At 37.1% G+C, this 72,089-nt stretch overlaps 1 long non-coding RNA gene across 1 annotated transcript; it reads left to right on the forward strand.

Annotated features, from left to right (window-relative positions):
- Nucleotides 1–18,054: 18,054 nt before the first annotated feature.
- LOC118993607 (uncharacterized) lies at nucleotides 18,055–38,634 on the forward strand. The gene is made up of 3 exons (XR_005067888.1): nucleotides 18,055–18,065; nucleotides 29,890–29,892; nucleotides 38,524–38,634. It is a non-coding gene; the product is annotated as an uncharacterized LOC118993607 (long non-coding RNA).
- The last annotated feature ends 33,455 nt before the right edge of the window (nucleotides 38,635–72,089 follow it).

Consider the following 72,089-nt stretch of genomic DNA (forward strand, 5'->3'; position numbering starts at 1 on the left):
GAAAAGGCAGTGTTTCTATAATTTGTAGCTGTAGAGGTAACATTGTGTCTTGAACACTACCTTGTATGACGCACAAAGAAATGTTTTACACACTAGTGGGAAGGATTTTAAAATGCACAAAACTTCTAGAATATAATATTGCTGAATATCTTCATGACTTTGGGATAGGTCAATGTATTTTTTTTAAAAGATTTTACTTGTTTTTAGAAGGAGGGGAAGGTGAAAAAAAGAGGGAGAGAAACATCAATGGGTGGTTGCCTCTTGAGCGCCCCCTACTGAGGACCTGGCACAGGCTTGTGCCCTGGCTGGGAATTGAACTGGTGACACTTTGGTTTGCAGGCTGGCATGTGGCACACAATCCACTGAGTCACACCAGCCAGGGTACAACTATATCTTTAATAGCACCAAAAATAAATCAATCTTAGACTAAATTAAAATTAGAATTTTTCGTTCATCAAAAGATGCCATTAAGGGAGTGAAAAGGGCTGTCTCCCAATGCAGCTCATTGTTAATCCATAGCTTAGCCTACAGGGTAGAGTCCCAACACTAGTGCTTTCTATAGCTACCAGAACGGAGCTGGCAGCCTCATTCCCACCAGGTGTCATGGTTCAGGACTCCTATGACTCATATGTGGAAGAATTGACTCAGGAACCCTACTTTTAGTACCAGGGACCATTTTAGGACAGTTGGCACATTGCACTGTAATTATTTGCTTCCTCTACCATCTTGAAAAAATTTAAGGTCATCATGCCTTATTTATTATTGAGTCCTCAGTACAAATTACTAGAGCATGGCACATGGAACATGTTCAGAAAAATATATTTATTGAAAAAATTAATAACTACTAATAGGTACCATTATTTCAGTATGGAGAGTGACACACTCAGGTATGTAACTATATTTTTAAAGATGAAATTAAATCAGGTTTCTATGTTCTATGTTGTGATGGATGTCTTAATCCCTGTGACTTCTCAATAGGTCAAGGAAATCAGTCAGTATGTATGCTTGACAGGAGAAGCTTCTTCTACTTAACACTTCATTTATACTAGCAGAACGAGCTTTATCCCTAATTTCTACCAATGGAAGTGCACACTTTTTTTTTAAATTTAATTTATTTATCTTTAGAGGGGAAGGGAAGGAGAGAGGAAGAGAAACATCAATGTATGGTTGCTTCTGGTACATCCCTTGCTGGGAACGGGCCCCTGCCGGGAACTGGCCTGCAACCCAGGCATGTGCCCTGACTGGGAATCGAACCGCGATCTTCTGGTTCGCAGGCCCATGCTCAATCCACCGAGCTACCCCAGCCAGGGTTTGGAAGTGCACACTTTTAATTTCCCTTTCTCTAATCATGAGCTGTTATCCCAGGACTTGTTTATGCTTCCTTTTCAGGAAACCAAGAACCCAATTATGAGAAAAATCTAACAACTTACATTCTAATTCTCTTTTAATATGCCCATGAAACTAGATTTTTTAAATGGTAATTAAAAGACAACTAATCCTACTAATTGGTCAGAATGTACTCTCCATTAGTGATAAAGTTTATATTTTATGTTCTCAACAACCCCAGTGGTATAAGGATCCGAACACTGCATTTCTGTGCTTGTATGCACATGTGTGTATTTGTGTAAAGGAGAGGAACAGGATGGAGGAAGTAAGTGCAGAAGGACAGACTACAGTTCATTAATAGTTGTATTAGTTAGGGCTCTCCAGAAAAACAGAACTAGTAGGATACACACACACACACACACACACACACACACACACACACGGTGGAGGAGAGGGGAGGGGAAGGGAGAGGATTTACTGTAAGGAATTATGTAGATCACATGATATTGGAGGCTAAAAAACCCCATGATACACAGTCAGCCAACTGGACCCAGGAGAGACAATGATGTGAGTTCCCATCTGAGTCTGAGTCTAAAGGCGGGAGAAGGCCAATCAATACTTGAGGCTGGAAATAGAGAGAGAGAGAAAAATATTTTTTACTTAGGTCTATTCAGGCTTTCAGTGGATTATATTAAGCCCACCCACACTGGGAAAGGCAGTCTACCTTACTCAGTCTACTGACTCAGACTCAAATGTTAATCTTGTCTAGAAGTATCCTCACAGACACAGCCTAAAATAGTGTTTAGCCAAATATCTTGGCACCCCTTGGCCCAATCAAGTTGACACATAAATGAATCTTCATAATAATTAACACCAATCATTTTTAAAGATCTTTTGGAGAATGTCTTTAAGAGCTGCCTTGGCTGGTCAATGTCAGAAAGAATCGAGGTAACAATGAGAGAACTACACTGCTCTATATGAGGACATTGGACATTTATATTATTTGCTCCTTTAGATAATGGAGCAGAAAACAAAAAGATCAGAGGGTAGACAGAAACGAAGGGATGGAAAATTTGTCACTAAGTGGAGTGATGTTTCCCAAGAAAATCTCTGTATTCCCTTTATGCCAGGACGGGAAAAAATTCTGAATGAGATTGTCTATATGCAGTTTCAGGTTGCTTGGTGTGGTTATGTTTTGTTGCTCATTCCCATGACTGACCAAAATACACAATCAGAATCCTTTTATTTTTAATTGTTTGCACAGAGAAATTGGGGAAACAAGGCAAATAATTCCCCTTCCCTCCCTCTTTCCCCAACTCAATCCCTATGGTACAAAATAAGAGACAGCATAAAATGTGAAATAGTAAGAGAGGTTTTATGAACAGAAAAATGTGCGTTCAGAAGTAGTAAGGGATTTGAGAAATCTTTCTGTGCAGTTTCACGAGCATGACATGGAACACTGAGCCAGTCTTATCTAGGTCTCCAGTGGCCAAAACACTTCAGATAATAGCTGGTTAGGGTGTTGTGCGTGTGCGTGTGTGTTTGTTAAGATCACCTAAAATCTACACTCTTAGCAAATTTCTGGCATTCAATACAGTTATGAACTATAGTCATGATGCAGTACCCTAGATCTCTGGACTGATTTACCCTAATTACTGCAACTGTGTATTCTCTGCCTGCATCTGCCCATTTCCCCCACCTCCCTGCCCTGTGTAACCACCATTCTACTCCAGGCTTCCATGTTATTTGGCTTTTTTAGGTTCCATGTAAAAGTGAGATCATGCAGTTTTTCTTTCAGTGTCCGGCTTACTTCACTTAACATAATGGTCTCCACTACCCTTTGTAGTGTCATTATCAATACCTCACACTTATATTTTTAGTTTTTATCAAATAAAGCTTTCTATTCATTATGTGTAGAACCTTTTCCTGTTGTACCTACTGAGCGTTCTGGAATGTTCTAGAGTTGAAGAAGAGAGTTAAAGTACAGTGAATAAATGGATTTGATATCTCACTTAAAAAATAACTTTGTGGAATTTTTTTTAAAACGAGGGGAAGATTTTGAAAGAAATTAAGAGAAAAACTTGCCTAGCAACTGTTTCATGGCACAGTTTTTCAGACATAATCAATCTCCTTTTTCCTGTCTTAATTTTCAAAATGTTTTGACTTGCTATTTTCTGTTATTTTCCAAAATCATAGCATTCTAAAAATTTTCACATTTTCAAAAGTCTGCCTTGGCTGGTATAGCTCAGTGGATTGAGCGCAGGCGTGTGAACCAAAAGATCGAAGTTTGATTCCCAGTCAGGGCACATGCCTGGGTTGCAGGCCAGTTCCCAGCAGGGGACTCACGAGAAGCAACCATACAGTGATATTTCTCTCCTTCCCTTCCCTTTTAAAGATAAATAAATAAATAAATAAAAATTTAAAAAAACTGTCCTAATTATTATTAAAAAAGAAGTCAACTCTGAGGTTAAGCAAATATAAACTTTTATTTACTACCACTGATTGGAACCTCTTAGAGCTTCAGGTGAGAATGTGGGAATACCAGGAAAAGTTGTAGTAAGAAAGAAGAATGTAAATAAAGCTAGTGGCAAAGAAACTATAAAATCAAATCAATAATTGAGACAAACATAAGTAAACTACACTCATATGCTTATTATCAGAAACTTCTGAAACTTAAATGAGCAATATTTGGAAATGCATCTGTGTATGCAGAATTACATATTTATGGTAGATTTAGAACTATTTTAGAATACTAAAGTTGTTTTTGTATTGCTTGAGTTACTACCAATGCTAAAACATAATAATCAACGTTTGAGTGCTATAATAAGATATAGCTACAAAACACAGTATCATCTGACAAACACCGCTGGTATTTGTAGTGGCATCATCTTTGCACATGAATTCAATGCCAATTACACTGCTTGAATAGGTTTTAAATGCTTCATTTGAAGCTGACCAGAAATTTATGCCACAACAGATATTAATTGATAAAATTAAAAAATATAGCTTATTAAATTATCTAGTTTGCTTATGGGCATCATCCCAGACATAGATTCAAATAAATTTGACTCTACAAATACCAAGACTGTTCCCAGAGGATGAAATATTGCTACTTTTTATGACATGTAAGATAATGTTACTGATAGTCTATAAACAAGTACACACATTTACCTGATTCATGTCAGAAGCAACATTGCAGTTCAGCAAGGAAAATATGAACTTGTAAATAAAAGATTTTAGATATCAACACTGAGAAAATGTATATGGCCTCTATATCATCTCACACCCCCAAATCTTTTGCACATGAATCAAAGATTTAAGTGTGAAATACACAAAAGTAGAGATAGTGAAAGAAAAGACAGGAGAATATCTTGAGACTTTTAAAAAGGCAAAAGTTTCTAAGTCAGACTTAGAAAGACTAACTATAAAAGAAAAAGAATTGATAAATAGGACTATATTTAACACTGCTAAGTGAGAGAAAAAGCAACTCATACTGTTAGAGAAGACATAATATATATTTCTGGCAAAGTACTTAGAATATTCAGAATATACATTGGAACACACACATGCACCATAAACTCAAACATCCAAATGAAAAAGAGACAACACAATGAAAAATAGACAAAAGACCTAAAAGCATATCTTGCATAAAAAGATACCTAAATTCTCAGTTAACATAAAAAGGTGTCACTTCATTAGTAAAATGCAAATTAAAACATTAATGAGATATCACTGCACACTTATAAGAATACTTAAAAATATATTTATACTTAAAAATATATATGTGTACATCATATATATACTTAAATATATATATATGTATATATATAATATATATATATAATATAGAAATACTGGGAAGCACCTAACAGTAATACATTGCAGGTAGCCAGATAAGTAGGTACAATTTTAGCAAACTCCTTGAAAGCATGTACTATAAACAAAAATATGTATATTGGGTACAATGTGACCTAACAATTCAATTTCTAGTTGTTAGATTGTGTCCTGTGAACTGCCAATATTTAAGTGTTTGTGTTTTACAAGAATGACAATTTTACATAGCTCAACTTCCCCCCAAAGGCTTTCATATATTCATGTTATTTTTAGAATGTTCTAAGCACTACTATTCATAATGCTCCCAAACTGGAAACTGATGGTTCAACAGAATAAAGTGTGGTCTATTCATACAGTTGACTACAAAGTGGTGAGAATACAGAATTTACAACTTCACCCACATGCATGGGTGAACCAAACAGAGATGCTGTTGGTGAAAGAAGTCAGTCAGTAAAAGGCACATACTTTGTGATTTGGGTGACATAAAGTACAATAATACTCAAAACTAATTTAGCTGATTGATGTCCAGAGACTGGTTATCATTATTGGGTCCACTAGTAACTGAAAGTGACCAGGACAGTACTCCTGGTGTGCGGGTCATGATCTGTGCTTAGTCTGGTGCTCGCCTCACTGTTTGTGAAGTTTCCACGAGCTATATATTTACACATGCAATTTTTAACGTGAATATTATACTTTACCTTTTTATAGAATAGTATCTTTCATGCTACAAAAGTACATTTTGAAGATAAGTTCAAAAATATTTATGGAAATATTCACTTTATTGGGAAAGCATATCAATTGCTGAGAATTCTTTACATGAAGTACTCAGAGTTCTTCTTTGCTTGTGACACAGGACACGAAGCTGTACTCAAGGCAGTGCCAGATGCTGCAGGAATTTCTGAGATGATTCTGAAAGCAGTAACTCCACAATACCCAATGGCTGACAAAGCCCCTTCTTGAACTATTTGCTATGATTTTTTAAAACTATTTTTTAATATTTTTATTTATTTATCTTAGAGGGGAAGGGAAGGAGAGAGAGAGAGAGAGAAATATCAATGTATGGTTGCCTCTCGTGTGTCCCCCGCCAGGAACTGGGAACTGGCCTGCAACCTAGGCATGTGCCCTGACTGGGAATCGAACCTCGATTGTGTGGTTCACAGGCCTGCGCTCAGTCTACTGAGCTACACCAGCCAGGGCTAAAACTATTTTTAATTGTATTTTTTCCACTACCTTTATCCCCCCTATACCTTTTCCTACCTCCACCCACTCCCCTCTCACGTGCAGTCACCACACTGTTGTTCATTCCATGAATATTTGCTACAGTTTGGACATAAATTGACATATGTGAAGACTGTCACATTAGATATTTGCAAATATAAAGTCAAGGAACAATTATGTAGAGCAGCAGTAATTCAAAGGTGCTCATAAACTTCAGTATTATCGTTTCTTTTACTCAGTAAGACAGAAGTCATCATTTTTTTATCATTTCACATCGTGTACAAGGTGCTTTTATAGTATCAGTCACCCGCCCATAATGGGCCTTTTCACTTTCATAGAGGGACCCAGTATAATTTCGCAACAACAATGTCTCATATGGCTGTTCACCATCAATTTTTACCTCTTGGCTTTGATAATCTAATGACTATTGAGGAGACTTAATATCTAAGTTGTATAAACCTATTTTTACTTTGCTTACAAGCATATAAAATCAATGTAATTTACTTGATCTAAATTTACTTCTTGGCAGTTATGAAACAATTATCCATTGATATTTAGCAGAGATACTAAATATTTTTTCAGATTAGCAGATTATTTTCCTCAGATACAACTGGGCTATTTGATCATTGTTTCCTTCCTTCCTCAGTGAAATTGAGGTGTGTCAGTTATTTTTCACAAATATTAATATAATATTTTTGTAGGTAAGGGAACACTGATAGCAATATATCTATAAGGAAAAGTGGACATTGAAACTCTACCAAATCTCTTCCTGGTTGGTGTGCCTCTATTGGTTACAGTGTCATCTCATAGCCAAAGGGTTTTGATTTCAGTTTCCAGTCAGGGCACACACCTAGGTTGTGATTCCTATTCTGGTCCAGGCATGCAGAGGAGACAACCAATTGATGCTTCTCTTTGACATGGATGTTTTCCTCCCTTCCTTTCTCTCTCTCTAAAAAAAAAATGAAATAAATGTCCTTGGGTGAGGATAAGAGAAAAAGAGAGAAAGATGACCAAAATCTTAAAACTACCAATTGATTCAAAATAAATATTAGGCTTAAAAAGAGGACTTAANCTGTCACATTAGATATTTGCAAATATAAAGTCAAGGAACAATTACGTAGAGCAGCAGTAATTCAAAGGTGCTCATAAACTTCAGTATTATGGTTTCTTTTACTCAGTAAGACAGAAGTCATCATTTTTTTATCATTTCACATCGTGTACAAGGTGCTTTTATAGTATCAGTCACCTGCCCATAAGGGGCCTTTTCACTTTCATAGAGGGACCCAGTATAATTTTGCAATAACAATGTCTCATATGGCTGTTCACCATCAATTTTTACCTCTTGGCTTTGATAATCTAATGACTATTGAGGAGACTTAATATCTAAGTTGTATAAATCTATTTTTACTTTGCTTACAAGCATATAAAATCAATGTAATTTACTTGATCTAAATTTACTTCTTGGCAGTTATGAAACAATTATCCATGGTATTTAGCAGAGATACTAAATATTTTTTCAGATTAGCAGATTATTTCCCTCAGATACAACATTTGATCATTGTTTCCTTCCTTCCTCAGTGAAATTGAGGTGTGTCAGTTATTTTTCACAAATATTAATATAATATTTTTGTAGGTAAGGGAACACTGATAGCAATATATCTATAAGGAAAAGTGGACATTGAAACTCTACCAAATCTCTTCCTGGTTGGTGTGCCTCTATTGGTTACAGTGTCATCTCATAGCCAAAGGGTTTTGATTTCAGTTTCCAGTCAGGGCACACACCTAGGTTGTGATTCCTATTCTGGTCCAGGCATGCAGAGGAGACAACCAATTGATGCTTCTCTTTGACATGGATGTTTTCCTCCCTTCCTTTCTCTCTCTCTAAAAAAAAAAATGAAATAAATGTCCTTGGGTGAGGATAAGAGAAAAAGAGAGAAAGATGACCAAAATCTTAAAACTACCAATTGATTCAAAATAAATATTAGGCTTAAAAAGAGGACTTAATTTTATCTTAGTTAAGATTAGGCTTCAAATTTAAAATCTATGCTTGAACATTAGATTCAGAACTCAAGAATCTACTATTTTGTGGAATTACTTTATAGTTGAAAGTAGATAGCAATAAAAATAATTGGAAACCGAGTCTCAGAAAACCAAGTAATTTACGCAGGATCATAAATTTAGCACATAGCAGAGCTCAGGCTAAATAATAAATTTCAGAATTGTTTGCTTAAAAGTATTTTTAATACTTTCTTCTACACTAGGGCTTTATTTTTGAGATCAATTGGCCAAAATGTTTTTCTAATTTAATTAGAATGAAAAAGAAAAAATAGCAAGTCAGGATGGTTTGCCTAAAGAGGAGAAATTGTGCACCTAACAAAGAATCTGTTTTGAGGGTCTCTATGTGTAATGATAATAAAGTATGTGTAAAACTAGGGAAGGAACTTGAGAACAAATGCCACTGAGTTTCGGACTTAGGACTCCTCATCCAACATATGTCAGAGGAACACAGGCCACTCTTAGTGAAACTTGGCACCTCCATCATAGTTTCTTAGCCAGAAGCAGTGAGCAGGAACTGCCAGGGCAAAATAAAATTAATGAGTGGGAAGCTGTGGGACAATCCCAACCACTCGCCTGTATTGTTTCAGGGATTCTAGAGCAGTCTACGGAGTGCACAGTAACAGGTGATGCTGAGTGTTAGGCTGCATATGCGTCATCTTTTTAAAGACTGCCCCTCAGAGAAATTATTTTGGCATATAAAATTTAAAAATGTATCTATATCTAGTTTATGTCTGTACTGATACAGATATCTAAAATTCATATCATCTCACTTCCCTTATATGTGGAATCTAAAGAAAAGAAAAAAATGAACAAATAAAATTGAAACTGACTCATAAATACACAGAACAGATTGATGGTAGCCAGATGGGAGGGGTTTTCTGGGACTGAGTGAAAAAGTTTAAGGGATTAAGAAGTACAATTTGGTAGTCACAAAATACTCATGAGGATGTAAAAGACAGAATAAGGAATATAGTCAATAATATTGTAATCACTATGTATGGTGCCAGGTGGGTACTGGAAATACCAGGGGGACCACTTTGTAAAGTATAGGGTTATCTAACCACTGCACTGTACACCTAAAACTAAAACTACATAATACTGAATGTAAACTGTAGTTGAAAAATAAAATATATGTGGGAAAAATTCATATCCTCTATATCCAGCTATATCTGGGTAGATTTATAGATATTTAAATGAGGATTTGAACATTATTCAGAAGACTGATGTGTGCAGGAATTATCATAGTGTTTTTATTGACTCAAACTCCATCTCATTCTGAGGGCTCAGCCCTCTGACACGGTGGGAAACTTTGTTGTGGGCCTCGGGATCCTGTGGGTTTTACCCAGGACACGTTCTTCCATTCCGCCCCTGTTCCCAGCTGGGTCTTCAGTCCGTGCCACTTCTGTGAGATTCCTTTTGCCAGGTCAGATGGTTTGGTAGTGGGGTCCATTTTTCAGTGTTGTTGGGAGTGGGTCTTCCCTTAAAGCACCCCAGGATCAGCCACATTCTAGTCCTCCAAGTGTACACTGGTCCGGTTGGTAAGCACCTGCCGGGGCTGTGGAAGGGGCCGGATCGCTGTCACTCTTGTGTCTGTAGATCCTCATAGTCGGAGGAAAATTTATTCCACTTCTCATTTCTTTAGCGTGCATTTCACCACCTGTCTTCTCTTCAGTTAGCAATTCAAACAAAACAAACTCCTATGAATAATCCAGGGTTCTGCAAAACAAAGCCAGAAACCCAGGTTTCCTAAGGCAATGTTTGCATTTCATTTTACATCTTAAGACTCTGCTGAGGCAAGTGGTGTCTGAGAATTGGATACAGTCAAGTGTGTATTAGCAAAACCAATATCCAGTTGGGCTCTAAAAAGTTTTATGTGCTTTGATACCCCAGATTTTCTTTTCTTTCCATGATTATGTAACATTTATCCCTTGTTGCTATTGTTAGTGTTGTAAATATTTCATTTTGTTTGGGTTTGGCTTGGTTTAAATCAGATGGTTTTCTAACACAGCCCTGGATTAACTCTTAGAATCAGTTAGGGTTTATTTCTTGGGAGAAGAGGAACAGTAATTTACGTGCACTGCTGAAAATTCTCTTTTTCAAAAGAGCTCCTATTTCAGGTTTTATAGCTCTAGCCAGTACAACTTGTAGAAACCCTGACTCTAAGATATACAGCTTCACAAGAGTCCCAGTGGCTGTGGGTGCTGACTTTGTTCTCCAGCCACACGCTGAAGTTTGAAGATGACTGACATTGCAACCTGTGCTGGCTTCTGAAGGAGACCACGCTCAAGGTTAAATAGATGCTAATTTCTTTTTTAAACAATGGTAGTCATCTATCCTCTTAGCTATAGCCATGTTATTTTCCAATGTAGCTATTATATTATCCATTCTTGTGTACAGAGTTTTTAAAAGCAGGCTAAAAATTCTTAATATTATACCTACCTGTGCCTAAATATAAATTTTAAAGATACAAACTGGTAGTGTTTACTTAATAACAAGGCATCAGGCTTACATCCTTGAAACTTCCTTGATGTACATAGTTTGGAATGACTTTGTGTCTCATTTTCATAGAATACCATCCTTCTGCTCTAAGCGGAAGGTTATAGCACCAAAGAGACCGAGGTTAGGGTAACAGGAGTCTGCCCAGTGCCCTCTGAGTTCTGCTTCAGGTTACTCTGTTCCCTTCAATATTCCATTCCATAGTTCGGTTAACAGCCAGAAGCATGTTTCTGTGTATATTATATATTTTGCACAATGTCTCATTTTAGAAAAAATGTAAGTGAGACTGAAATGGTAGCACATTTAATCAATGAATTTCAAAATTAATAAATTACCTGGGGAGAAGTATTTTAATCTTAATTAAAAACTCAAGGTTTTGGGTAAAATTTTATTCCAGAGCTTTTATTAAGAGTTGCTTGGTATCTTCCATATAAAGAAAAATGCTATGATCTGTGCACATAATGTTAGGATTCACAACTGGTATTTGCTTTTTCATGGCCCCCAAGAAAAGAAAGCCCACTTACTGCAATTCTTGTTTTTTTAAAAAAATTTTTAAATTAAAAAAATTGTTGTTCAAGTACAGTTGTGTCCATTTCCCATCACAACTTTTCCCCACTCCACCCACCCCCACCTCCTACCCTCAATCCTACCCACCCCTTTGGCTTTATCCATAGGCCTTTATACATGATCCTTCCTCTTCTTTCCCCTGTTATCTTCCTCCCCCTTTCCCTCTGGTTACTGTTAGTTTGTTCTTTATTTCAATGTATCTGGTTATATTTTGCTTGCTTATTTGTTTTATTGATTAGGTTCCACTTATGGTGAGATGATATGGTATTTCTCTTTTACCATCTAGCTTACCTCACTTAGCATAATGCTCTCCAGTTCCATCCATGCTGTTGTGAAGGGTAGGAGCGCCTTCTTTCTTTCTGTTGCATAGTATTCCGTTATGTAAATGTACCACAGCTTTTTGATCCACGCATTTAATGATGGGTGCTTAGGTTGCTTCCAGCACTTGGCTATTGTAAATTGCATTGCTATAAACACTGGGGTGTATAGTTCTTTTGAATTGGTGATTCAGGATTCTTAGGTTATAATCCCAGTAGTGGAATTGCCAACTCTTAATAAGCAGATAGTGAAGCTATATAATGCAATTCAGATTTTTCAAGGTATGAATTTAAGATACCAGAGTTAGTCTTATAGAAGTCAAGTTTATGTTTGATAATGTGGAATGGTGATTTAAAAGCTTTAAAAAAGAGAAAATGTATTTTACCATAAAACTAAAAGGTAATTTAAAAACCACTCTGTCCTTTTTGAAGTTTTCTACTTAAAAAATTGAACAGATCCTTCCCAGTTTTTCACTGCTATGTATAATCACACAGATACTATGTGTCTGTAGACAAAGTCTTTATTTTAACATACATTGTACAATTAACAGATTACTTTTATGCCATTAAATATCTTTTAATCATAAGAAGTGCCACTTGTGTGATTAGTTCAACTATATAAAAGGCTATGCCTTCAGCCTTCATGAATTTAAGTCTACTTTAACATCTAGGTATATCTAAACTGTAGATCTTTCACTTAAACTGTTGGCCAAACTTTATTTTCCTATTATGTGAATACTAATAATGTATGTTACCAGTTTCATGGCAAGACAAGTAACTATGCTTAAAATTCAAATTTTTGACCAAACAAAAGAAGTTGTTACTAGATAGAATTGGCATCCTTACATATGCAGGCTTATGAAAATTTTAGAATCAGAGCTTTCTTCTTCATAAGAGTTTAACTATTCCATTCTACAGAATGTGTGCTCAGCAATATATTTCACCCAGTCTAAAAATCCATCTCTCATATCTAGCCTCTATTTTATGGTAATTCCACTGACTCTTGAAATGTTCTTTAACAACCATCTCATAAAATTGTTAATGCCCGATATTGTCAGAGTGTGAAAAACTTAATTGGGGACACTTTTGAGTAGGTAAGACCAGTGACAGAATATAAATGAAAATAAAATATGGGGTAAGTCCCTGAAGACACAGGGGGATAAGGTTTAGAAATGAAGGAAGATGAAGGTAAATCTCTGAAGGAAAGCTGCTGAGCACTGATATTACAGATCAGTTTTTTATTATTGCCAAATTTTGTCACAGTAACTTCTTTTGAAATTATCCAAACCTTTAAATTGATAGATTTAAACTATATTAGCTAAGAACCCTAAAACACCAATCCCAAAGAACATATGCACCCCAATGTTCATAGCAGCACAATTTACAATAGCCAAGAGTTGGAAGCAACCTAGGTGCCCATCAGTAAATGAATGGATCAAAAAACTATGGTACATATACACAATGGAATTCTATGCCACAGAAAGAAAGAAGGAGCTCCTACCTTTTGCAACAACATGGATGGAACTGGAAAGCATTATGCTGAGTGAAATAAGCCAGGTGTTGAAGGACAAATACCATATGATCTCACCTTTAACAGGAAGCTAAACAACAAAACAAACAAGCAAGCAACATATAACCAAAGACACTGAAATAGAGAGCAGGTTGACATTGACTAGAGGGAAGAGGGGAGGGAATTTCAGGGGAAATAGGAGAGGGATTTAGAGGAACCTATATAAAGGATACATGGACAACAACTGAGAAGGGTGGAAATGGGAGGGAGGGGGAGCATGGCGGGTGGGATGGGATGGGAGTAATAGACAGAAAACTGTACTTGAAAAATAATTAAATAAAAAACTATATTAGCTAAATGGGTTTGTGAAATATAGACTCTTCTTCATTCTCTGTGAATATATTTTATGACAATATTCAAATTCATAGTACTAGCATCAAGGAGTTGAATTCATTCCTATTATTTTCTCACAATATTTCCACAACTGCAGAGCTTTCCTTAAAATGTGATGGACTTATACTGACTGCTGTGGCTCAGTGGGTTGGGCATCATCTGATGAACCAGTTAGACTCCTGGTTGCCTAGGTTGCATGCCAAGTCTCCTGTTGGGGGTGTGCAGAGGCAACTGATGTTTCTCTCTCACATTGATTTTCTCACTCTCTCTTTCCCGCTCCCTTCTCCTTTCTCTAAAAATTAACAAAATATTTTTTAAAGTGATAGACTTCAGTGATAGACTTTTGAAATACTTCATGAATTTTAAGATAAAAAGTGATATGAATATCAAATCTGTTTTTGTTGTGTTCCTTTCTGTGGACTACCACCCCTTATCAATAAAGAGGCCACATGCATCACAATATAGACAGAGAAATAAATGTACTTTGGAAACAGAGAATGTTGTCTTCTTTAGAAAGGTAGACATGAAGTGGGGACCTTGATTTTCAGGAGAAAAGATAAAACAAGAGTTGTGTTTTGAAAGTTTTTTTTTTTATAAAACCAATACCCTACATATTAGAGGAGAAAGGAGCTCTACAAAGTAGGACGTGGGAAATAAAACTGAGCCAGGTTTCTGGAAATGATTTGCCTTTAGGAAGTGACTTCATCAGAAACCAGGAGAGCCACAATGCTAGATCTGGGGAATAATGGCATGATGTCAACACGTAGAGGCCTGGGTATGGAATCAGCACAGAGAATGTAGGCAGGCATTCATTGACAGGACTGTGCAGAGATGAACATGTCAATAATAAACACAGCAAGAGTATGCTGATCTCATCCTGTTGTCTGATGTGTGGCATCGGGGGAGTAGTGTTTGGGCGGGAAGTAAGCTCCTAGGTTTCTTTGGAAATTGAAAATGTGTGTAAGAAAGGAAAGTTGGTATTTGAATATCACAATTTCTGGTCAATGTCCCTCACCTTCCTCCCTTAATTAACCTGTTGATTCACATTATTCCTACAAAATACTTCCTCACCTTCTTGATTTCAGAAATCATATTTTTCACTTCAGGTCTCTGAGCTATTTTTCTCTTTATAATAAAGATCCATAAATAAATAAGCCGATTAAGTTTTCTACTTATTGGATACTTCAAGTAACTAAAAATTAAAGACTTAGTAAATATTTCTCTTACCACAAGTGTATTAAAAACCACCATTCCTAGATAAATGAAGATATATTTTATTTTTTAACAGATTTAATAGCAATTTTTTTCTTTTGTTTATCATCTTTCTCACTTGACTAAGCATTGTCCTCTCCTTGGATATCTTTTAGAATAAGCACACTCAGGAAACATTACCTGTAAACAGAAATAATTTACAGAAGGTGCCTTGGACACTCTTATAAGAACTCAATACTATTCTTGCAAAGAGCCCATAAAACTCCAATATATGTGGCATGCAATCTTTGGAACTTCAAAATCTTTTCACCATCTAATCCTGACAAATAGCTTCTTACATTTGACCAAACTGCTGCAGTCTCAACTCTGTTGATGGATACAGTGAAAGCAGAGGTACTGACTCCCTACAGCCAGTGTCTGAGCAGCAGACGTGGAAAGGACTAGACCCCATCAGGGCAGGACTCACTAACTGCAGGGATAACACACTTCAAGCCAATATAAAAGCAGTATCTACCACAGGAACAGCAAATTTAAGCAAAGCATGCCAACACCTCTTTGTGCTTCCATTTTAGTTTTTATCAGTAGCACCAGTCTTGGTCTCAGAAGCTGTGTCTATATAGCAATGCAGACAGCCACTATACACTGATAATAGACAACTCAATTAAATTTCACTGATCTTCTTAGAATAGTTTGTTTGCAGAAACTCTTGTTCAGTCTAAATTTCACAGGGCACTTTCTAGGATGCTGACTCACCAGAACCCTTAGCAATCTCTGGATTTCAGATTTGGGGCTTTTTAATCCCTTGACAGTAAGTCTGCTTTGACCACTCTTACTCCTTGCCCATGTCTACCTAGTGACATATCCTTCTAGTAGATATTGTATTCCACCCTTGAAGGAAACAGCTTATGTCTTCAAAATGATGTCTAAATATAATTATTAATATTTAGTATATAAAAGGTAGATAATAGTTTGTGATCTACTAAAATAGCCATGATTATATTAATGGATCATACTACTGTGGATTATATAAGTTACAGTTCACTTATTTCCCTAGGGTAGGATTTTTTTTTCATGTGTAAAGTGTCACTGGATCTTCTTTTCAAACTTATTTTTAATGGTCTAATTTCATTTCATCTTATAGAAGAATTTTAAAATACCCTGTTATCTTAACATTTTTTGTACCTCTGGGAAAACTACAGAAACCAACTTTGGAGACAGAAATTTTGTTTTTATAAGTATCTAAAATAAATCTATGTCATGACTAATGTAACAGTATGCCTGTAGATATTCCCTTTTGAAGTCCAAGGAGAGTTTGAAATAAAAGACTCTTAAAAGCCACAATTCCTATTGTATTAGCTGCATGCCTCCATCACCCTGTAAGTCAAATAAACCTAGCTCAGAGAAAAACTTCCACAAACACTCGTTAGGTCATACTTCACTAGAATCACCCCAACTCTTCAATCCCATTGTTTTTTCCCCCATTATTCCATTTATCCATTAATATCTTCTGAAAACATGGAACATTTTCCAACCTCAAGACTTAATATACAGCTACAATAATACAGAGAGTGTAGTATTGGAAAAACAAACAAATGGGACAGAATAGAGAACCCCCCATAACTGTAATCAATTGCTCTTTGACAAAAGAGCTAAGGCAATACAATGAAGTAAAGATATACTCTTGTACACATAGTGCTAGAACAATTGGACAATCACAGGCAAAGTAAGTTAATTTTTTTATTTTTAAAATAATTTTATTGTTTTTAACTGCAGTTGTCTGCATTTCCCCCCTGACCCCAGCCAAACTCACCTCCCTCCCTTGCTTCCATCCTCCCCCTTGTTTTTTTTAAAGATTTTATTTATTTATTTTTATACAGAAATGAAGGGAGGGAGAAGGAGATGGAGAAAAACATCAGTGTGTACTTGCCCCTCACGTAGCCCCCAACAGGGACCTGGTCTGCAGCCCAGGCATTTGCCCTGACTGGGAATCAAACTAGTGTCCCTTTGGTTCACAGCCTGTGCTTAATCCACTGAACTACACCAGCCAGGGTCCTTCCCCTTGGTTTTGACTATGTGTCCTTTATAGTAGTTTGTGAAAGCCCTTCCCTCCCTTCCCCACCCCTCCCCTCTGGCTATTGTTAGACTGTTCTTAATTTCAATGTCTGTTATATTTTCTTTGCTTTTTTCTTTTGTCGATTATGTTCTAGTTAAAGGTGAGATCATACGGTACTTGTCCCTCACTGCCTGGCTTATTTCATTTAGCATAATGCTCTCCCATTCCATCCATGCTTTTGCAAAAGGTAGGAGCTCCTTCTTTCTTTCTACTGCATAGACTTCCATTGTGTAAATGTACCATAGTTTTTTGATCCACTCATTTGCTGTTGGACACTTAGGTTGCTTCCAGCACTTGGCTCTTGTAAATTGTGTTGCTATGGACATTAGGGTGCATAAGTTCTTTTGGATTGGTGTTTCAGGATTGCTAGGGTATAATCCCAACAGAGGAATCACTGGGTCAAAAGGCAGTTCCATTTTAGTTTTCCAAAGAAATTTCATCCTGTTTTCCACAGTGGCTGCAGCAGTCTGCATTCCCACCAACAGTGCACTAGGGTTCCCTTTTCTCCTCATCCTCTCCAACACTTGTTTGTTGATTTGTTTATGATGGCCATTCTGACAGGAATTTAGACACATACTTTATATCCTTTCTAAAAATTAGCTCAAAATGGATCACAGACCTAAATGTAAAACACGAACTATAAAACTCCTAGAAAATTCCATAGGCGAAAACCTAGATGACCTTGGGTATAATGATGCCTTATAGATACAACAAAGGCACAACCCATTAAAGAAATAATTGATACACTGAACTTCGTTGAATTAAAAACTTCTTCCCAGTTAGAGACAATATTCAGATAAGTAGAAGACAAAATACAGACTAGGAGAAAACATTTGCAACCCTCTCATCTTATAAAGGACTGTTAATCCAAAATATGAAGAACTCTCTAAACTCAAGAAAATAAATACGTAGATTGTTTATCTTCAGTCCTGTGAATTTTTATGATACCTAACAAGAAACAAAATTATTTTGTTCCAGGTCCTCTGCCAATTTTAACTGAACAGTTTATTTGGTGTTGAGTGTATGAGTTATTGATACATCCTGGCCACAAACCCTTTGTTTGAACTATTGTTTGCAAATATCTTCTTCCATTTGATTGGTTGCCTTTTTGTTTTATAGGTAGTTTCCTTTGGTGATGGCCAACAGATATATGAAAAGATGCTCAACTTTACTAATTATTTGGGAAATGCAAATCAAAACTATAACCAGATAACTTCTCATACCTGTTTGAATGGCTATCATCAACAAGACAAAAAAACAAGTATTGTGGAGAAAAAGGAACATTTGTTCACTACTGCTGGAAATGTAAATGGGTACAGCCTCTATGGAAAACAGTATAAAGGTTCCTCAAAAAACTAAGAGTAGAGTTGCCATATGATCCAAAGTCCCCTGTTCTGGGTACCTTCCACAAGCTTTTGAAAACATTTATTTGCAAATATATGTGCATCCTTCTGTTCATTACATTATTCATGGTGGCCAAATACATGGAAACAACTAAATTATTCTTTGCTAGATGGTAATATATTTCGCACACCTTCTTTATCTAATGGTATATATGTATATATGTGTATATACGTACATGCGTATGTATGTCTCACATATTCTTTATCTAACCATAGATGTATGTATATACATATATATATGCACAAACACACACAATGGAATACTACTCAGCCATAAGAAAAGAGGAAATACTGCCATTTATTTACAAGGACATGGATGGACCTTGAGAGTATCATACTAAGCAAAATAAATCAGTCAGAGAAAGCTAAGAACCATATGATTTCACTCATATGTGGGATATAAATTTACAGACACAGACAAGAGTATGGATTTACCAGCATGAAGGCAGGTGAAGAATGGTGCGAGGTAAATGGGGCCAAATGTATTGTGACAGCAGATTATTTGACTTTGGGTGATGGGCACACAATGCAATATACAGATCATGTGTCATGGAGGTGTACACTTGAAACCTGTATGATCTTATTGATCAATGTCACCACAATGAATTTAATTAAAAAAATAAAAAGAAAAGAAAAAAGTATTTTGACATTGTCAGGAAATTATTTAAAGCAAGGGATGCATAACTCCAGGACCCTTGTAACACATATCTATTAAAAGAAGGATTATTTTACCTGGCTGGCGTAGCTCACTGGATTGAGCGCGGGCCTGCGAACCAGACGATTGCGGTTTGATTCCCAGTCAGGGCACATGCCTGGGTTGCAAGCCGGTTCCTTGTAGGCTAACTACCAGCAGGGGATGCACAAAAGGCAACCATACATTGATGTTTCTCTCCCTCTCTCCTTCCCCTCTAAAGATAAATAAATAAATAAAATCTTTAAAAAAAAAAAGAAGGATTATTTTTAATCTTAGATTCTGATATGGTTATACAGAAATGAAAAGCTTAAAAGGCCATGTTGCAAATATATAAGAATTCACATGCATTCTGCTTAAGGCGACTGATCAAGGACTGTGAAAAGGACATTGGACTGTGTTTTTCCATCTGAGGGCTGTGTGATTACGTATATTGTTCCTCAACCCAGAAGAGGAAACAGGTTGGTAAGTTGGATACGGATATCACAAAGTCAAGTAACACTAGGAAGTTTTTATTCAATTATTATTAGTTCAACAGCTCTAGGATTAGGAGTTCAACGCTTTGATTTGGAGAGCACTAATCTGGCATGACAAGCTTAACTATTACCAAAGTGCATGTTTTGATTCATGCTGAGCTAATAAGATAAGTGGTTTTATGCCCTGAGAAAACAAGTGTTTGTTTATCTCTTTGTAGTCTTTGGTTTCAAAGTGCCTTGATTTAGGTATCTATTAAAAAGCCCATTTAAACTTTTTGGTTGAAAACTCATTCTCAAACTGAGTCAGATTCTAGATATTCATTTTTTTCTTAATGAAAAATCTTCACCTATTCTGAACAATACAGTATTCAAAATATTTTCCCTAGTTTTAAATATACTTTTATAAAGCAATATATTTTCAGTATTATTTTAATGAATTCCAGTAAATATTTGAAAATTGGCTTATTGATGTATTTTTTATAGTAATGATGGATTATTTAGTGTTTGTAGTGTCTATATATCCAGTGTTTAACCATTTTATGTGGGCTTGTAGTTTTCTTATGTTGTCCCTTTAAAAGCGTTTCAAAGAGGCCAGTGAGTTGTTGATCCAGGCCTTGGCACTGGGCATTACTGCAGAGATCTCAGTGTCCTTCAGCTTCTACTGCCAAAGAATGATGTAAGCCATTTGATACCATTATTTGGCTCTGGGGACATCCAATATGGTGCCCTTGGTACACTGGGGCTTAGCACACATTTTAGAATCAGCCTAGATAATAATTGCTGGTATTTTTCGTCATACATGTTCTGACTAGTTTAACGATTTAACTATTAGTACTATTTAACTTTAATAGTACTAATCAATAAAGAGAAAAATTTAAATCAAGATAATATAATTAGCTTCCAGCAATGTTTGAAGAATCGGCCTAGATGTTGATACTCTCATTTTCTTCCAACAGTTTTTGTTGTAGTAGGTGTCTACTTGCTGATCACTTATTCTTCTGTCTAAAAAGCTGGTTTATCATCACAGAATTAACAGTATCTTTAAATGCATCTATAGGTTTTAGAGAGTGACTTGACCAGAGCTTTTTAAGAAAGCATTAAAATGGTATACAGATTTCTGTGCTTTATCCTGGTTATGCTATAAATTTAGTTCTACAGTCTGACCTCAACCCCGAATTCCTTTTTCCTATTTTTGTTATGTTTAAATTGAGACAATTTTCTTAAGGCCTTTTATGCCTCCAAAAATTCTACAAGTTTATGACTGGTTATAAAATCTATACTTCAGATGAGCTATTTTTGAGAACATATGGCTATTAAAAACATAGGTATTATTCAGTGTATTTTCAATTTGACATGATAACTGCTGTAGTGTTAATTTTAAGACAACTAGAGAGGGAGAAAACACCTTTATGTTTTCTATCAAATAAAAACTCATTGCCATATCAATTCAGTTTCTGATTGTATATTAGTTAAGATTCTTTGGTTTCAAGTAACAGTAGCAGAAGCATCTCCCAAAACACAGAGGCAGAAATGCACCTGGACCCTGCAAGGAATGGTACCAGAGCCTGAAGAGCCACCCAGAGACCTGTAGCAGTCACAGTTGATATTTCCCTCTAAGCAGCTCCATCTATAGCTATTAGCTTAAAGAGCATGTTTTCAGAAGCCCTTTGGCTTTCCCACCTTCCTCCAATGTAAAATATTTTCTCCAGTTATACTTCCTTCTTTCAAGGGTCTTTGCTTTTTTGGTATTTAAGAGAATTTCTGCCACATATGTATTTTATCACTGTACTTATTTATGTTCACTTGACTGTGAATGTAAGCTCTCAAATGCATGGGTCTTAACCATTAGGTTTCTTAATGTTTCCCACACAGCTAGCTCTTAAATGAATGAAGAAGAACATTTGGTCCTTTTTATCCTTACTGCTCTCTGTATGGTCAACTGCATTTTTTCTCTACATAAGCATAGGTTTGCTTCCTTATTTTTCCATACATGGATGTCATTCTGACCATTGATCATCTACTTATGAATCCTAATTTCCATCCTTGAGAGCATCACTGTATGATAATAGAATGTAAGGGATGAAAGAGCTTCATCTGGCCTCATTCAAATGATGAATTAAAAATAAAAATGTTTTCAGGGTACAGTGAGAGATGTGAAGATTACAATAAAAGCCCCCACACCCCCAATTAAATTAGGGAGAACAGGATCATTCAGTCTCTTCTGAACACGAAGAACACTGATGCACACAATGCACAAATTTTTAGCTCATACTATGTGCTCTGTACTGGTGCTAGGTATTGTGAAGGATTTAAACAGCAACAAAAAAATAAGAGTATGATTAATTCCTGTTCTATGGAACCAAAGTCAAGATCTACATAAACTAGACAGTTAAAAATTAAACAGAAAAATGGCCTTCTAGGATCTAAATAATTATGGATGTTTCTCTTTGGAAAATTTGATTTATAAAGGCCAATTCTTTGATAAGGTACACCAGCTATATGAAAAAGATTACATATATACACTAACATGTGGAAAATGATAGTGTTTAAAATTTCCAAGAGAATATATGTTACTGACCTTTCTGTAATCATTCTTGTGTGTAATGTGTATCAGAAGTTAATAGAAACTAATATAGTGGTTATATGGGTGGGGCAAAGAATAATGAGGTAGAAGGATAGCAGTACAAGCTACTTTTTTAACAGTATAACTTATTGCATAATTCTGAATTGCTTGACAAAATTTGGACACTGAACTACTTTTTCATTAAAAGAGATTCCTACTACATTGAGTTAGTCTAGAAACAGCCTTTGTTGTCCTGAACTTAGGACATATAGTAATAACTTTTATTTGGTAGAGCAATCAAGCTTTATTTCTGTGGATTGTGTAATCATCTAAGAAAAGAGTTCTGCTGGAAACAAGTTACTGTGATTTGCTCTAAGAATCAGCAGTAATAGAGATCACCAATAAAACAAATGCCTTGATTTTGTCTTTCTTCCTGTATTATTACAATGTTATTCATGTTTTTAAATGGTTCTCTTCAGAGACTTATGGCCAAGGGGGAGGCATAGGTAGATACATTTTGCTTCTTCACAAAACCAAAAGAAGGTTAAAAAGTTTAAAAGCTGTTAGGAGTATATCCTAAGAACCCTGAAACACCAATTCAAAAGAACCTATGCACCCCGATGTTCATAGCAGCACAATTTACAATAGCCAAGAGTTGGAGGCAACCTAGATGCCCATCAGTAAATGAATGGATCAAAAAACTATGGTACATATACAGAATGGAATTCTATGCAGCAGAAAGAAAAAAGGAGCTCCTACACTTTGCAACATCATGGATGGAACTGGAAAGCATTATGCTGAGTGAAATAAGCCAGGCAGTGAAAGACATATACCAAAGGTGAATATGATCTCACCTTTAACAGGAACCTAAACAACAAAACAAACAAGCAAGCAAAATATGGCCAAAGACACTGAAATACAGAACAGGCTGACAGGGACCAGAGGGAAGAGTGGAGAGAATTACAGGGAAAAAGGGGAAGGATTCACAGGAACAAGTATAAAGGACACATGGACAATAACTAAGGTGGGGGTAGAAATGGGAGGGAGGTGGGGAGCACTGGGGGGGGGGGGTGGGCAGGGATGGGAATATGAGACAGAAAACTGTACTTGAACAATAATTAAATTAAAAAAAATTAAAAACAAAAACCAACCAGAACTGCCAGAAAAACAAGCTATAAGGAAGTCCAGTAATCAAAGAGTTAAAGAAGAAACATTCATCCAGACTGCTAGAAAGGGCAGGGAGGATGCAAGACAAGGCAGTGGCTGGCAAACTGTGTGGTCCCACACTTGTGCGCTGATAAAATGAGAGGAACGTCTGGGGAATGAGACAGACCTCACAACCCAGGGTTCCAGTGTGGGAAACTAAAGCCTCAAAAACGCTGACTATAAAAATCAATGGGATTGCAGCTGTGGGAGGAACTCTTAGTCTCTCCGGAGCATCTGTTGGAGAGGCCCACAGGATCCTAGAATGTGCCCAAGCCTGCCCAACCAGGAATCAGCGCCAGAATGGCCCATTTTTCTTGTGGGTAGCAGGGAAAGTGACTGAAAGTGGGGTAAGAGCTGAGCAAGTGTCATCATTCCCTCTCTGTCCCCTCCCCACACACAGCACCACAATGCAGCCAAGTGCATTGTCCCACCCTGGTAAATACCTACGGATCTATGCCTTACAATGTGACAGATGCACCAAAACAGAGAAATGTGGCCCAAATGAAAGAACAGATCAAACCCCTTAAAAAAGAACTAAGCTAGAAAGAGATAGGCACCCTATCAGATGTAGAGTTCAAAACCCTGGTAATCAGGATGCTCACAGAAGTGATTGAGCTCGGTCACAAAATGAAGGAACAAATGAAGGCTACTCAAAGTGAAATAAAAGAAAATGTACAGGGAACCCAACAGTGATGGGAATAAAACTGGGACTCAAATAAATGTTTTGGAACAGAAGAAAGAAGTAAACATTCAAACAGAACAGAATGAAGAAATGAGAATTCAAAAAAAAAATGAGAAGAGGCTTAGGAAACTCCAGGACAACTTTAAGTGTTCCAACATNGCCAGAAAAACAAGCTATAAGGAAGTCCAGTAATCAAAGAGTTAAAGAAGGAACATTCATCCAGACTGCTAGAAAGGGCAGGGAAGATGCAAGACAAGGCAGTGGCTGGCAAACTGTGTTGTCCCACATTTGTGCACTGATAAAATGAGAGGAACAACTGGGGAATGAGACAGACCTCACAACCCAGGGTTCCAGTGTGGGAAGCTAAAACCTCAAAAACTCTGACTATAAAAATCAATGGGATTGCAGCTGTGGGAGAAACTCTTAGTCTCACAGGAGCATCTGTTGGAGAGGCCCACAGGATCCTAGAATGTGCCCAAGCCTGCCCAACCAGGAATGAGCACCAGAATGGCCCATTTTCCTTGTGGGTAGCAGGGAAAGTGACTGAAAGCGGGGTAAGAGCTGAGCAAGTGTCATCATTCCCTCTCTGTCCCCTCCCCACACACAGCACCACAATGCAGCCAAGTGCATTGTCCCACCCTGGTAAATACCTACGGATCTATGCCTTACAATGTGACAGATGCACCAAAACAGAGAAATGTGGCCCAAATGAAAGAACAGATCAAACCCCTTAAAAAAGAACTAAGCTAGAAAGAGATAGGCACCCTATCAGATGTAGAGTTCAAAACCCTGGTAATCAGGATGCTCACAGAAGTGATTGAGCTCAGTCACAAAATGAAGGAACAAATGAAGGCTACTCAAGTGAAATAAAAGAAAATGTACAGGGAACCCAACAGTGATGGGAAGAAAACTGGGACTCAAATAAATGATTTGGAACAGAAGAAAGAAATAAACATTCAAACAGAACAGAATGAAGAAATAAGAATTCAAAAAAAATGAGGAGAGGCTTAGGAAACTCCAGGACAACTTTAAATGTTCCAACACTTGAATAATAAGGGTGCCAGAAGGAGAAGAGGAAGACCAAGAAAGTGAAAACTTATTTGAAAACACAATGAAAGAGAACTCCCCTAATCTAGCAAAGGAAATAGACTTTCAGGAAATTCAAAAAGCTCAGAGAGTCCCAAAGAAGTTGGACTGGAGGAAGCACACACCAAGGCCCATCATAATTACATTACCCAAGATTAAAGACAAGGAGAGAATCTTAAAAGCAGCAAGAGAAAGGGAGATAGTTACCTACAAAGGAGTTCCTATAAGGCTATCAGCTAATTTCTGAAAAGTAACCTTGTGTGCAAGAAGGGGATGGAAAGAAGTATTCCAAGTCATGAAAGGCAAGAACCTCCATCCAAGATTGCTCTATCCAGCAAAGCTATCGTTTAGAATGGAAGGGCAGATAAAGTGCTTCCCAGATAAGGTCAAGTAAAGGGGCTCACCATTCAACCTTCATTATATGAAATGTTAAAGGGATTTATCTAAGAAAAAGAAGATCAAAACTATGAACAATAAAATGACAAGAAATGCACAACTATCAACAATTGAATCTAAAAAACAAAAACTAAGCAAAGAACTAGAACAGGAACAGAATCACAGAAATGGAGATTACATGGAGGGTTATCAGCAGAGAGGATTGGGGGGAGAATGGAGGACAAGGTACAGGGAATAAGAAGCATAATTTGTAAGTACAAAACAGACTGGGGGAGGTTAAGAATAGTATAGGAAATGGAGAAACCGAAGACCTTATATGTATGACCTATGGACATGAAGTAAGCGGGGAGGAATGCTGGTAGAAGGGGTGGAGAGGGAAAAAGAGGAGAAAAAATGGTACAACTATAATATCATAATTATTAAATATACTTAAATGTAAAAAAATAAATGCTCTTCTACTAAATTTAAATACATGCCCTAAACTAGCTCTTCTTTTACTAATTTTAGAGCAATTAGTTAAGAAAGTTATAACCTTGTTTCAGTCTCTTACTTTTTTTCCTTTATGAAAGATTTCCTCATACTTTCCTCTTGGCACATATAAGAATCAGGGGATATATACCCATGACACCTAATAAAAGAAATTCACAAAAGACAGTTTTTAAAAAGATGGAGAAATAAGTGGATGCAGGCATTCTGGGGGTGAGGTAGAGCATGAATAACAAAACAAAGTGCTGACATCTTCACATGTTTGCTTCAATTCAGGGGGACCAGTTCGCAACACAATGGGAGAACCTGGGGGACATTACATTAAGTGAAATACACCAGATATGGAAAGAAAAAACTGCATAAAAAAGGTTAAATACATAAAAACAGAGTAGAATGGTGGTTACCAGGGGTTGGGAGGTGGAGGAAATGGGAGATATTGACCAAAAGTTCAAAGTGGCAAATATGTAGGATTAATAAGTCCAGAGATCTGATGTACAGAATGATGACTACCGTTAATATTATATTAAATATTGGACATTTTCTAAGAGAACATTTCATGTGTTTTTATCACACACACACACAATGGTGTCAATGTTGGGGAATATGTCAATTAGTTTGACTGGCCTAATTATTTTCTCTGTATATGTATATAAATCATGTTGTATTCATTAGGTATATATAAATTTTAAATGTATAGCTCACTTATTCTATCTAAATGAAAAGTAATTGTTTCAAGAGTAGTAGATAAACACATCTTTTTGTTGTTGTACATCTAATATTGTCATCCTTTAACAAAACATTTTTAAAATAACAACTTTTGAAGTAGATATCAATTTTTTTGTCAGTAGGTTAGTGCCTCCTGGTTTTCACAGTGATATTACGGCACTCTTAGTGGATTATAAAGGTTGACCACCTCTTGTGCAAGATGCACATGTATCATCTATTTTCTTAAAAGCAAATTCAGTACACAACTTCTCATTAATTATGCACTTATTTATATTATTAAACTTATTGTTGTCAAGTGTTAGTTGCAAAAGAATATAGTGTTAATGAACAGCAAAGTTATGGATTTATACCATATCCAAAATGATAAAACCACTTTAATAAGAAAATTTGAACCCCACAGTAGACACTGATGGCAGAGCTACTCAACCTCTATTTCCCACGTACGCTTCATATGCACATGTAACCATGACTTCCCATGCCTTCCCCTTACCCCACTAACTGGCTTCACGTGGCTCTCAGGCAATAGCAAGAGCCATGGTACAACCAGCTGGAATACCTGGTGATCAGCATGGACAGTGGATCTGAATACTTCTTTAATATTATGCAAAAACAGAAAGAGTCCTTTATCTCCAACTGCTTATGTCCAAGAACACCTAAATTTATCAGCAGGCACTTTGCATGCTGTCCTTGAAAGGGTATTGTATATGTTCTATCTGGTCTGGAAAGGGTAAGAAAGCTACGGAAACAGGCTCATAAATACAGGGAACAGGTTAATGGCTGCCAGAAGAGAGTGGGTGTCAAGGGACTGGGCCTAAGCAGAAAAGGGATTGAGAAGTACAGACTGGAAGTTACAAGCTAGTCACGGGATGCGAAGTACAGCATAGGAAACATAGTTAGTAATGTTGTCACAATTACATATGGTTCCAGGTGGCTACTAGAAACAGCAGGGGGAACACTTAGTGAAGTATACGAGGGTCTATCCACCATGCTGTATACCTGAAACTTCAAAATAATATTGACTGTAAACTATAACTAAAAAATATTTTTCATTTTAAAGAGAAAAATAGAGTATTGCAACTTTTAGATTTAAACAAGTATCCAACTGCAAACTTTGCCCACTGCCTATACCACTATTTGAGACCACGGCAGACATTCTAAATATGAAATAGAGGCCGATGAAACTCACTGCTGTGTGTAAGAAGGGTCTCAGGCATAGACCATGATGTGCCCAGGGAAACGGTATGTATTGTTACTCTAGTGATAACCATGGTTAAACAACTGGCAGTGAGCAGAGGCTGGTGTTGCTGAACCAAAAGCTAGTAGAAGAACTTGACTTATCTATGAGTAAAGAATTGAGGGCACTTAGAAAATAACATCGGGAGGGGTTCTCTTTTAGTCTCTTCAGGCTGCTCTCGAGACAGAACAATAAGAAGCTAGGACATTCTTCGTTAAGTGGAACAGGGAAACTGAGACAGGTAGCTGAACACAGTGGCTGAGCAATTTACAGCCAGATACAGGAGGTCACCTCTCTAGAGATACCATTAGGCCTCAGTTGTATTTCAGCTCCAGGCCCAGAAAACCAGCAGAACAAGATGAGCAATGCCAGGACCAGGTGAAATGACTAAAAATCCTCTGCCCTGGCACTGACCAGTCAGTAGAGACCATGATATAAACCCTCATCCTGCCAGTCTTAATTTGTATGCAGAGTCACCTCTGGGGACTGCACATCAGCCCCAGATGTCATGTCAGATTTGGTTCAGATACTTAATGCTTGCTGAGATGATACAACCATCCTCCTTCCTATTTCCCTGGAGTACTTTAGGAGTTAGGAAACATTTCTGATAACAACCTCAGAATACACAGAATGTAATTATCCTTTTTTCCTAGAAGGTTCCTCACTTATACTACTCAATGTAGCGACATTTTACCAAGGCATCCTGCCTCTCACTCTCTTTCTCGTAGAGACTGCCCTTAGTGAGTAGAAGTGATTTTCTTGTGCTCCTGTATTCTTTGTGCTGAATAAGTGGATAAAAAAGTTTTATCTAATAAGGCAGCCCATCAAAAAAGCATAGGTGTCACAACTGGAGCCTCAAATGCTTTCAGCTCTTTTATTCATCATCTCTATTAATAATTAAATTTTCATGTCTGTTTAAGCTCATGTGATCCATTTCTCCTGCCTCTTCATTTATTGCACAGGTTAAAGAAGAGAGTCCACATCAAAAATGTAGGAAATATAAAACAAACATTACTTATGCTGATGCAAGCACCACATTGGGATCTTTTATTTGCCAAGAAGACTTCTTCCTTCTGTCAAGGAACATGATTTTACTTTAACAAATGAGTTCTGGTTTGACCAGAGTGAAACAAATATGCATCATAAGTCAATGTGGAAAAACAAATACTTCGCCGAACTGTATTAGTTTCTGGGGCAAATCTAAGGTGCTAGAACCTCTAGACATTTCCAACAAGCAGGGTGAGTCACTTTAAAAATGAATGTTTTAGAGTCTAGTAAGGAAAAAGACAGCCCATCAATTTTGAAAATAACTTCAAATAAGGATGAAGAGGCAAAATAGCCAACGGAAGTTCCATTAACAAAGAGATGCTAAGAGAATAAAGGACAGCATTTAGAATAGGTCAAGACTATAATTGTGTCTCTCAACCAAATACATACAACCACCCAGAGTAAAATTCTTTGCTGATGGGAGAAGCTATGGTGAGGGGATCTGGCCTAGAGGTGTATGAGAAGGTACACGAGCCTACAAGCACCATGTAAGTAGCCACTGGAAAAAGAGCAAGGAAGAGTAGAGTGCTGTTTCATAGACGCCAAGGGCTGGTAATGTTTCAAAGAGACAGAAATGGTCAATAATGCTGAGTGCTTCTATGATGCAAAGGAAGAGGAGAGCAAAAATAAATGTCAGTTAGATCTAGCAAAATAAAGATCAAAGTTGTCTTGATGAGACCCAAATAAAACATATATATTCTTACTGTTTGATATAATCTGAGAAGCTACAAATCATGTGAGTCATAAAGAACAAGGAGTAGTTAAAAATCATTTATTTTGGTACCTTAAAGCTATCTTTGAATTCTACCTCCTCCTGCTACAGGTTCATGATGTTGGATAAGTTTATAGTCTGTCTAATTATATTATTTTTAATTTCTAAAATGGTGAGAATACAATTCCTACCTGAAACACTAACTGTGAATATTAAATTAAATGACAAGTGATAAGTCAGGCACAGCACCAAAACCAATAGGAACACCTAAATATAGTAACTACAAATAATGGTGGATTGAGTTAAAAATTGTAAAAAAAAAAGATTATTCACTTAGCAGCTTTGTCTTTAACAAGATGGCTACTTTATATATAGGGACTTCATCACATCATTATATGGATATGAAAGAGAAGAGAATGTAGTTATACAATTCCCTCTTATGCAAATTAATTTAATTAGATAGTTATAAATATTAAGAGAAATTCAAAAGAATAAACCCTTTTATTGAATCTGAATTTCAATCTCTCTTTCAGCACATGCGAATTTCTACTGTTAGCATCGAGCAACAAAAGATACTTTTCTGTGTTAGATGCTATTTTCTTTATAGTAGATGAAAGCAGATAAACTTAAAGATTTTTGAGCTTTTATCTGAAAATGAAAACCCAGATTTCAAATAATATAGCCTCCCCTCAATTTAGTATTATAAAAATACTGTCACTCTACAAAAGACTTTGAATAGATACTTTACAAAAGATGAAGGCCAAAGAATCAATATGCAGATGAAAATGTTCTCCTCAGGAAAATGCAAATTAAAACTAGGAGTATCACCACACATCCATCAGAATGGCTAAAATTTAACAATGGAAAATGCCAAGTATTGGTGGTAATTTGGAACACCTTAGAACTCTCATACACGGCCGGTATGACTGAATTGGTACAAGCACTTTGGAAGTATTTACTCAAGCAATGCATACAACCCAGAAATTTCTTTCCTTAGGCAATACCCAATAGAAATTCATAGATGTGCTCACCAAAACACACATACTGTAATGCTTACAGTGGCACAATTCAGAGTAGCACTAATGGAGTTAGACGAATGTCCAGTACTGTGGATGGACCCCACAGACAGTGACCCCACAGGAAGCCAGAGACACAAGAGTATATACAATATGATTGTAATTAAAGTATAAGAATTGTAGAAACAAATCTATGTTTTAGAAGTCGAGTCTGGGGTTTGAACAATAATCTCTTAACCTTGGATCTGATTGCAGGGCTGTGTTCAGTTGTGGAAATTCAGGAAGATGCACATTCATGATGTGTGCACCTGTCTTTATGTATTATGTTTCAATTATAATTTTAAAAATATTGTCAGCAGTTATGCAATAATTCCATTTCCTTAAAAATTTGTTATTAAACTTATAAAGTTATTTTAATGAAGACAAAAGAGATTGAGTTTTGAATCCAAATTATTCCATCCCCAAACAAATTCTTTCCATATTTTCAGAAAAAATATATTATTAAGTATTTGAGGGAAATAGCTGGAAAATATTGGACAAATCCATTCTATTATTGTTTCTGTATTTTATCTAAGGATAATTAATGTTCTTTTTTTTTGCTAGTTTCAAAACTTTGAACTGTTACCTTTTATCCATTGTTTTGACAAAAAAAAGACAAGTAAATTCAATAAAGCACATTTTTAAAGTCCATGCTTACCTTGGATTTTATTACCTTGTCAAGTGTCTCTACTTATTAATAGTTCAGGTTCTATATGACCATTTTTATTCAAAGTAACACTATACACTATCAGGTAAGACCATATGTAGATGCTAAATAGAGAAAACTATCTTTTGCTCTGTATTTACAATGTTTTATAATTTGAACTTTTATAAATGAAATATTTTATTATCCAAAAATGATCCATATAATTATGTTCTCTATTTAATCAGCTGTGCTCTATTCAATTAGTTATTAACAGCAAACAAAAATATATCCCCCCAATTTTTAAAAAAATATTGAACAAATACTTTTTATGTGGAATCTGAAAACGAACAAACCAAACTAGTTTCAGAGATTTAGAGAACAGGTTGCTGATTGCCAGAGTCAAGGGGTAGAGAAATGGGTAAAGGCGGCCAAAAGGTATAAACTTCTAGTTATAAAATAAATGCCATGGCTACATACTTATTTTAAAAATAATGAATTTTAATTCGTCAATTAAGTAAGTAAGTAAAATCACTGGAGAAGGGATAGGCTCACCACCAGTGAGAGTCCTCCAAGTTAGAGCTCTGATACCACTTTCAAGGGGGTTACAAGATACTCCTGCTCCTGTTTTGACTTCAGGAACTCAGTTCTGTCCCTATGGGTTCTTTCATCTATTCCGTACAATCCAGACATGTTTAAGGCATACATTGATGAGAGGCTCAACTAATGATCTTGAGGACTCATTGGCTCTAATTGGTCTGCATACGCAGCCTAAATCAATGACTGCAGCAAGTGCAAATGCAGTGTGCTAATGGGCCTAGGCTTGGGTCACGCCATGCCATGTCCTTGGAATGGCAGCAGGAAACCCATTCAAACCTACTCTATGAAACATAGGGGGAGAGAGGGATATACCTCCTCCTCATCATTATTGCACATTGACTGCATGAATTCTGGTCAACTCAAAACTGGAATGTCTTCTACACATTATTTGGGGCGGCACAGATACTTCTGCCCTGATTATAGACACCTCTGTTAAGTATGTGTTCATCACAGAGGCATATTGGATTCATGGATAATAATCTTGTTCTCTCAATACAAATATCAACACTACAACAGAACCAACAATAGTTACTATTTATCAAGCAACCACTCTTTACCAATTGTATTCTAGGTCTTCTACATTTGTCTCATTTAATCTTATACATATAATATATAAATATTACCACTCTCATTATGATGAGATATACATTCAGAGACCCTAGAGAGCATGTCTGGGTTTTCATGGCTGATAGAAGATTAATATTTTACACTTAAGCCTGTGTGTCTCTGAATTCTAGGTGCTTAGCATATGCACACAAATAGCTTTAAATACGTATACTTGAGAATATGATCATTTGGGAAAATATCAGAGACAAATTTACAGTATCAGGATAGTTTCTAATATAAGAGATAATCTGGACCTAAAAATCTTACATACTTCTTCACTTCCTACTCTTCAAAATAATATAGATTTTGTTTTCCTCCTCAGAAGGGAAAAAAATCAGATTATACACTGAAAATGGAAATGTCTTCTTTTTTAAAAAATTTAATTCTTGTTCAAGTACAGTGAAAGTGGAAAGGTTTTCTTAAACAATATCAAATTGGAAAAAAATTTTAAACACACAGGAATGTTCTTTTATAAAACAAGAAAGCCTATATATGTTAAATATTTGCCTCTCTGAATTTTTGCCAAGAACGGAGAACATTTCCCTCTCTTAAGCATCCTGGGTACTTTCTCGTGATTAATGACTTAGTCACGGTTCACTGGTTTCAGTCTTCACAGAAGGTAAAGGTTCCAGTTTGTAAAATTATATTTGCCAACACAGAGAATATAATATTTTTAAACATAATATTCTGGGTTTTTTTATTGTACTAAAAACTTTACATGAGATTTCTTTGACTATAAACTCAGCATCAGTGGCATGTTTAATTATAACTTGTAACTTAAGCTTAATGCCAGTCTGTACATGAATAAAACCATCTTTAAAGATCCTTTGCTTTTGGTCTCCTTCACACAATTTCCAGAGCAAAAATTCCTCCTTTCTTCCAGCATGATCTACAGAAATTTATAAATTCTCTTTGCAATCTTTCAATTTTCCTAAAGCCTCTCATAAAAACACCCTCTATATCTGCTGGTATCCCAAGATGTGAACAGGATTTCACATTGACCCGTTTGGTCATTATGCAGAGACTGCCCTTAAGTACCTATATGGGCCTCTGTAGATACGGTTTCTTTAGATATATGTAGATGTGAGACCTTTGCTATTGGCAAATGTTAACATTGCATGGAAATAGCTGTTATAGATAGTAGGAAAAAATGGGTTCAGGATTGATGGGTTTTATGAAGAATATTTGATCCAGATTGGACAAACTATCCATTCCCAAAGTTATATATTCATAATCACTTACCAAACTTTCTGCCCTAAACAGAATGGCCTATTTGCTACCCCTGAAAATATTTGCTCGTTTTTGATTTTAGGTCTGTCATCTCAAACTACTCTCTCCCTTCTCCCTGTCTCTTATCTTTCCTTCATCCCAGTGCTAACCAAGCCCAACACTGCTTAGCTTCTGAGATCAGATGAGATCAGATCGGGTGCGTTCGAGGTGGTACGGTATAGACATTATCTTTCTTAATTGTAGATCAAAACACTACTTATNAAGCATCCTGGGTACTTTCTCGTGATTAATGACTTAGTCATGGTTCACTGGTTTCAGTCTTCACAGAAGGTAAAGGTTCCAGTTTGTAAAATTATATTTTCCAACACAGAGAATATAATATTTTTAAACATAATATTCTGGGTTTTTTTATTGTACTAAGAACTTTACATGAGATTTCTTTGACTATAAACTCAGCATCTGTGGCATGTTTAATTATAACTTGTAACTTAAGCTTAATGCCAGTCTGTACATGAATAAAACCATCTTTAAAGATCCTTTGCTTTTAGTCTCCTTCACACAATTTCCAGAGCAAAAATTCCTCCTTTCTTCCAGCATGATCTACAGAAATTTATAAATTCTCTTTGCAATCTTTAAATTTTCCTAAAGCCTCTCATAAAAACACCCTCTATATCTGCTGGTATCCCAAGATGTGAACAGGACTTCACATTGACCCGTTTGGTCATTATGCAGAGACTGCCCTTAAGCACCTATATGGGCCTCTGTAGATACGGTTTCTTTAGATATATGTAGATGTGAGACCTTTGCTATTGGCAAATGTTAACATTGCATGGAAATAGCTGTTATAGATAGTAGGAAAAAATGGGTTCAGGATTGACGGGTTTTATGAAGAATATTTGATCCAGATTGGACAAACTATCCATTCCCAAAGTTATATATTCATAATCACTTACCAAACTTTCTGCCCTAAACAGAATGGCCTATTTGCTACCCCTGAAAATATTTGCTCGTTTTTGATTTTAGGTCTGTCATCTCAAACTACTCTCTCCCTTCTCCCTGTCTCTTATCTTTCCTTCATCCCAGTGCTAACCAAGCCCAACACTGCTTAGCTTCTGAGATCAGATGAGATCAGATCGGGTGCGTTCGAGGTGGTACGGTATAGACATTATCTTTCTTAATTGTAGATCAAAACACTACTTATAGAAATCAAGAAGCCTTCAGATACTGTCAGCTGTTAACGTAACCATTTGAACATTATAACTCCATGAACAGTCCCTGATTAATTATAATAAAAACTACACTTGTACCTATGAAAGTCAGAGCCTACCAATTAGTCCAAGACTAAGAGTTCTAGAAAAGGCAAATAAAATTGTGGCAGGTAATATAGTCCAATATTTCTCTGAGTTCTAAGTGGCAGACGCTCTGGTGGGCTTTGGGTAAAAAGTAAATGAAAGAAACATAGCCATTATCCTCAGCAAACATAGTTTATAGTTGAAAAGTAACATCTGTCCTGGCCAGGTAGCTCTGTGGATTAGAGCATGGTCCCCACATGCCAAGGTTGCAGGTTCTATCCCTGATGAGGGAACATAAAATATTAAGCAATGAGTGTATAAATAAATGACACCACAAATAGATATCTCTCCCTCTGTTCTCCAAATCAATAAATAAAAAATGAAAAGTAACATCTACCAGATGATCACATTCAATCATTATAAACTGTAACACAGTCAAAACCTGTCTATACACTAAATTGGAGAGGAGAGTTTTATTCAGTCTTGGCATTGTGTGCGTGTGTATGTGTTGGCTTCCCTGCAGAAGATACATCTGAGATGATATTTGAAGGATGAAAAAGAGTTAGATCAAGAGAATGCGGTTATCTTAGGCAGACAGAATGGCCTGAGCAAAGCCCTTGAGGCAGGAATAAGTACGATATTGTAGGAAATGTAGGAAGGTTGACTTTTGAGTTTTAGGGGACTTATGGAAGATAATTGTGCTACAGTTACAGTAGACAATCCATATGTGACCCCTTTGGCGTATTGAAGAAATTGATTCTTATCCAGAGAGTTATAGGAAACAATAATGGTTTATAATCAAGGGCAGGACAAAATAAGATCTACCTTTTTAATGAGCACTAAGACACTATGTAGAGGACAGACTAGAATAGCTAGGATAGTACGTATTTCCTGGTATTCTAGGAGGACCTTACAGTTTTCCAGGTCAAAATGATAGCTTGAATTACAGGAATGGTGCTGAGGAAATTCAGAGAAAAAGGTTTTGAGAACTGGGGTTTCCCAAAAGGGTTTGAGAAAAAGGGTTTACTACACCTTTGAGGTGTAAAAAAAACAACAGAATTTGATGATGAATTGATTATTGAATTAAGACAGAGACAATGTTAATGATATCGTAATTCTTGCCTTCAGTTGAATTAAAAGTGCTAGCATTCATTGAGAAAGGATACTGAAATTGAAATACTTATTTTGTTCTCTGTTATGTTAGTGTGGGGAAGGTTGATCATTTTTTTTTTAAGTTTGAGTTTGAGGAGCCTTTGACCAGATTTTGATGAACAATTAGCTGTGAATGCTCGCAGCAGGGAGAAGAGATAGAATTCGGAAGAGGTGGCGCTAGGTGAAGAAATAGGCATGGATACATCCATCTCAACAGAGCACGGTTTTTCATATTACACATTTTTGGTTCTCTGTCTAGTTTTCATATATTAAAACTTTTTACATTAGTTACACTCAATATAGGGCAATGCAGAATGGTTAAAATATGTGCAAGTGTCTTCAGGAAAAATAGGGGACATCTATCAGAGGAATAATTAAGACTGTTATTCAAACATACATTTTACAGACTTGCAGTGTATCGAAACTTCTTGTATTCACAAAAGTACCTTTAATAATCATACGAAATGCTAAAAAGGAGCTGAGTGAGCCTCTATCTCTGGAATCACTAAAAGCAAGCCTGGAAATAGCAGTGGAGATTATATTGTAACATTTAATAGAAGCAATTTTGTGACACATGACTAATTTTCTCCCTCTAATTACTATCCACCCCCACACAAAGTTGTCTCCTCTATAGAAAAGGAGGGGGTGAGTTTCTGCAAGCAATACAGAAACTCAGAACAGCAACAAAATCACCTAGGTGAGCCCTCAACTCTCAAAGAGAAAGAAGGAGCGACAAAAACAACAACAGCAGCAGCAGCAGCAGCAACAAAAATCCCACCTTGTTAGTAGCTGCAACCCAGGTGCCTTGGATGTACCTGATTGGGGCCTAGGGACTTGAAGGCTCTCCTGCCAACTTGTTACATTTTCACAGCTAACTCAGAAACTTGAACGCCTACATTTTTGCCATTTATTATTTTACTGAACTCAAAGGAAAATGTCCAGTGAGAAGTAGGTGCATTTTCTCCTGTAAACTAGCCAAAATTCCAGTTGTAGAAATAAAGTCTTTGCCTCCTTGGCCACTCTGCTTCAGGTTGCACACACGGATTCCTTAAAAACAACAAATCCCTGTTATGCAGTGCTGGACAAGTGGATTTTCAAAGACTTAGATTTCTTGTGTTTTGTTTCATGCATCAGAAACACTCTAGTACAAAATAATTTGTAAGGAAGGTAAGACTTTTTTTTTTTTTAGTGAATTGGATATTGATTTAAGAGAGATCCTGGTTGTGCTGTCTCATGCAAAAATTGAGCTGTCAGTAAGAGGAGGCTCCGTGGCATTTCCCAAAGGTCCTCGTGCTACCCTGTATTTGCCTTGAAAGCTTCAGGATAATTTACAATCCTCCATCCTCTCCCCAGGAAACACAAACAAAATGCACCCCCAAAATGAAACAAACTTAGAATGTGTTTCTGTATGTTACTGAAACTTTCTTTCAGTACATCCAAAGGCTCGGCCTTTGAGTTCCTTGCTCTCCTCATCTTCTAAGGTCTTTTTTCCCTCTCAGTTCAATCATATCTACTATAGTAGCCCCCCTTACCTGTGGGGCATACATTCCAAACCCCTCAGTGGATGCCTGAAACTATGGATATATGTTTTCCCCATAAACTGTGGCTATAAGTTTTCACTTAAAGAAAGCAATTTACAGTTTCTCACTGGCATATCTGAGTTTTCAGTATCACTACTTGTGTTTTGGTCCATTATTTAGTAAAATAAGGGTTATTTGAACACAACCTGTGATAGCAGGACAGTTCATCTGATAACCAAGGGGGCTGCCAAGTAACAAACAGGCGGGCAGCGTACACAGTGTGGGTACTCTGGACAGAGGATTCGTGTTGCAGGTGGGTGAAGTGCGATGCCTTTTGCAAGTTTTCATCACGCTACTCAGAAGAGTATGCAGTTTAACACTCAAGGCTTATTTATTTCCATAATTTTTCATTTAATATTTTCAGGTGCCTGAAATTATGGAAAGTGAAAGCACAGAGATTGGGGAACTCATCTTTTCCCTTAAATAGTCTAGATCCCATTATTATAATCCTCCCTTAAGAATATCTTGCATCCATTGCTCCCTTCTCTCTCTATTTGACTCTGGAAAATATCCAGTCTTGTTAAGCATACTACCATATTTTGGGGACTATAAGACGCACCCACATTTTCGTCCCAAATTTTGGGGGAAAGTGCATCTTATAGTCCAAATGTAGCTTTACATTTACATTGGCAAAGTATTATGTTATTTGTGTCATTAAATATCTTACCACATTTTTTTGCTTCAACTTTTTAAAATTTTTCTCCTCTAAAACCTAGGTGTATCTATGGTCCAAAAAATCTGGTAGTTGCCTACTTTGCATTGGCACTCAGGCAACTGAAACTGTTAAAGTGCTCACACACACACACACACACACAGGCTTACTCATGCTCCTCAAGTTTGCTTACCAATTTCCAAAGTGGTCATTTCACATCTGTTTTCCCACAAAACTTCGCTAGCCATGATTCCCCCCAAATCTTGCCTCCTACTTTAAGAAAATAGAAATGATCAAAGAAATGCTGAATGAAGTGTCCCTATTCCCCTCAAACAGCCACCCTTCCCCTTTCTCTCAGAGAGGTCTCCTCTTGTCTTTTCCAGATACACCTTTCATCAGTTCTGCCCTCTTCCTTCTGAATGGCAATGTCCTCCCTCTTTTCTGAACAATCCCAAACTGCATACAAACATTCTAGTGTCTTCCACTAAAAACTCTCTTTGCCTTTACATTGCCCTTCAGCAACCATCTTATTTCTGTGAGGAAGTGTCAACAAACAGAATGTTTACACATCTCTGATTTCACATTATTGTTCTCTTGGCAGTTATCAGCATTGCGGACTTCTTTCTCCTTCAGGAAAGGTTTCCTTCTCATTATCCTCTCTTGATGCCCACCACCCTCCCTCCCCTCCCCCGTTCCCATGATGCCTCTGTGTCCTCTTCCTTGCTGGTTCTACCCTCCGTTCTTGATGTCTAAATATTAGTTTCCCACAGATCTGTTCCATGCTCTTCTTTTATCTTTATTTTTATATATTTGAACTCTCTCCCTAAGTGAAGTTAATTGATTTTGTGACTTTAATCTATATCTTCCCCCAAGGTTATAATCTTTATTCATAACATTTTGCTTACGTCTTAATTTGGGTATCGCCTACATAACATCTCTACTGGATGTCTAATATGCATAGCAAAATTAACATTGCCCAAACTGCAAACTAGCCAAACTTCCATTATGATTATTTCAACCGCTGAGTTAGCTTCATATAATGCCACCCTGATTCCACTCCCACCACACCAGAACCAACTTCTCTGTTTATGAGATAAGGCATCACCCATCTTTTCACATCTTGGAAATAGCTGCCATATTATTTCCTGTTTCAGCTGTACCTTCCACTAACTTGCCTGTCATTTTTTCATACTATCTGCTTAAAAGAAAACCTTGACCGTGCTTTTCCACAAAGGATTCTGAGCTCAGGAAAATCATTAGTAAAGATGCATAAACAACAGCATCTTAATAAAGAAACCTAGTTTTTATGCACTGGTCCTCTGTTAGAATTCAGTTTCTTTTATGAAATTGATTTTACTAAAATTTTAAGAAGTGAAATTTCACTATAACTATTCTAAAACAAAGGTGAGTAAAAGTTAAGTTAATGCACATTCCCAAACAGGCATGGGATAGAAGGTGAGAAACATAAGGAACTGTGGAATAGTTATTATTTGTTACCTACATTTTCTGCTTCCTGTTTATTTTCTGTATTGATCTACATCCAATCAAGAGGCAAAAACCACATAGCAATCTAAACAGGGAAAGTTTAATATAAAAAGGAAGTTATGATAAAATAGTAATGATAAGATGAAAAGAGAATTCTAACCAATGTCTTACTGCTGACAGAGAGTAACCAAGGAAGCACAAACTTGAAAGGCGGTCCCCCTCTCTAAGGCAGGGTTCAAACCTCATTGGAGGAGGTATGCTAACAACCCGCAGTGTGGCAGAGACCTTCACTCGGTAGTCTGGGCCACAGGTGGTACACAGTCAACTGTCCAGCAGAAAGAGATCCTCCAGGCATAGGCCAACCAGCCTGGAGCAGGCAACCCAGCATGCTGGTCTGTCAGAGCACTGTGTTGATAAGAGGCCTGGAACAATTGTTGTTAGGAGGGCCTTTGGACAGTGATCACAAGTCAGGACAGATCTCTCCCGGAGCCCAAATGCTGCCAGCCAATTTATTCCTAAAAGAACTGGTAATGCCCCAGGGTTTATCACCACAACCTTGACTAACCAGGGTGAGGGCTAAGCCTCCCCTTTCCCCCATTCCTGAGCTGGGGAAGGAAATATCATTTTAAATAAAAAGTGGTCAAGTCAATTCCTTTTGGGGGTGTGTGTGTGTGTGTTTTAGTCAAATGTTTAATTCCACTGGATGCATACATGTTAAAGCATGTGACAGAGGGCAAATTACAGTAGACAGCTGGTGGTGGAGACTCTTGGGATGTGATGGGGAGATAGAGGAGGCAGGTGAGGGGATTCTGTGATTAGGCAGACCACATCTTTGAGATGACCAAGAGACCATGCATTCCAGCTGCCCTCCCAGGGCAGAGCATCACAGGAGGTCCTCTCACTACTGACCAGCGCTGCAGCCTCTAAAGACACCAAGAGATGCCCTTTCCTCCTGCACAGTCCCGCCAGCGCCTTATGCTGAGAAACCTTAACGTCATGCTGGAGGCAACGTGCTTCAAGGAGCTCCCCCCATTCAGTATGATAAAGCAAGAGTTAAAGAGTGATTTTGGAGTAGAGAGCAATAAATTGATAGTGTTATTGGAACAATTTATAAATTTTGTATAGAAACTTTTATCATGAAGTTTGTAGACTCTTAGGATTCATATTATAAACTCCTCTGTTCCAAATAAAATGACTGGTTAGTACATTTTTTATTTAAATACAAGATGAAAAAGTTCAATTAAAAAAAAGAGAAATTCTGCAACTGACAGACCTGGATTTGAACCCTGGCCCTGCCAGTTCCTAAGTCTATAATGTAAATGTTCCCCTTTGTAATGTACAGCAAATAATAGCACCTTCGTCCTAAGATTTTTGTGGTGGTCTAAGTACTTAGTGCAGCTTCTGACACATTGAGCTCAAGGAATGAGGTGCCGTTACCGTAATTGTCAAGGTTCCCTACTTTATGGAGCCTCCGTGAATCATTTCAAACATGAGTCACACACTTTGTGTTTCATATATTATCATCAGTCAAATGGGAATCATTAACATTTCATCATAATGAAACAGGGAAATTTATAGATTTTTATTCTTTTTTTTTCTTAGGTAGAAAACCATTACCACTTGGAAAAAACTCACCCCTTTTTAAACCTCAAATGATAAGGTCATAAGATATAGTCTCACTTTTGGTCAGAAGTGAAAACTACAGTGTCTTGGATTATTTGCAATCGCCATTAATGAGACGCGGCTGCAGCCCAGTGGCACCTATAAAAATGAATGGATGAGCACTCAGAAGTGCATGCATTTTAATGCTCTGCATGAATAATACCAGCAGACTGTAAATCCCTCTGAGAATGGCAAAGCTTTGAATGTGGAAATCCTATCAATTTTATTTCTCAGTTTAGTGGAAATGGATAGCTAGTTAAATTTTGGTATGGATTGGTGGGAAATTCTCTGACCCAGGAGCTTGTCCAGAGAAAAGATAAAAGCTAACAGAGAGCAAATAGTACTCATCTCATTTGTTCTCCAATATTTTCTACAGGGGGCTACACTGAGACAAAGGTCAAAAAACAGACAAACAAAAAAACCAACAACCAAAAATACAGAATCACGCAGACATGGGAAAGACTGAATTCAAAGATCTCTAGTATTTCTTTTAAATCTGTAAATCTTGAAAAGGAACTCTCACTTGAATGAGAATTTAATATTATGGCCCTTGAATTCCCGTTGTTGCCTGTTCCTCAGGTTTGCTGTTACTTAAAACAAGTAGCGTTGCCTCCGTCATGGCGTCACCGCCAAGTTCTTACACCAAAAGTGGGGAATGACTTTAGTCATTGCTCCTTGATATTTTTATTTGTAATGCATTTTATTGTAGAATAGTTAAATTTACAGAGAAGTTGCCAAGATAATTCCGAGAGTGCCTGTACACTGACCCTGATGGCCTGCGCCTGGCGTTTCCCCGGAGCATTGGGGTGAGCATGTCCCTTGAGTTTTGAGTAATAGGGTGCTCTATTTAGATTGACCTTTAAAGGTAATAACCTACCCAGCATTTTGTTGGTTTCTCTGTGGTATTTGTTCTGTGGGAAAGAAGCCGCAGAAAAGAGTGAATGAAGCCTTTTGAAGATCCAGGCAGCTTCATTGGCCTTATTCACAGGAAAGGTCGTGTGAATAGGTTGCAGAATAAAACAGAGCTCCTCCTTCCCACAGGCTTCCGAAGGTCTAAATCCCCTCTTTCTAGAAATGCCCTTTCCTCCCTAAGAGGCCTATTCCTGGAAACTGAGGCCTCGGCATTCACGGGACACTATCTGTGATTCCAATTCTCCTCGACTCCAGAAAGACAGCTCAAACTTCATCCTGATGAACGCTCTTGGGGAGAGAGGAGAGCAATAAGGAGAGTAGAGTAAAAGATAAGAAAGCGTTGAAAAGACTTTCTGTGATGTAGAGTCACACCAGGAATGCTCAGCCTGACCCAGCTGCTGCTGCGTCTCAGCTTGTCACTCACATACCTTGTCGGCTATAACGTGATGTCAAGGTGGGTAAGGCCAGATTGGCAGCGGCTCCATGATGACCCCAGGTGGCCGCTCTGGCAAACTCCAGGGAAGGCAGCCAAAGCTCTCTGTGCTGTGCTGCTGCACTTTGGCCTATCTGGAATCCGCCTAAGATGGGATTATTTGGTGCTCTCCCCTCTCTTCAAAGCCCTGACAGCCTCCTGGGAAGCAGATGGTGGTTAAGGGTGCTCAGGTGCATGTTTACAACTTGAGAAAGTTCAAGTATCTGCCTAATGAAAAGTTTCACATCCCTGTTGTCCAGGGACCAGACTCCTACTTCTCTGCACTAGATAAAAACTGAGAAGCCAACTGTCCCTTAGCAGATGGGCACTAGAGTACACTACAGGGCGAGCAAAGGAACCCAAGGACGAGTCTGATCCACTGCTTTATCCTTGTGAGCATTTTGAGTCCCTGAACAGGTGGGGAGTGCAGGTGGCTCACAGTTGTTAAAAGGCTCCTGTATCACCCCAGGCTTACAAATACCCTCTGATCCCATCTTATTTGGAAGTTAGCAATTTCCTTTCTTAAAGATGAAAAAAACCTCTGGCTATATTGGACCACTGGACATTGAGTCTTAGACCAAATAATTGTAGAGGGATCATTTTGTCACAGACGCCAGCAATTTTGAACCTTTTCCATCTCATGGCACACATGAACTAATTACTAAAATAATGCAGCGCCCCCCGAAATAACCTATATTTGTTGCCAATCTGGAAAAAAGGTATAATTTTGATCGATTCACACCAGATGGCTATTGTTGTGTTGGCTGCTGTCTTTTTATTTGACAGTCTAAAGGAAAAGAGGTCAGTGGCCCTGACTAAACAGTCAAGTATCACATGTTTTGCAAATTCTTGTGGCATACCAGTTGAAAATCACTGACCCATACTTTGTAGAATCAGATGCTCATTTAAGCATGGAATCAATGACCAGGTCACCACGTGCCTTTCACAGTGTGGTTATCATGGATTGCTATGTCATCGTTTAAACATAGTATTTTGAAATATCGCAAGGTTTCAAACTTCATGCCTCATGCCTAATCCTTTTTCTGCTGTTCAACTGAAGAAACAGTGGTTATCTCTCATTAGGATATAAATCACCAATGACTGTATTAGAAATATGTTAATTCATTTATATGAAGGCATTTTACTGAAGCATTTTCTAGGGTCATATTTAACAAAAGTTATTTTACTGCATACCATGCCCTTTGACATAATCCCCCTCAAAGCCAGAACACCATTTCATTGGACACTGCATCACTGAGGAACAGAGAGGTAGGGGGCAAAGGGTGGGCTCTAACGGGGATCACCTGAGGTGCCCAAAGGATTAGACTGAATGGCTCTGGTGTTTGAGGAACAGGCAACAAAAGGGAAAGTGAGAATCCCAGGAAGGAAAGGAGGGATGTTCATGGAAGAAAAGAATGAGACTGTGAGTATGTTCTCTGGGGTTTGAGTAGCGAGAGTGGGAGTCACACCAGCGAGGGCTGCCAGCTTAGCCTGACTCCGTACTCAGTAAATGTCTTTGTGAAAAACCGATTTATTGTGCCCCCTCTGTGGAACTGAGAGATAAAGCAGGGTGTCTAACCCATGGCACACGGGCCTTATGTGGCCCAGGATGGGTGTGTATGCTGCCCGACACAAAATCGTAAATTTACTTCAAATACCATGAGATTTTTATTAGTGTTCATTTATTTAATACGTGGCCCGAGACAACTCTTCTTCTTCCAGTGTGGCCCACAGTTGCCAAAAGGTTGGAAAGTCCTGGAGGTGAAAACCAAAATATAAAAATAAACATAGGAAAAAAAGATAAACTAAAAAGCATATCAAAATTAAGAAAAGATAGCATAGAAATTATTAAGAACAATAAAATTCAGAGCTCGAAGAGATTCATCATAGAAAAATAATATTTAAAGGACTAAGATTTTTAGCATGAAGATATCTGTTACACAAATGAACATTACAGCTTTGAAAAATTAGCAATTAAAATGTTGCATAACAAAGCACAGGACCTGGTGAGAATAAAAGGCTCAGGAAATGAGAACACTGGCCCATACAGGGCAGAGTTCAGTATATTTTATGGGAAATCTGACCCTAGATGCAGAAGAGTTGCTATGGCAACAAATGCTCTAGAAACCAAACTAAAAAGAAAATCAATAACCCTATTTTCTCCCACCAAAAAAAAGTACTCTTGAGCCTTCAAGGAGAAAGAAGAAAAAGAAAAAAGTGGCAAAATTTAAAGGCAACAGTGGCGATAATTTTTCTTGCTCTTTATTTTCAACAAAATGTGGTGTTTGCCCCTGCCTCAGAGCATTCATTCGAACAGGGAAAAAGCAGACCCTGCTGAAGGGCGCATGTGTGATAAGGACTCCACCTCTCCAGGCCTGGCCGAGCTGCCCCAGGATTCTAAAAGTGGAGCTGTGTAGGCGTTGTAGCTCAGAAAGTCATCAGTTGTGTAATAAAACTGTCAGAAATATGTTGGAAACAGATCTAAAATCTAATCTTACTTATTCTCAGATTTCTTGTGCCTAGAAATTGCCATGCTGCTTATATTTTTAAAAAGTTGTTAGGATGGTTTATTGTGACAGTGCTTTATACAATATTTAATTGTTAACTACAAGCCCGATGCTGTACAGTAGATCTCTTGGACATAATTGCCTTATGTAACCAAAAGCTTGTACCATTTGACTAATGCCTCTGTGTCTCCTATTTCTATTTCCTATTTTTAAAATTTGTTATTAAGTTTATTTACATTTCCTGAACCAAGATTAATTGTGAAATGTTACATGAATGGCATAAAGAGGCCAAAACCAACCTCTTTGAGGGTTGCACACACAACTCTTCTGTGCCTAAACTAATCACCCAGACCCTCACCTGCAGCCAGACCCCATCTATCCCTTTAAGGTGAAACACAGAATGTCTCTAGGCTTCTGGTACCTTCATTGCTCAAAGACACAAACACATAGATGCAGAGAAGAATGGGAAGAACCAAAATATAACGTGTGCTTTTTTTTAAAAAAGTGGCCAAAGAACTGATAGCAAACCCATGTCTGTCTCCAAACCCACCTGTGCCCCTCTGGGTAGGCAGCTGGGGCTGAGAAGGCAGAGCTCAGCTGACAGGGGTCCTACGAAGTGCTCTGGTTGCAGCCAAGAACTACAGGAAGCCTGGCCAGGGCTCCTACTGCTCCAGCATTTCTGTGATTTCTCCTGTGCTAACTGTACCTGTCTCCCAGCACAGGCAGCTGGCCATGGCTGGACAAACCCATGGTAGACTGCTGCCTGTTAAGATTGTGCTGGAACATGGTGGTGGAGAAGACAGTCCACTGCCCAGACTCTCCTTGTCCTGCCCAAAAGCATGTGGGGAAGAGGGCAAAGCTTGGTCATGACAAAAATTGTTCACTAAGGTATCAAAACCAATTGCTTTCAGAACAGACAGAACATTTTTAGACAGACGTCTTGATTCTAACATTCTGGAAACCTCATTCATCCAAGGGGCTCCAGGGCACCCTGCCCTTGACTGTGGACCACTTTTTCTCATCACTTGAACCACATGTTTCCCTGCAGATATGGAGAACTCAGCAAGAAGGGAGGAAAACCTGAGAAAATACTCCCTTCCCCCAGACCTGGCCATAAGGGGTTCCCTTTTAATGTCAAACTTGACTTCATTTAACCATCACAACCGATTCAGTTATGCTTTAGTCATTGTCAGATCCAGCCTCTTATAGTCCCTATGATGCTGGGCCGGCCACAGCTACAATTTTGCTGTGACAGTGGAGGCTCAAGACAGGGAGTTGGAAGGTAGCACATGGTTGGAGGAGGGGTTGACTCCTGTTTCTGTCAGTGACTCCCCAGCAACACCTACCCAGACAACAGTAGTTTGTCCAGTAGCAGCTATTGACTCCAGATTGCTGTTTTCAAGCCTTTGTGGAATCAGTTTCTTCGCATCCCTCAGAGAGGTCAGCAGCAGGCAATCAACAATCAGCTCCAGAGGCCTGGGCACTGCCCCACAGGGCCCCTCACTTTGAGCTAAGAGAGCCCAACACCAGTCAGCCAAGGCCCCTCCTCATGGGTGTGAGTTTCAGCGCCATGAGCCTTTTCCTCCAGGTTTCTAAATTACAAAAATCCCAGCCTCTTCTCTTTGTTCTGCCTGTTCCAGAGATGACAGCTGCTACCTGCGGTCCTTAACTCAGTGTCATCACAGTTTTCCGTTGTAGCCTTTTCAGTCCTCTGGTATCTGGCATAACAGTTTATAAAAAATTGCTCCTGTTAGAACAATACAAAATAAGTTTCTTAAAATTCCTGAATTAAAAACCCATCTAAAAGAGGTACATTCCTCAAATCAATTTCCAAATAATTTTTAAAATCTTTCTTTCTTTTTTTTTTTTAACAGAGAACAGGGAAATGAACCAGATTTCAAAGAGCTGGCTCAACTTCTTGGTGAGCTGACTACAACTAAAACTTATAACATTTTGCACACAGTAGAATAATGGAGTGTGCAAGGAATCACAGAGTATTCGTGCAGAATAGTTTGTCACTAAACTTATCTAGAGTTTCTATCCTGATAGCTCTTCAGGAAACTTTCTCTTTACCAATATATGTTTTGTTAATACTATAGTTTTATTCTTATCCCACCTCCCCACCTTGCTCTGTAAGTCTGTTTTCAATAGAGAAATAGTTTCGCTATGCATGGTGTTCATTTTCTATCTAACACTTCTAAGCACTAACCAGTTTTGTATAATTAAATTCAAGTGTTAATTTGGTGCCTGCTCATTAAATGTATTGATTTAACTGTTGCATTTGCTATACACTGCAAATAATTTAATGTATATTCATACTATACTTTAGAGCTTTTGAAGGTATTTCACACACTTCATCATTTCGCTTAGTTTCAACGTAACACTGAAACAAAGAAACAGAAATTTATGTGATATGAGAGCAATTAGAGAGGAAACCAAGTTATTTGGTTTCATTTGCTCATTAATTCTAAAAATATTCACCAAGTGCTCATTTGTGGAGAAGCCGAAGTGAAGAGGAACAAAATGGTTTTCACTGGCACATCGTGTACTAAAGTGGAGAGTCATTGAATGTGACTGTAAGTAACTAAAAGTATGAAAAAAGGCTGCTAACAAGAAAAACAAATTAGATGGGTGTGGGGAACAGGGTGTGCTAGTTTCCTATTGCTTCTGTAACAAATTGCTACAAAATTAGTGGCTTGAAAAGGACAAAATTGTTATTTCACGGTTCTGTACATCAGAAGTCTCCCATGGATCTTCAAGTGCTAAAGCCAAGATGTCAGCAGGGCTTCGTTCCTTCCGGAGGCTCTGGAAGATAATTCCTTTTCTTCTTTTTTTCCATCATGAAACGCTATATTCTTTGGTTGATATTTCCTTTTCATTATATAAGTCAGCAGTGGTTGGTGGACTGGATCATCTTTACAGTCTCTGTGAGATCATCTTCCTTTTTCCATATCTATGGCCTGCGATTACACTGGGCCCATCTGGATACTCCAGGATAATCTCCGTCACTACTGTCAGTAGATTAGCGACCTTCACTCTAACGGTGGCCTTAATTCCCTTTTGCCATAAAACCTAGCAACTCACAGGCTTCAGGAAGTAAGGCGTGGACATCACTGGGGGGCCATTAGCCTCCGACGACACAGGCGGACTGCATTCGTTGGGTCAAGTTGGCAGTAGAATAACATTCCGGAAAATAGGACTCAGCCAAGAAAGAACAAGACATATTCAGTAAAATGGTAGAAGGTCCGTAAAGCTGAAACAGATAGTAAGTGGGAGAATAGAGAAGAAATGAGGATGAGAAGTTGGCAGGGGCCAGACTCTATAGGCTTTAAAATAGTTTCTGTTCCTTTTTGTAATGCAATAGGAAAATTTAGAGTAAATTTAAGCAAGAAAGGGACATGACTTTTCTTTAAACATTGTTTGGACTTCAAAGGCGAGAATGGACTAAAAAAGCAGAGAGGGACTGTGACAGTCCCTGAAGCTGAGTAAGAAGGTATCTGAATCCGATTAGTGTCAACGGAGATGGAGAGAAATGGTTGGACTGGAGATAAATTTTAGAGTTACAATTAATGGGAAGTAATGAATAATTTTTTTAAAAAATCACTGTATTTTTCATATCGCCACACTGTTGTCCATGTCCATGATGCCTTTTTCCTTTTTGCTTGATTTCTCTACTCCCTAACCTCCCCCTTCCACTAACTGGCAGTCTGCTCTCAATCTGAGCCCATCTCTATTTTGCTCGCTAGTTCAGTTTGTTCATCAGATTCCATATGAGTGAAATCATATGGTATTCGTCTTTCCCTGACTGACTTATTTCACTTACCATGATATTTTCCAGGTCCATCCATGCTGTTGCAAATGGCAAAAGTTTCTTCATTTTTATAGCCAAGTAGTATTCCATTGTGTAAATGTCCCACAGTTATTTTATCCACTCGTCTACTGATGGACACCTGGGTTGCTTCCATATCTTGGCCAGTGCAAATAACACTGCAATGGGTGGGCTCATTTAATGAGGCTCACAGATGCAAAGGGGATAATATAATGGTGGAGGGATAATTCGCTTAATTTAGGACTTTTGATAATTACTTTAATATGAGGCCTATCAGTGAAGATACAGCAACTGTATAATAGCTTTAGAAATCATTATACCCACCCAAGATTATCATTATGACCTTTCCGGTTATGGAGAAGCTGTGAACTATAATATCACCTAGAAACAGTAATTCTCCACTGGGGGTGATTTTGCCTCTAAAGGTATATTTGGCAAGGTACATGTTTTTGGTTATCACATCTGGAGGACAGCATGAGAGAAGGGCTGCTGCTAAATATCTTATAATACACAGAACAGCTCTCACAAAAAAGAATTATCCAGTCCAAAACATCAGTAGTACCAAGATTGAGAAACTCTGGCCTAGAGAAACTACACACTCTGAGAGGAAAGACAACTGAGAATAGAGTCCTGGGGATTTTTAATATACAACTGTTTTGATCAAATAAAGGATGTGGTAAAGGAGAAGCCAAAGAGATGGAGAATTGAGGAGAATGCGGTATCATGGAAAATAATTTGTATTCTTTGCATGTCAAATATTTGCAGAGTGATCACATATAATGACCAATAGAAAGGAGTCTTAAATTTTTTTGCTATTTGGAGATAATTGTCAACCTTTGGAAAATACCTTCAGTGAAGACACAAGGACAAGAATTGCATTGGTAGAGTATAGGAGGTAAGTCAAATGTAAGAATATGAAGAGAGAAACTCAGGAAACACTTCGGAATTTTAATTTTGATGGAGTTGGAAGACAGTTGCAAATAGAGGTGTAAACGGATGAAGGGTTTGTTCTTTCCCCCTCTCTCTGTACCTCAAAGGCTCAACAAATGCTACTGAAATGGAGCCAGGAGTAACAGAAGGATGGACCTATCAGAGTTGCAGGATAGTTGATAATATNAAGGAGTCTTAAATTTTTTTGCTATTTGGAGATAATTGTCAACCTTTGGAAAATACCTTCAGTGAAGACACAAGAACAAGAATCGCATTGGTAGAGTATAGGAGGTAAGTCAAATGTAAGAATATGAAGAGAGAAACTCAGGAAACACTTCGGAATTTTAATTTTGATGGAGTTGGAAGACAGTTGTAAATAGAGGTGTAAACGGATGAAGGGTTTGTTCTTTCCCCCTCTCTCTGTACCTCAAAGGCTCAACAAATGCTACTGAAATGGAGCCAGGAGTAACAGAAGGATGGACCTATCAGAGTTGCAGGATAGTTGATAATATAAGGCTCTTAAGAATAAAAAGGAACATTCATTCATTCATTCATTCACCAAATCACTTATTCAACAAATGTTTACTGAATAGCTCCCAACTGCACTCTGGGAAGGACTGAAGTTAAATGGAAGAGGCATTTTCTATACTCTAATAAGATGAGAGAAGAAGAAACTTTGGGCAATATACACAAATTATTGGGGCTTAAAGGTTCTTTTTCTTGCTGGTTTTTCTCCTTACTTTCTACAAAATTAAAATGATTCATAATAATACCTGCAGTGAAACTGTAGGAAATATAGAGGAGACTATCATAACAGCTTTTAATACAAGTATGCATTATTTTATCATAACACTGTATGGAATAAAATATAAATGTAGAGCATATAGATTGTTAATATTTGTTCTAGACTACATAACCTATGTAAACACAATAATTAATAATAGTTTTAATATAATAATATAAGAATCTAAGTCTACAGAATGTTTATTTTTACTGAATATTCTTCTAGGAGGATTCCAAATAATCAATATATGAGGAGGGAGCAAAAAAAATCACAGAATTATCTTCTGGAGTGTGGGCCCATTGTAGTACAGGCTTCCCCCACTGGTGAGTGTTCTAGGAACCCATCTGTATCAGTGTGCCACTGGCATTGTTGTGAGAGGCTGCATTCAATTCAATGAGTTTTTTTGAACACTCAAGGCTTTTACCTATTTCATGATGGGTGACTTACAAGCACACCTGTCCACTCCATGCTGAGTGTTCAGCAGTTTTTGACCAAAGAACAGCATGACCCCTGTGCCCCACCCTCCCTGTTCACCTCATCTCACCCCAAGCAACTTTTTGTTTCCCTGATTGAAAAAATGTCCTCAAAGGCAAACGTTTTGCTGATGCAAAAGAGGTGAAACAAACAAAATAGCAGAAGCACTAAAAAGTATCAAAATTAAATTCAAAAAATGTTTTGAGCAATGGAAAACCCATCTTGATAGCTGTATTACATCAAATGGAGAGTGCTTTGAAGGTGACTAAAGTTTAAACATGTGAGGATAAATACATAATTAAAAAAAAATAACTTCCTTTTTGGGGGGTCCAACCTCATAGATCTTTATTAGGAACAACTAAAGAATTTTTATATTCAAAGCAAAACCTGTTTTATAGTATGCTTCTGTTTATATTCCTACATCCAAGATCACTCTATCCAGCAAAGCTTTCATTTAGAATGGAAGGGCAGATAAAGTGCTTCCCAGATAAGGTCAAGTTGAAGGAGTTCATCATCACCAAGCCTTTATCATATGAAATGTTAAAGGGACTTATCTAAGAAAGAGATAAAAAAATCTGAACAATAAAATGACAAGAAACTCACAACTATCAACAAATGAATCTAAAAGAAAAGAAAAACAATGAAAATGAAAACTAAGCAAACAACTAGAACAGGAGCAGAATCAGAGAAGTGGACAGAGGAATTTCAGGGGGAAAGGGTAAAGGAGAAAAAGAGGGGAAAAGGTACAGGGGAGAAGCAGCATAATTAGTAGGCATAAAATAGACAGGGAGAGATAAAAAATGGTATAGGAAACAGAGGACTCAAAGAACTTATATGTACAACCCATGGACATGAACTAAGAGCGGGGAATGCTAGAGGGTTGGGGGTTAGGGTGTATCAGGAATAAAGCAAAGGGAATTGAGAAAACTGTAATAGCATAATCAATAAAAAATACTTGAAAAAAATTCCTGAGAGAAAATTAAAACACATGTTTTGTCTAATTGATGCTTTATAATACCTAGGAAAGTTGTGCAATTAGTCCCTATGGGCTCCCTCAGTGATTCATCACAGCCTGGAACATAATACTCTGCATACTGCTATTTTTTTTCTTTACTAAAGTAGCAAGCATAACTTTTTTTTTAATGTTCTGTAGAAAATAGCTATTTAACATTCTCAAAGCTCCTTGTGGTTTCATACATGTTTAAGGTGCAGTGCAGTGTCAGAGCTGACTCCAGTGTTTTCTGTGAGTATGACAAAGGGAGGTTAGCTTTTCCTCCAGGAGAGAAATCACAGAATTATAAAACAAAATAATAAATTAGGAAACAATCAAAAAGAATCTTCACCAGAAAATCATATCATTTGCAACATGTATTGACTTTGAAGGCATTATGCTAAGTGAAATAAGTCAGAGAGAAGAAGGCAAATACTGTATGATCTTACTTATATTTGGAACTAAAGAAAAAAAAACTAAAACCAAAAAAATTCATAGAAAAAGAGATCAGACTTGTGGTTACCAGACAGAGATAGAGCGTGGCGGGCAAATTGATTGGACAAAGATAGTACAAACTTTCAGTTATTAATAATTAAGTTCTAGGATGTCCACATAAATATTACTAACACTGACATATAATAGAAACATTGTTAAAAGAGTAAATCCTAAAAGTTACCATCATTAGAAGATTTTTTTTGTTTTTCTTTTCTTTCTTTTTGGGTATCCGTATGAGATGAATGTTAGGCAAACCTACTGTGTTAATCATTTCAAAACATATGTAAATTAAATCACGCTGTATACCTCAAACTAAGACAGTTATATATATTAGTTACTTCTCAATAATACTGCAAAAAGTAGTTTCCTGTTGGAAGTGGGCTATGGCCTCCACCGGTCTTGGCGTGAAGAAATTTCCTTGTATGTATTTGGGTCTCAAGGACCAACTTAAAACTCAACTCCTACTGCTCTGTTACCCTCCTGTGCTTTCCCCTGCACACATGCCTCCATCTCTTACTTTACTATAGGGTTTCTTGCCTTGAGATAACTTCCACTCTTTTCATTCCAACTTTTACATTAAATGATTTCTTAAGTATTCATATCATAGGGTGCTTAACATAGTATAATTTTGTCAACTAAATGCATTGTTTCTTAATGTTACTATGTTTTATACAAAAGTGAAAAGTTACGTTTTAAGAAAAATATCAAGCTCTTTGCAAAATAGCTGCACCAAGTTAAAGAAAACACCTGGTTTTAAAGAATATAAGAGCTTGAATTCTAAGTTCATTACAAGAAAAAAAAAAGTGTGGAGATTTTTGCAGGCACGCATCCTCAGACGGCAGCACTTCACCTCTGTGGCTGATGATGAAGTTCTCAAAGAAGCAAAGAAGAGAGGGGAGGCTTGAAATAGCAACTATGACCTTTTGTTTTATTAATTCCAAGCAAGAATATCACATCCCCTCTGTTGGATAAAAGCAATCAAAGGCCATTTGTAAATTATTTTTAAGTGCCATCTGAAACGACTCACCTCAAATCCCTGCAGCAGGGCCAGGGACCAGCTCTCAGACATATTCTTTCTGAATCAGAAAAACTACAGCAAGTTAGGAGGACGGAAAATCTAGTTCTGTGTGGAAGGAATCTGAGAAAGGTGATGTGGAAAGCTGGGATAAGGGGCTTGCTTTGAAGCTGTGTTTACACAGCAGACACACTGTTTTTACTAAGCCTCGAGTAAATTTTAGTAGTTTGGTCTGAGATCATGTGATGAAAACTGTGTGCAAGAAGAAGCATTCACTCCCAGCATACTCTTTGTTTTTTTTTGGCACATTATGGGAACTCAAAGACACAGCCGTTCAATGTAATAAGATTTCTATTAATACAGAGGAACTTATGAAAGGCTGCATGGTCTACATTGGTATACATGGTCTACACAGTTTATTTAAATCTCAAGTTGTTTAATGACCACACCAAAATTAATTTAGAAAAATATCTATTTACTTTGAAATGACAAAAGAATTAGGAGAGCTGAACATCTCTTTTTTTGTTAGCCACTCAGTTAACTATTCTCATGAAAAATAGTGATAAAATCCAATAAAACCCCCCATAGTCATAGCATAACTTGGTTTCAATTTAAAACAAGTGCTTCGGAAAATAGAGGACTATGGAGTCGTGAATTTAACCCTGGATTTATATTAAAATCACTTGGAAAAATTTTGAGCCATGAAGAGTCTGAGCCATGAAGAGTCTCACTAAATTAGTTTGTGGTGGGGACACGCATCGTATTCGCAGTTTCCAGGAGGCTCTAGTTAGTTGAAAATGGCTGCCACAGAATATCAACTCAAAACCTTAACTGTGAAAGTGAGTATTAGATCATATTTTGGAATATAAGAGGATTGCATAGTCACATTCTGACAGTTAAGAAAAATGGTCAAGAATTTATTTCTGACAATTAAGAATTCTGAAAGTGTAGAGGGACTTTCATTCAGAAAATGCAGGTCAATGCAAATCATGGACAAAATTGAAGACATTTAATCTTCTAATAGTCCATTTATCATTCAAACATTTTTGCTATGAAGTCATTATGAAAAAATACCCAGCTTGCTAAATAAAAACATCAAAGCAAGTATGAAGAAGTAAATCTCATTTTTGACTATAAAGGAAAAATGTCATAGTCAAATAATCTTCACTCAATATAGCAAGCAAGTGCTACAGCTGGGATTTTACTGAGGTTCATCGGGTTTCAAGATTCTGTTATAACGTGCTGCTTACTGGCTTCCCAAGTAATCCCATTCCTATGTCAGCTAATTCTCTTTTTGTTTTAAAAAGGAGGGAGAAGGAATGGGGTGAGAATCTAATATTCTTTTATTTTAAACCTTTAATCCCATAGTTCCTCTTTGACTAAAAGATGGAGTTCAGTTTTGCAAAATGAAAAAGGTTTGGAGCAGTGTTTCACAATGTTGATACACTTAACACTTAAAATGGCTACTATGGCAAATTTTATGTTACATGCTTTTCACCATAGGGTGGAAAACAAAAATAAATAAGCAACTAAGTACATAACTAAGAATTTTATTTAAAAAAGTAAAATCTGTCTGCTCTATCGTAACTCAAAAAGCTTTTCCTGCTATTGCCCCAGGACGGCTGTTCGGTTTGGTGATGTTCTGTGTGCAGTGTTCCTGCATGCAAAAATGCTCACTTCTGTTTAAAAAACCATCAGACGTTTTCCTGTTTTATTTCTGTAAATATGTTTTTGCTTCAGCTTGAAACTCATTCTTCTCTCTGACAGCCTGGACAGTTCTTACCTATCCACCAAGAATCAAATATCATGTTTTTTGGTTTTTGGTTTTGCTTTGTTTTTAATTGGGGCTCACAGAGAAACTGTTGAGAATGAACATATTCTTCTTCAGGATAGAATGATTCTACAAAAGTTGATGATTTATGTATATAGTTGTCACTAAGAAGTTATTTGGAAGTGTCTTTTAAGTGTGAGCTATACCATGTGAGACATAATAACTAAAAGCAGGTAACTTAGATGAGTATATAATTGAGATAGAGAAACACACAAATATCCAATAAATAATGGGCCCTTAAGCATGTAGTATCAGATATAAGTAAACTCAGAGTCAGAAAGGCTGATATCAATGAAGTCTAGGGTAATTTGAGGAGGGATGAAAGGTGAAGACAATGCTTATTTTACTCATAACTCTAACCCCAGTCCTTGGCATAGTGCCTTCAATATAGACTGGGAATGTAAGAAGTATTTCTTGAGTGAATGAATACAAAAATGAATGAGAAGTGTCTCTTGAAAGCATGGAAATTAGTTGGATATAACACAATAGGTGGAATATAGATATGGTAATAATTAAGCACAGAGTGGCATTAATTTAGTATAACTTCTAACCTTGTTGTGTTAGTGACAGAGGTCATTCTAGTACTGTAATTAAAATAAGTGTTTTCTTTCTGCACAACCCAAATGAAAAAAAAAGCAGAGAAAAGGGAAAAAATTACTAACTAAATGCCAAAAACTACCTGCAGACCTCTCCCAAACTGTTAGTGTCCTATTTTTGAGCTTGTAGATTAAAGAAAAAAGCTATTTCTGCTGTTGTTTTTTAACTTCTTTTGTTTTACCTTTCCTTACCTGTCCTGCTCATCTGCAAAAGGGCATTGATTCCCTACACATTCCTGAGAAAAGTAACTCAAAGGAATAAAATATATAAGAGGGTACCCTTAAACCGGTCAGTTCTAAGTTCAGTTATGTGAAGAATAAAAAGTAATTTTGACCAATATTTCCCACACAATTATTGTTTTAATACCCTACTGCTGCTATAAAAAATTGCCACAAACTTAGTGGCTCAAAAACACACAAATATACTATTATATACTTCTGGAAGTCCCAAATCATTCTCATTGGGTAAAATCGGGTGTCAGCAGAGCCTGCTTCTCCGGTGACTTTAGGGGAGAAGCTTAAAGGTCACCTGCACCTCTTGACTATTGGGTGTTTCTTTTAGCCTCAAAGGGCATCAATCCCACCTCAGATCTGCCATTATACCCCTTTTCTGAATGTAACTCTACTGCCTTCCTTATAATTACATTGCATCCACCCAGATAACCCAGGAAAATCTCCCCAGCTCAAGATCCTTAATATAAACACATGTACACAGTTCCTTTTGCTTTTAAGTTAATATATTTTTGCCATTTAAGTCAATATATTTATTGGTGCCCAGGAGTAGCAGGTAAACATCATTGGTGGCAATTATTCTGCCGACAATACTTCCGCTCAGTTTTACTTAAATATTTTTATTTATATAATCTCCGGTCCAGTTTTTACTCTTCCCTACCAACTGAGAAATCTGTCTATTGCATTTCCACACTCTTATTATAACTTCAGCTCCTCTAGTCATGAAAATTGCATCACTCTCCTCTGTGCCCCACCCCAACCCTGCCTCCTGGAGTTTGCCCTCTGGGTCAGAGATGAGTGTTGGAGTGTGTTCTTGCAGACAGGTGTTTTCACTCAGCACTGACATGGGCTATTCCTGAAATCCTCTCTGATTCTAGTAATTTAACTTTCAATGTGCTCCCCTGTGTCATCTTCTCTATGTATTGCTGAGGTATTATTGTGGGTCGACTTGAGTTCAAATATTTGCTTTACTACTAATGCTCTGTGTTTTATCTGGTTTTTAATCTCAAAAATGCAGATAATATTACCTACTTTATTGGAAAGTTTGAGGATTAAACAAACCAAAAACGCTTATCTGGTACAGAGTAGATATTTTGTAAGTATTAGTAAACTCATTTCTCTTTATTTATTTTCATTCATTTTTAGATACAAGTCAAGGTAACCTATAGTTAATTTTAATGCTTCCCCATTCATTCAGGTGCATATTTAATTATTTGATAATACACCTGTAGTCATCTTCAGCAAATAACAAATCTGTAAAGTGTAGTGTGATGCATATTCAATCGTCTATACAGGCTGTGTGTTGATGGGAAGAACTTTTTCTCATAGAAAAGAATTTATAGTTCGGGTTACAATAGTTTCTGTAATAATCAAGCACTTAGCTGCATACATGTATTCTTGCGATTCTTTCATACGACCAACAATAATATGCACTCCTTTCCCCCACTCTAAACAGTCTGTTTGACTAAAAGGTAAAATATAGAAAAACGTTTTCTTAACCTGTAGAGAATTCTTATTTCTTCTCCTAAAAATGTGTTGAAATGAAAATTGGAAACTTAAATTTATAATTTTCAGGGTTTCCTCAGTCAGCTTCCTCAGTTGTTTTACTGTATTATTTTCTTTCTCCGTGGCAATCTCATGCCACTCCTGGGTAGAACTAAGATTGTTTTTAACTTTTATTTTTAACATACACACACACACACATATGTGTGTGTATATATATACATATATATTATTGTTCAAGTAGAGTTTTTTTACTCCCATCCCAGCCCATCCCCCCAAGTGCTCCCCACCTCCCTCCCATTTCCACCTATGTTAGTTTTTGTCCATGTGTCTTTTATACTTGTTTATTTTTTTTCCTGTTAGTGGACAGAGTTCCTATTATCTGAGAATTAAAATCCATGCCTCTAGCTGTTTTGACTAAGAAGTCCCCTCTGGCTTCTGTCTTTGTTTTCTGATTTCCCTAGCCAATCCCTCTCACCGTACCTGTTTTTCCTCCCTTTGGCTACCTACAGAGAGTACATGCAGTTTGATTGGGGAAAATGAGTTGCATAGGGCCTTTCCCTGATGATTTACGGTAACCCCACTATATTACCTGTGGCCCTAAATACACAGCACCTCAGAGCTGGCTTCCAAAGCCATAGGAACTCCCCAAACAGAATCCAACAAGTCACCATGGTACAACCTGAGAGCCCTAGAGAGGAGAATTCTGTGCCTCGGAAAGGGAAAGGGTTGCAAAATGATCAGGACCCTTTTTCTAGAGTCCTGCAGACTGATTCAACGATTAGCCTATGGATAGAAAGTTGAACAGATAAAGCAGGTTTGGCCCAAAGCACTCATAACAGAAGGTAGGAAACAGGCTAGGATGGCTAAAAGGCTCAGCTTCGTCCCTTTGGCAAGACTGTGATCTGCCTTATTACTGCATTGCACCCACAACTGAGTGTGTTGTGTGCACACAAGCGCACTTGAGCATGTGCATCCGAAGAACTTTCTAGCACAACTCACAACGGTTTGCAAGTGAAGCTGCCAGTAAGAGAGAATAAAATGCTAGCATTGCCTAAGAGGTCAACAATAGATGTAATACATGGACTAAACTAATACTAATATTTTAATGTTCAAATTATTTGTCTAATCTCTGTTGGAAACTGATGCTTGGAACTAGTATGATCTCTGTGTGTTACTGCAGCTACAAGTTCTAATTGTAAATCATTGACTTTGGAGACACATCTTCTAATGTGATTTCTCTTCTTGAGATTCCAAATGGCATTACCAGCTATCCATGTAGTGATGCTACCCACCCCCAGGAAGGATGACATTTTGCTTTGACTTAATTAACAGATTACTGTTAGTTCCTACAGTTTTTTGCATATGGTATGTTTCTTTCATACTTAAAATACATGAAGCTTGTGTCTATTCAGTGTCCACCAGAGAATTCAATAAGAGCAAGACTTCCTCTCACCCAGGATAATCCTTCCATTCTCCTATCGGGTCTTGGGATGACTTGCCCTAAATACCTGGAGTCATTAAATTTCTGTCCTATAACTATAGCTGCTTATGTCTTCAAACTGTCTCTCTATGACCTTAGATTCGCTCTCCCTGGTGGCTGTCAGGAGACAAGGCCAGATGCCAGTACGTTGGTCTTTGTTGTGGCTTCACTGATGTCAGTCATTGGATTTCCACATGGTCCCTCCTCTGCTATACATTCTGTCTTTTGCCATGTGTTTTGACTTTGCTAAAGTACATCACATGTGCAATGGTTTACAAAAAAGTAAAATTGGACTTTAGGTCCAATTTTTCTTGAGTCAAATTTCTTTGTTTTTCACATAGCATGAAGTTGCTTCTCTTTTTAAACATTTAAAAAATACAAGTTGTTTCCTTTTTCTAACATACACAGTAAAATTGAAATTCTAATTTTATTCACTTCAAAACACTTGCAGTGTAAATACGATGGGAGCAGATTTTTTTTTAACATTTTCTGTTCAGTGGCAAAATCTGTATTTTCTGAGCAATGAATAGAGGTCTCTATATTAGTTAGAGTTCTCCAGAGAAATAGAACCAATAGGATGTGAAAGTGTATGTATGTATATATATCCATCTTGATAGACAGTGGACAAATAGATGATTAGGTCTAGAACTATCTCCCTGTCATCTGTCTATCTATTCATTATACATGATTATCTTATAAAGAATTGACTCAAAGAATTATGGACGATGACAAATCCCAAAATCTGCTTTCAGCGAGCTGGAAACCCAGGGCAGCCAGTATTGCGGTTCCAGTCTGAAGGCCGTCACGCTCGAGACCCAGGCAGAGCCAGTGTTTCAGTTTCAGCCTGAAGACAGGGAGAAACTGATGTCTCGGCTCAAGGCAGTTAGGCAGGAGGGGTTCGCTCCTGCTCATGGAACTGTTGGTCCTTGTGTTCCATTCAGGCCTTCAAGTGATTGTGTTCCCACGTCAGGGAGTGCAGCCTGCTTTACTCAGGCTACTGATTCAAATGGTAATCTTATCCAGAAACAGCTCACAAACAGTATCACCTGAAAGAACATTTGACCGTATGTGTGGCGCCTTGAGGTTCAATGAATTCGACATGTAAAATTAACCATCATGGTCTCCTATTACACTGGACTAGTCCAAAGGCAAAAAAAAATCAGTCATGGTCCTAGCAGTGAAATTTTGTGCACGTCAATTTCTTTTTCCAGTTTCCATTTTTTTCCATGATGGTCACTAGGATATAACAGTTATGTCCAAACTGGTTATGTGCAGTGAATATCTCCTACTCCCACTGCAGACAATATCCCATTTTATTGTCACAACTCTGAATTACCGGTTTTTCTTTTTCACCATAATACAAAGGAAAAGACTTAGAGTCAGAGAGGAGAAGTAATTTAGACAAATTCTAAGACCCATTTAAGTTCTAGGATTCTCTGCCTCCCAGTTGGCGGTGAAGGAAAAGGTGGTGTGTAGGCTGCCACAGACCCCTCATGTGCAAAGGGGGCAGCACATCACACCGTTATTTCCAGTCTCATCCTCATGGTGAACTGAAAAACTAGTGACTGAAGGTTTTGGTAAGACTCTCCTTTTAAATATTTTTTTCCCAATATACAAAATGGAGGGAGATCTCCCTTAGAAAAAAAGAACATGTTTATGGCATTTCTATTGTTGTTTTTCAGACATCCCATACCACCTATGCCTTCCAAGTCTAATTAATCTATTTCAATAGCTGTGTTTATAGTTATCCTGAGTAATATAATATATATGAGGATTCATACTTAAGAATTATGAGACTGACATAATATTAATGAGCAATTTGCATGTAAGTGTAAGAGGTTTCAACCTCATAATTCATAATCCATTTTATCTACTGATTATACTCATATACTCCTCTTTCTACTTTTATAAATATACCACCATAATCATCAGAAAATAGACTCTCTACACAAAGATGGCTGTATACCCTTATTCATATCATACTGGACACTAAAAAATCTCTAAAATCCCAGATCCTGGGATCTGTGGCATTGTGGATGAGACATGAGACAAATTCACATGAACTACCGAGTCCTGTGGAGGAAAAGGGACATCGAAGCTTCTTTCTTAAGAGGAGAAACAGCCTCAGAGCACCTCAGCCACTCTCTCAGAAGGAGAGCACCTCGACCCTTGCCTTAACAAGTTTTATTAGGTTAAATTTGCACAGGAATACAGGGTGTATATGTAAAGCTCATCAATAATTGTCAGGCAGAAATGACTAAACAATGGGTAACATTCAAAGAACTCTGAGGGCTTATTCTAAGTCAGGGTCAGATAGTTAAAGGATCATAAAACTTTGGGGAACAAAATCACTTTCTGCTTGGACCCTTGTCATTTAAATTGAGGGTATTGGCAAAATAGGTTTCATAGGATTTTACCCATGCTTTTTTAGGCCCTAGGGAACCCTCCCTTTCCAGTACTCACCTCCAGCACTGTTTCAGGCTTAAGGCATTTTTTCAGGCTTAAGTCAGGCAGGGGAAGTAAGGCAGCCAAGAAATTAGGAGACTTCTTGCAGACAGAATGAGGACTCAGGCTATGTCAAAGCTGAGGGGCAAGGATGCATCACTCCCTTTTTCTATAGCCCCCCAAGTCATTCCCTGGTGGCCCCCCATGATTGTGCCTGTCTTAGGTTTTCCATCCCTTGAGAAATCTTACCTGTCATTAGCTAACCAATCAAGCATTGGGGGCCAGGCAGGGTGAAGTAAAGGAGCAGAGGCGGTACCCCTGCCAGGGAGATAAGCTTTGTCTCCTTAGTGGCTTATGGTCCCAAGGTCACTCACTCAGCCTTAGCCATGGGGGGGGGTTACAGCACCTGAAACCAGGCAGGGCAGCTCCCAACACCATTTGACGCAGGAACTGCTGTAAAATATATGACCATCATATATTAACCCATATGAGCTTTAACCCATATGTGCTTTAATGAAAAATAGAAAGTCAATGTTTTAATAAATAGTAATCCCAAATTCCTCTTATTGCTTTACTATCATAAACATGCCTAAACTGTGATCACTGCTCAAAAATTGTATCCCAGCCATCTACAGCAAACCATAGTCATTTCTTGTGAGGATTTTTGCCAAAGCCTTCTTCCAGGTTTCCCCTTTCTGCCCTTGCTTCCCCAGTCATCCTTGAAACAGCAACTAGTGTGATGCTGTTTGGGTGTCAGTGAAATCACATTACTCATCTTCCCAAGAGCTGCCAATGGCTCAGTCCTTCCCTCAGTAAATGGGCAAATGGGCGATGCCCAACAGGATTGGCTGCCCAGTGACATCTGTGAGCTCAGATCCTGTCCTTTCCCTCTTCTCTGCTCTTGCCACTTTGATCTCCTTGCTATTTCTTGCTAAACACAAGAGGCATACTTTACCCGAGGGGTTAGGCACTCAGCCTGGAATGCTTTCCCCCAGATATCCAAGCACCTTACCTCCTCCAACAGTTAAACTTGAGGAGTACAGACTAACTTAACCATGTAAATCTGCATCACTCAGCTACCCATTCTCCATCCCCATTGCCCTATTCTACTTTTGCTCCCACAATACATACAAATTCCTTACAGGCGATGCGGTTTAATTATTGTTTGTTGTCTGTCTTCTTCCACATGGATATATGCTCCACGAAGGCAGAGTTTTTTGTCAGTTTTGCTCATGGTTATGACCTCATCATTTAGAATAGTGCCTGATACAACTTAGGCTTTTAATAAATATTTTTTGAGTGGATAAATGAAACAAACAAACAAGTAGAAATTAAAATCTACTCACTCTGCAGTGTTTTTTGGCTGCGAAGGTTTTTTGAGTTTTCCTGATGAGGCTTCCATAGGAACTGAAGCCAGGGAAAGGGCTTGGCAACGGGGCCAGCTCTGCTCTCTTGTTGCTCAGGCTCCAAATGTTCCATTGGCTCAGCTCACTCTTCGAGTTACATGAATGCAACCACTCCATAGTTCTGTCATTAGTACCATCCCTGAGCCCACACAGTGATTTTTCTAATCCTTATGTGTTGCCCTGGATACACTGAGTTAATACTTTGTATTTTTGTTGACTAGGTCTAATAAATTTCATACCATGCTCTTTACTTTCTGTTCTCTACAGTCCAAATGTATATGAATTTTTGCCCAACAACATACAAATTGTAAAACTTTGGACAACATGTTGAACCTCTTTAAACCTCATTTTCTTCAACTTTTAAACTAAAATAATATTAGCTATGTTTCAGAATTCCCTTGTGGTATAAATAAGAATGTGGACAAAGAAGCATGTTGTAAAGTGTGTTACAAAATATATTATTATTTTATTGGAATTGAATTTTCCCCACCGGGATATGCCAATTGGTATAAAGAACAGAAGGAAAATCAATGAGGACTATTGTTAGCTATGTACTATTAATGTTTCCACTACACACTCTTTCACCCTAAAAGGTTCACAATAGCCAAATATTTTAAACTCATAAAAAGAAATTTAAAAAATCTGATGCCTCTTGAACTTCTCAACACAGTATAGCTAATTTATTTAGTTGTAAGTATATGGCTTAAAATTCTCTGATATTTTGCCTCAATGAAAAGTGAAATTGGTCATGGTAAATCCAATGTATATAACTTACAGTTATATCACCAGTTGGTGGTGGTGGTGGTGTGTGTATATGAGTTTGAAATGTCGCCAAGGTAAATTTGATTTACTATATAAGATTTGAAAACATGTCACTTTGCAAGAGCCAAGTTGTATAAATAGGTGGAAGTACTAAATTTATTATAGCATTTGAATTAGCATGGAAAAAGAAAGACTGAGCTACTCTGCAACATTTTTTTCAACAAGTGCATTTCTTTGTAAATGTTGTCATTAAAGGTATTTTATTTACTTTTCTGGATTATTAGAATTTAGCTATTATACATAAATCAATTTAAATTAGCAAATAAATTTGGGTCTTATTTTAAGAATCATATCTATTGACAAAGAAATACATAAAAGCTTATTTAAAAGCTTTGTAAAACATGTTACATATTTGCAAGGATTTTTGTCAGAATAAAATAAATGTATGGTGGCAAATTAGAATTTACATACATTAATATATATTATCACGCAAAAGAAATAGATTCAGTTTATGACATATTACATATTCTATCTGAATTTCAGTTTCTTTATAATCAAGAGACTTCTACCTAGTAAGATTTACATGGACTTAAATGCAACGTGTGGGGGGTGTGTGTGTATGTTGGCTTGTTATAACCATGTTAAATGTTGATTAACTTACCAATTCCTCAATCACAACACAGTTAGTAATTTTTTCTATTTGTCAATATTCCGAACTTTAAATTGGTACCTAATCCATTTTCTACTTTTATATGTAAAACACTTTAAAATGGAGCTTAACCTTATATATTGACTTATAATTCTATGTCAGAAGCATTGAGAGTATTTGGCTGAAACACAGGTGTTGGAGAGCATCTCCTTAGAACAACTGACTTAATTGTTTCACAGCCAAATCCCTACTCTGAGACTAGAAAATCTACATAAGATGTGTAAAATAATGAAAAAAAAACCCACCTGGTTTTAGGTATTAGAGAACAACAAAGGCTGTAAGAATTTATAGGGGCAAGATTTTAAAGAAGGAATCTAAGTAGGTAAACTGAGCATAAGATTACGTTTTCCCCTTAAGAGGGTTGTCAGTTGCAAAAGTGAAAGACAAAACAGGGAGGCTGACATTTTGGCAGCCTGAGGGCAGGGAAGGACAGAAATGAATGTTTAGGGTTCACCAAAAGGACAGAATGAGAGCATCCCCCAAAAGTAACTTATCTTTAAGTAAGCTTAGCCATGGCTGCATTAAGGTGATTGTCCCTAAACAGACTTCCTTCTAGAGGCAAAGTCTTCACTAAAAATGTTTATTCACAGTGTCAAGAGCAAAATCAAAATTAATTAGGCATATAGAAAAAAACTAACAAAAGGCAAAACAGTAAACAAAATAAAAATGCAAAGTATAAACACACTGGGCTCATCAGACATAGGCTTCAAAATAAGTTGAGTAATATGTTCAGAAATTTCAATGACCAATGAAGAACTTTAACATTGAAAACTATAACAAAAAATGAATCGCAAATTCTCGAAGGTATAATTTAAGACCTGGTAGATAGATCAGGAAAATTGTTCAAGCTGAAAAATGAAAAAACAAATGAAAACACAGAAAAGCTAATTAGAAACAAAAAGAAAATAGTAAAAGGCCTATTATACATTTAATTTGAGTGTCAGAAATCGAAGAGGGAAAGAATAAGGCTGGAGCAATATTTGTTTTTGTTTTCAGTAATTCTACTTTGATGTCTAGTTTTGTTTTTATTTACATTTATTATACTCAGGTTTGTAATGTTTTCCCTTTTTTTAATTTAATATATTAGTGTGACTTTGGTTAATAAATTTATATAGATTTCAGGTGCACAATTCTATATACATCATCTGTACTGTATGTTTACTACCCCAAGGCATGTCTTCTTCTAATACCATTTATCCCCCCCCATTACCCTCTTCTACCTCCCCTCACACCCCATTTCCTCTGGCAATCACCATATTATTTTCTGTCTGTGAGGTTTTTTAAATATGTTTTCGCTTATTTCCTTCACCTTTTTCACCCAGACTCCCAACCCCGCTTCCGCTGGCAGCTGTCAGTCTGTTCTCTGTGTCTATGAGTATGTTTCTATTTTGTTTGTTAACTGATTTTGTTCATTAGATTCCACATATGAATGAAATCATGTGGTATTTGTGTTTCTCCCACTGGTTTATTTCACTTAGCACAATACTCTCTAGGTCCATCCATATTGTTGCAAAGGTAAGATTTCCTTTTTTATATAACCAAGTAGTATTTCATTGTGTAAATGTAACATGTAATAGTTTTTTATCTATATGTAGTATTTCTTATATTCCTAGCTAAAAGGCTTGCTAAAGCCTTTTAGAAATTTCTTGGGTATTGTTATTTTGAAAATTAAGGTGAATAAAAGGTACTTTTCAGGTAAATAAAATCTAAGAGAAAAATGACACAAATGAAAATGACTGCAGATAGAAACACAGTGTGCAAGAAAGAACAAAGAACAATTTCCAAAAAAATATAGTTGGGCAACTCCAAATAAATTTTGATTATATGAAACAATAATTTAATATCCTTTAATGTTTAAGCCTATATGGAATTAAAATACAAAAAAAATAGAATAAAAAACTGGAGGGATGAATTGTGGTAATGTTTTAAGCTTTTACCTTTGTTTGTTAATTGAAAAAAACCTGTTACCTTAATTCAATCCTTAAGCAAAAGATGACTGTAATCATATTTAGTCTAACTACTAGAAAATAGTAGAATGATATATAAAAAGCTAATAACAGAGCACAAATAAAAACAGCAGCAAAATCAGAGTTATAAAACAATATGAAGAAAGAGATAAAGGTACTTAAAATAGGGCAAATGAAGGAAGTGAAGTTAGACCTCAATAAATCATTAAATGAAATATTAACAAAATAAATATGCTAAGTAAAAGAGATTTTAAGTTGACATTTAAAAAAATAATTACTGTCATCTAAAATATGTAGAAGGTTTGAAAGTATATACATGGAAGAAGAGATCAAAATCAATCTGATGTAGCAACATTAACAGTAGACCTTGACACAAACATTATTATAAATGGTAATGTCAGATGTGTTGTAATGATAAAGGTGGCAATGCATAAAAAAAGATACCAATTCTAAATTTGTAAGTACTTAATAACATAGCTTCAAAATAAAACTATTTCGTGAACTAAAAAGAGAACTACACAAAACCATAAAATATCAAATGATATGTACCAATCTCAATAACTTTTAGAAAAAGCATCCCTCCCCAAATCAAGAAAATTTAACCATTTGAACAGCACAATTAAAATTTAACCACACTGTCATATGCAGAACCCTGCCCTTTAAAGTACAAAGTACACTTTCCCAAGTGTATGGGGAATAGTTACCAAAGCTGATTACTTACTGGACTACGGAGTAAGCTTAAAAAAAAACCTCAGTCCACTCATATATAGCATAATCTTCTGACCACTGAAGAATTAAGCTAGAAATCAATGACAAGAGAATAACAAAAATGTCCTCAGATATTTTGCAATGAAGAAACAGAATTCTTTAAAAAGGAAAGAAAGCAAATATAAAATCACTATATTGTAGGGGATCCATTTGTTTAAGTCTTGCAAATGTGACTCAACTCTGTATGGAACACCTACAGAAGTGAAGTGGTGGGCAGGAGCCAGACCTTCAAACTGAGTTTTCCTGTGGGAATCAGGCCTAGAAAATGCATACAGATTGTTATGGCTTGCTCTTGCTAAAACTCCATCACCCTGGTCTAAAACAACAAATGTGTATTGTTTATCTTCAAGGTAATTTCCAAAGCCTGTATGAGTTTTCCCAAGGACAGAGCTAATCGGCTCATTGCCATCCCCCTTTGCATGTTATTTTTACTTCCTTGATTGTACCTAAAATGTAGACAATAATATTCTATGTAATAAATAATAAATCTTTCTCTGATGTGAGACCCCAAGAAAACAACAAAAGGCTGTCTAGGCAAGAGTTGGGACCCTCCCCTCTTGAGGGAGAGGACGAGGCATCCATAGGCACTCTCCCCTTGAGAGAGTAGTCATGCCTGTTTCCTTTTTCTCCACAGGATTGTTGCTGCCTGTGCGTTCATTCTTGCAGTCAGCCACAACAGGCAAACTCTGCTGGCCAGGGTTCCCCACATCTGGTGCCCAGAACAGGAGCGCAAAGGCTATCAACCACACTATATAAATAAAACTGAAAGACAAGAAAAAGATGACATTACAACTTTTAATATTCAGCTATATATCTACAGAGAGAGATATTAAAAAACATCAGCTCATGTTTTTAATAATTTTTTATTCTATTACAGTTGTCCCCCTTTACCCTTTTCCTCCCATCTCACCCTCCACTCCCTACACTGTTGTCCATGTCTATGGGTCATTTATACACAATCTTTGACTAGTCTCTTTCCCTTCATTCCTCCATTATCCCCCATCCCTTCTGGTTACTGTCAGTCTGTTCCAAGTTTCCATGCCTGTGGTTTTATTTTTTTTCTTAGTTTATTTTGTTGGTTAGATTCTTCTCATAGGGGATATCATATGGTATTTGTCTTTCATCAACTCCCTTATTTCACTTAGCATAATATTCTCCAGTTCCATCCATGCTGTTGCAAAAGGTAGGAGTTTTTTCTTTCTGCTGCGTAGTGTTCCATTGTGTAAATGTACCACAGTTTTTTGGTCCACTCATTTACTGATGGGTACTTAGGCTGTTTCTAGTACTTGGCTGTTGTAAATAGTGCTGCTGTGAACATTGGGGTGCACACGTTCTTTTGAATTGGTGATTGAGGTTTCTTAGAGGGTGATTGAGAGTATATTCCCAGTAGTGAAATCACTGGGTCAAAAGGCAGTTCCATTTTTAGTTTTTTTTTTAGGAAATTACATATTGTTTTCCACAGTCGTTGCACCAGTCTGCATTTCCACCAGCAGTGCACTAGGGTTCTCTTTTCTTGGCATTCTCACCAGCATTTGCTGTTTGTTGATTTATTAATGATGGCCATTCTGACAGGTATGAGGTGATATCTCATTATGGGTTTAATTTGCATCGCTCTAATGGCTAGTGATGTTGAGCATCCTTTCATATGTCTGTGAGTCATCTGTATGTCCTCTTCAGAGAAGTGTCTATTCAGATTCTTTGCCGATTTTTTAATTGAATTGTCTGTCTTCCTGGTGTTGAGCAGTATAGGTTCTTTATGTATTTTGGACATCAAACCCTTGACCGTTATGTTATTGGAAAATATGTTATCCCATACAGTTGGTCCCTTTTTTATTTTGATGGTGGTTTCTTTAGTCTTATAGAAACTTTTTAACTCAATATAGTCCCATTTGTTTATTTTTTCTTTTATTTCCCCTGCCCTAGGATATATATCAGCAAAAATATTGCTACATGGAATATCTGAAATTTTCCTCTTTATGTTTTTCTTAAGGACTTTTATGGTGTCATGACTTATATTTAAGTCTTTTATCTATTTTGAGTTTATTCCAGTGTATGGTGTAAGTTGATGATCTAGTTTAATTTTTTTTGCGTGTACCAGTCCAGTTCTTCCAACATCATTTATTGAATAGACTATTTTTACCACATTGTATGTTCATGCCCCCTTTGTCAGTATTAATTGACCATAGAGACTTGGGTTTATTTCTGGGGTCTCTATCCTTGTCCACAGATCTATGTGTTTGTTCTTATACCAGTACCAAACTCTCCTGATTACAGTGGCCCTGTAGTACAGTCTGATATCAGGCATTGTGATCCCTCCTACTTTGCTTTTCTTTCTCAGCATTGCTGAGACTATCCAGGGTCTTTTTTGGTTCCATATATAATTTTGAAATATTTGTTCTAGATCTGTGAAATGTACCATTGGTATTTTAATAGGATTTGTATTGACTCTATAGATTGCTTTGGACAATATGTACATTTTAATAATGTTAATTCTTCTGATCTATGAACATGGTATGTGCTTCCATTTATTTACATCTTCCTTAATTTCTTTCTTCAGTGTTCTATAGTTTTCTGAGTACAGGTCTTTTACCTCCTTGATTAAATTTATTCCTAGGTATTTTATTATTTTTTGTTGCTATTGCTACAGTAAATGGGATTTTTTCATAATTGTTTTTCTAATATTTCATTTTTGATATATGAAAATGCCTTTGATTGCTGAATATTGACTTTGTATTCTGCTATTTTGCCAAATTCACTTATTAGGTTGAGTAGTTTGGGGAGGGAGTCTATGAGGTTTTCTATGTACACTATCATGTCACCTGCAAACAATGACAGTTTTAGTTCTTACTTCCCAATTTGGATGCCTTTTGTGTCTTTTTCTTGTCTAATCACTGTGGCTAGAACTTCTGGTACTCTGTTGAATACAGTGGTGAAAAAAAACACCCTTGTTTTATTCCTGCTCTTAGTGGAAAATCTTTTAGTTTTTGCCTGTTGAGTATAATGTTGGCTGTAGGTATTTCATATATGACTTTTATTAAATTGAGGTATGCTCACTCTATTCCCACTTCAGTGAGTGTTTTTATCATAAATTGATGCTGATATGATCCGTGATTCTTTCATTTCATTTTGTTTATGGGGTGTATTACATTTATTGACTTGCAAATACTGCACCATCCTTATAGCCCTGGGATGAATCCCCCTTGATCGTGGTATATGATCTTTTTTAATATATTGCTTGATCCAGTTTGCCAATATTTCATTGAGAACTTTAGCATCTCTGTTAATCAGAAATATTAACCTGTACTTTTCTTTCTTTGTTGTGTCTTTCCCTGATTTTGGAATTATGATAATACTGGCTTCATAAGAAGAGTTTGGGAGTCTTTCCTCTTCCTGAACATTTTGGAATAGTGTGAGAAAGATAGTTCTTAGATGTTTGGTAAAATTCACCTCTGAAGCCATCTGTTCCTGTTCTTCTGTGTGCCAGGAGTTTTTTGATTACTGCTTCAGTTTCACTAGTTGTTATTGGTTTATTCAGGCTTTCTGCTTCTTCTTGATTTAGTTTTGGAAGATTGTATGCTTGTAGAAATGTGTCCATTTTATCCAGCCTGTCCAATTTCTTGGCACATGGTGGTTCATAATAATTGCTTACAATCTGTTGTATTTCTTTGGTATCAGTTTTAACTTCTTTTTCATTTCTGCTTTTATTTATTTGGGTCATCTCTCTTTTTCTTGATGAGTCTGGTTAAAGGTTTGTCAATTTTGTTTATCTTTTCAAAGAATAAGCTCCTGGATTTATTAATCTTTTGAATTGTTCTTTTAGTTTCTATGTCATTTAATTCTGCTCTGACCTTGATTATTTCCTTCCTTCTACTTGCTCTAGGCCTTGTTTGTTATTGTTCCTCTAGTTCTCATAGATGTAGCATTAGAATGTTTATTTGAGATTTTTCTTTCTTCTTTAGATAGGCCTGTATTACTATGAACTTCCCTCTTTGGACTGACTTCACTGTGTCCCACAGGTTTGTGTTCATTTTCCTTTGTTTTCTGATACTTTTTGATTTCTTCCTTGATCTCATTGTTGACCCATTTATTGTTTAATAATATGTTATTCAGTCTCCATTTATTTGAATGTTTGTGAGTTTTTTCCTTGAGATTGGTTTCTAGTTTCAAGCCATTGTGATCTGAGAAGATACTTGATATGATTTCAGTGTTCTAGATTGAGGGTTGTTTTGTGTCCTATCATGTGATATATCTTTGAAAATGTTCCATGTGC

Source organism: Sturnira hondurensis, unplaced genomic scaffold (assembly GCF_014824575.4).
Source record: "Sturnira hondurensis isolate 20B ecotype Veracruz unplaced genomic scaffold, ASM1482457v3 Scaffold0000880, whole genome shotgun sequence".
In the NCBI taxonomy this organism is placed as follows: domain Eukaryota; kingdom Metazoa; phylum Chordata; class Mammalia; order Chiroptera; family Phyllostomidae; genus Sturnira; species Sturnira hondurensis.